Here is a 72,089-nt window from a genome sequence, read left to right as displayed (position 1 = left end):
ATAGCACCTTTTGTTGTACAACCTAGCATATCGGCTAACAAATTCTTTTTCTTTTTAATGTGTTCTATATATGTGACATCTGTTGTGGACTCTGCAAGCTCCTGTAGCTTCATCAGCTCTTCTTCTAACACACTCATTGAGCTATTTATGTCTCTTGTGGCGTTGTGAGTGTATTGTTGACACAACTGTTTGATTTGATTCTTCACAAAATCCCACCACTGCTGCAAAGTTAAGAAAGAAGCTTTCATAGATTTAGCATTTGTCCAAAACTCTTCAACTCCTCTAAAAAGAGTGTCACATAATAAATGATTGTTAAAATGCCAAAAAGCACTTTTTGATTTCACAAAACTTTTTGCTACAACACATTTTATCAAGCTGTGATCAGAAAGACAAACATTCTCTAAACATACTTAATTGATGCGTAAAACCATAGAATCTATCAAGCCTTGCCAGCGATAGCTGATTATCATGAGCGTGAGCCCAAGTGTTCTGTCTCTGTGTACCATGGAAATTTCTAGAGGTCGACCGATAGTGGATTTTACCGATAACGATAGCTAGGTTGGGCCATACTTGCCGATAACCGATTAATCAACCGATAGTTTTTAAAATTGATACTGGATAAAAACAAACATAACACTCCAAGTAAAACAGTGCTGAACTTTATTATAAAAATAATAAAACTGTATTGAACCATGAAAACATGCTAAATGAAATAAATATATAATATGAATAAATATTGAAGTCAATAAAAGACATTCATTCAAACTGAAACAAAAAGTAATACTCTAAATAACAAATAAAACCAGTTACATTCAAAATGTAACTATTAAACTGTTATTTTTCAAGCCAACTTAATGAATAAAAAAGTAACAAAATTTGATCGGTATAATATTTGAGCAATACAATTGCACCTTGATCATTCATGTTAGTTTGATAGTGCATTAACTATGGTTATACCATGGTCTGGGTGAATACTCGATTCTGATTGGCTGCAGGGTGTCCATTAAAAAGTGATAATGTACACCTAGGAAAGGCGTCCCGTCAATTTGCCTGATGACAGTTCTAAATGATTGCGCTGGCTCAAACTCACTGATCAACTGCTGCGGTCGGGTCGCTGTTGCTTGGCAACGCCTGTATACGGGAGATATTAAATAGTGCGCTCGACTTAATAAATAAAAACCCTCACGATTTTTACTCTAAAACACATTAAAGTATTATTAATTGATTAAATATTTCTTTCTTTCGTAAGTGACCATGGTATAAGCGGGTTAATGCCCTTCGAGGTGTCCATTGTCAGGTATTAATGGACTTCGGCGGAGGCAACCGTCCTCCGCGCATTAATACCTGATAATGGACACCTCGTCGGGCATTAACCCTTACTTAATGTTACATATGGAATTTTATTGTAAGTGTTCTAATTTCATATAAATCCAAACAGTCATGCTTAAATATCTACAATGCCAGAGCATTGAAATGACATAAATATTAAATGTATAATCTCACACTTTTGCTTCTATTTTATAAACACTTGATGATTATCAAAATAACAAAACATGTATTAAAGTGATGACGAAAAAATAACCGAAATCTAATGCTTTTCTGATTTGTTTATAATTATGTTTCTGTCGGCTGTAGTGTATGAACATATCAGTTTATGCAACTTCTCTGCATATTAAATGCATAAAAGTGACCAGCTGGATATAAACTAATGCAAATAGAGGTAACAATTGTGACATTAAACATTCGGGTCGGACTTGCGTTTATTTTTGTCAGTGTTTTAACCGCTTGAGGTACTACTAATGTTAGCGTCCTCTCAGCCTCGAAGGCAAACAAACATACTGTTGTGCTGTTCTTTCTCTACTAATGCAGCATTTAGTCAACAAATTAATCACTTTATAATGATATGACAAAATGTACTGTATACATAGGCTGCCTTTTAGCTGTTGGTGCTTTAAACACGCATCTGATGTCAGCGCTCTCCACGCAGCGTGTGCTCTCAGTGCAGCACGCAGCATCACGTGTCGAAATAAACAACACGAGGCATCAGCGATAGTTTTTATTACACCTCTAGAGGCCGCTCTTGTACTGCATGATGCCAGCAGACCCTTCTCAGCTCTCTCTTACTGTGTAATGAATGACAGCGCGCGCTTCTCAGCCGCTCCAGCAACGGACGCGACCAGGAAAAACTATTGGTGTGTATTTTTGCCCATAACGATAGTTCCACCAATCAACTATCGGTGCCGATTAATCGGCAAAACCAATGAATCGGTCGACCTCTAGAAATTTCTCCATATATCAATTAAGCTTTTTCATTTGAATTAGCCTCTTTCTTGACTGCATATGTGGGTCAACATGATTTCGATCTATGACATTTTCAGTGCAATTAAAATCCCCTCCTAACATTTACAAATCATAATTGTTACAATCATTTAAAACATCATCCAAAGTGTTCAAAAAAGTCATTCTTTCCAAAGCTATAGTTGGAGCATATACACAGACAAAAACAAAATAACTATTTTCAAATACAGCTTTGATCTTCAGCAACCTTCCTTTAATTGTTTCCTCTACATTATAGGAATAAGGAGTAAAGTTTTTAGAAAATAACACCGCAACTCCGCCACTCAATGAAGTAAAATGGCTTAAAATCGCTAATCCATCAAATTCTTTAACCCATTCTACAGCGTTTGATACATCACTATGGGTCTCTTGTACGAACAACACATACATTTTCTTATGTTTCATTAATTCAAATACTTGAGCTCTCTTCTTAAAATCCCTTGCTCCGTTAACATTCAAGGAAGCAAGATTTATTTCCCCCATAAAGGATAAAAAAAGAGAGCAAAAGAAATAATAAAGCCATAAAAGATGCATCATTTTATCCATTCTGGCTGGTTTCACTGGGCCCACCTGACTGACTACTTAATTTCGTAAGAATTTTCTTAAGACGGTAAACCTCTTGATTGGTGAAACAACTTTCACTTCTAAAAATCTTTACCTTCTCAATGAACTGTATTATGTCTGGGAAATACTCCTCTAGTTTGACCTTTTTCACATTTTTCGTCGTTTTCAAAAAGGACTTAATATCTCCAACAGTATATGTACGACTAGAGAAACCACTTTTGGGAAGACGAACAGTGACACTACATTCTGACATGTCGCTTTCACTCTCAGTGTCAGTCTGGCTCATGTGAATACCATCTGTTCTTTTTGCTTTTTTATCAGCAGGGCATTCCAACAACTTCCTTTTTTGGGGGATTTAAAAAAAACATTCTTCATCTTCCAAACCAGAACCCCCATCCTCTGGGTTTACCCTCGTCTTCACTGTTACTACCATCATCTGAATCACGTTCTGCTTGTTCTATCCTCTGGGAACTTATTACCTCAGCTGCAGCTACACTGACTTCAACAATTTCTTTTTCTATAGTCTCAGAGACACTCTCCACCATTGTTGGAGCAACCGACACCCTACTTGGACCCACCGACACCCTACTTGGACCCGGCATCTCCTCAACAACTGTGGCGATTTCACCCTGCACTTCAATTACATTTTCTGAAGCAACAGTTGATACAGTTTTATTTGTGTTATTCTCTCTTTTTGGACAAGCACAGATCAGGTGTCCATTTTCACCGCAACCAAAGCACCTCATTGTATTAGTAGTGGCATATATCACATAATTAAATTCTTCATGCCGAAAATTTAGAGTCAGATCAAGTTCCTCAACGTTATCTTTCAATACAATGTAAACATAACGCCTGAAACACATGCTTCAACAAAGATGACTTGCTTCCAATTGGGATCATTTTAATTGAAGAGACCAGTTTTCCATACCTAGCGAGCATTCCAACTAAAACTTCGTTCTTAATAAACGGCGGCACATTAGATAAATTTACTCTCTTAGACGGCGTAGAAAGAGGCAACACTGAGGTAAAAATACCACCACTGCGAAACCGTAGCCAATGCGACATCTAATGTATATATCTATACCCGCCCGCGCTCTCAGATCACTTGGACATGGCTGTGTTCAAGAGGTAAAAACGATATAAATACTGTTAGTTTTCTCACACAAACCGCTCGTTTCGTGTCTTAGGCCATCAATGTGTACTTACGATGGGGAATTGTTTAATTTGGACGATGGAGAATTGTTTTAATTTGGACTCTGTGCATGCTCTTTGAGACAGTGACCATAGACCTGCATTATATGACTGACAGACAAGAACGGTTTGACCTAAAAATATCTAAATTGAAACTACTGCGGAAAAAAAGACACCTACATCTTGGATGCCCTTGAGGTAAGCTAAAACATACCAACATTTTATTTCAAAGTGAACTATCCCTTTAAACATGAGAATGAGGATAAATGTTGAAATGAATGATCCACACTATAAAATGGAAATGCAAAATGTTTCTGCTTATTGTTGACAATACACAATCACATATTCCAAACAGGAATGGCCTTAAATGAGAAATCTTTTAAGGATTATTTTGCATAGATGTAAACTTTTTAGCATTAAAGATTGGTTTCAGCAACTTGTTTCTTTCTTGAGTTAATCAATGTTTTTGGCACTATTAAATCAGTTAAATCAATTCAATTTCAATTGTTCACTCATAATGACAGTCACTTGTCACCATTACTGGCTTAATGATGCAAGTTGTGCAAACACAGACAAGCGGAGTGATAGAAACTGTGAAAAGGCTGATGCTGGTGAAATATTCGAACACATTCGAGGACCTTATATATAGGCTACATATCAGAGTTAAATAGGAATACATTGTAATAATGTTAATCAAGCAGACTAAATCACACGACTGCGCAGCAATATTTAAGCTCATTATACAAAGGAAATAATACAGATCTAGACAAATTGGGTTGCTTATAGTTGGGACATTCTACCAGAAACGTACATTTCCACTTTAAAAAATCTTGGGGAAAAAAATATATTTTTCTTAAATCTGAACGTTGAGACATATGGAGGACATGTTAAACTATGAGAAACACATATCATCCCATCTCAGCATGTTTTTATGATTAAATAAAATACATTTTTATACGCATTTCACCCCTAAAATGTCAGGCCCTGTCACAGACAAATTTGTATATGTTAGAATGGTTTCCTAATGAATTTCTTTGATACAAATAGCATTTTCTTATTGATCACATGTCCCTGATTGTATCTAACATGGTTTTATAATTCCTTTAAGAAATATAAGTAACTTTTCGGTCAACTGTAGTACACAAAATCACAGAATACCCGCAGGCACTCATATAGTTGTAAAATAACTACCTTTACATAGGAGATTTTTATAAAAACATAGTAGTGGATATATACCCCCACCTTCATCTACACAGTTAAAGAGATTAATTAATTAATATTTCCTCAAATATTACACTTTTATCATAATTTCCTGTGTGACAGGACTGACCATGGCGTGACAGGACTGACGGTACTGTGACAGGACTGACTTTATGGATTTTGATGATGCAGAAAAAGTTATGTTTTGTGTTCTTTATTTAAGTTTTGATTGGCATTTCTTTTTTAAATTATTATTATAATTTTAATGTTAAAGTAATATTAGACTATGGTAAAATTCAGCCAAGGACATACATAATATTGCCAAAAGTATTGGGACAGCCCTCCAAATAATTGAATTTAGGTGTTTAAATCACTTCCATGGCCACAGTTGTATAAAAATCAAGCACCTTGGCCTTCATTTTACTATTGCATGCGTTAAATACATAACATATGCAATAAATGTAATAAAAAAGAACAATAACATTAATTTGTAAGGCCGTGTCACACAGGAATGTGACAGGGCCTGATGTGACAGGGCCTGACGGTCGGCCATTGTAAACTGCCATTACTCAGCCTGCTAGCATGCTAGCATAAAAACTGTTAACATGCAAGCAAGGAATTTCAATAACCTTTTTAGACATGTTTTGGATTTAAAACATTTTCATTATTTTCTGGAATGTTTAAAGCCACACCGTGGACTTTGTGACCTAAAGAGTTGACGCATACAAGTTATTTTAAATGATTCCTCAGGCCAATATACAGCGTTTGACACTATTAATGCTCCGAGCGGGGCTGCCCTCTTGAAATACCGCCTATGTAAGTTTGGAGAAGACGGACCGTCGTTGGCCAGGTCATGTGACCTGGAGAACGTATCGCTTTACGGCCATCACGTGACCATAGGCTCTGATATACTCATGGAGCAGACTTTTGCGACAGTGCTGCGGCGCTTGTGGCCTCTAGGGGCGCTAGACGTGAAAGTTACAGGTCTAGCGCCCCTAGCGCCCGCAAAAGTTCCGCGGTGTGGCTTTAACCGTGACAGGGCCTGACCCTTTAGCTCGTCTTCCTAAGAAAACCCATACAAAAACAAGCTTAAAATCATACAATTCAATGAAATAATTCAGCCTTAATCAATGTAAGCTTCACCTGGGTCAAATGATGTCACTTCCTCTGAGGGATACCCTTAAAGGTGTATTTCACACATTTTATGTAGAGTTTTATGTAAACGTGACAGGACTGACCAAAACATGGGGACAGTTGTAAAATAGAATTTATTTGTAGAATTTATATATAATTTTATGTTTTTGATCAGTTGATGTGAATGATAACAGCTTAAACTTGTTATTGATGAGTTTTTTTTTTTTAAATAACAGTTTGTAGCATAACAAAACTATGAAAGCTGTAGCTCCAATTTGGCTGAGGACAAGGGCATGGACATGATTTGTAATTTTCAAAAGTGTTTTTAATAAAGAAAAAAATATCTGAGAACCTAATGAATGACATATTCCTTTACAGAACAACTCACAGAAATCAACTATGAGCCAGTTTTAGAAATTTTTGGATGAAATACTTTTTTATTCACTGTAACAATTCAAGGACAGATAATGTACGTTTCTGGTAGAATGTCCCAGTTAAAAGAATGTCATGAACGATCATTTAGGCTAGATGTAGGCCTATTTTTCACATTTTTGGTCACAATATATTTAGTCAGTTTTGATGACTTTGCAATATTGATAAAATGTTAGAATATTAATAATGAAAATTGAGTAGGGCTACGCCAAAATGTGTAACATTTATGTAGCCTACAAAGGAATACAAAAGCCCCGACATAGAGTTTTGACGCAGCTTTAATCTCCCTTTTGGTTATTTCAATACTTAATTGACGACAGAACACGACGTTACATGCTGACATTTCGGTTCAGGAGGAAACTTCATCAAAACAAAGACAAGGGGACTGTGGGAGCTTGATTCGTATTGAGCAACTGCACAATTTTTTGATTGTTAGTGAGAGGAAGGCTGGTCAGTGAGAATCTATAGCCGGATTTTCGAAAAGGCGGTTGAGCACGACTGCTCCGTGAATGGATCAGAGGTAGGTGGCTGGAATAATATGTATAATGAAGGAGAGGATGAAGATAAGGAAGAAGGTAGGAGACGGATGAATGAAAAAAGAATCAAAGGGAATAAAAGAGTAAGAAATGAGAAAGATAATGACACAGGAAGTGATGAAGAGGGGCAAGTTATGGTTCAAAGAGAAAGAGAGGAAAAGTATGTAGTCATAATAAGATTTAATGAAAAGAACCAGGGGAGTATGAAGAAAGTTAGCCCACTAGTGCTAACAACAACTCTGGCAAACAAGATAGGGGATATCGAATATGCAAAGGTCCTAAATGATGGCAATTTATTGGTGAGATGTGCTGATGCAGTGCAAATGGAAAAAGCGCTAAAAATTAAAGAGATAGGAAAATGCAAGGTGGATAATACAGGAAGGGTAGGAGCTCGGATGGGAGGTGGAAGCACAGGAGTGATAACGGGGGTGCCAATGAGTGTTAGCATGGAAGAATTAAAAAGGAATATAAAAGGAGGGAAAGTACTTAATGTACAAAGATTGAAGTCAGCAAAGGAAGGAGTGATGAGAGATAGTGAAACGGTGTCAGTAGAATTTGAAGGAGAACATATTCCAACGAAAGTATTCTTGGGTTTTATGAGTTATCCAGTCAGGATGTTTGTACCAAAGCCAATGAGGTGCTTTAACTGCCAGAGATTTGGGCACACAGCAAAGAATTGTAATAGGCAGAGAAGGTGTGCTAGATGTGGAGGAGACCATGAATATGGGAAGTGTGGTACAGGGGTTCCACCAAAGTGTTGCAGTTGTGGAGGTGCCCACAATGTGGCATATGGAGGGTGTGAAATTATGAGACGGGAGACTAATATTCAAAAGATAATAGTGGAGAAAAGGATATCCTATGCTGAAGCTGTAAGAGTGTCAAAAGAGAAGGTAGATGAAATGAGAGAGCCAGTGGTTATGGAAGAACAAGTACAACATCAAAGAACCAATGATAGATTGTATGTGGGAAAAAGAGATCTAGTTACATTCATAGCAGGGGTGATAAATAGCACTGCAGAAGTGAAATCAAAAAATGAAAAAATCCAGTTGATAGTTAAAGCTGCAGTTAATCATTTGGGACTGGTAGGGCTGACATGGGAAGAAGTGAGAGAGAACCTGACTATTCAGTCAAGTCAAGAGGCATCATGGGTTGGTTAATCATTTTAATGGTAATTCTTTTACAATGGAATGCTAGAAGCTTAATGGCTAATGGTCAAGAATTTAAGCATTTCATAAATGAATTGGAAGAGAAACCAGATGTGATGTGTATACAGGAAACATGGCTGAAACCAAATCTTGATTTTGTAATACATGGGTATACTGTATTAAGGAAAGATAGGTTTGATGGAGGAGGAGGTGGGTGTGCCACATTTATAAAGCTTGGATTGACATACAGGTTAATAGAAATGGGAGATGATCAGGAATATATAGCGGTGGAGGTGTGGGAAAAAGGGGAGGGGATAAGTGTTATCAACTATTATAACCCATGTAAAAGGATGATGATTGATCATTTATTAAGTATTCAAGGTCAGGATAGACAAAAAGTAGTCTGGTGTGCAGATTTTAATGCTCATAGCCCTCTGTGGGGGGGAGTACAAACAGATGCAAATGGTAAGATAATTGAAGAATTGATGGACGAGAGAGAATTGGTCAGTCTGAATGATGGAAGTGGAACTAGGATAAATTTAGTAACAGGAATGGAATCTGCATTAGACCTAACATTAGTGTCTAACAATCTGGCTGGAAATACTAGATGGGAGGTCTGGAAAACAAATACTCTGGGTAGTGATCACTACCCAGTTATATGCAGAGTAGGTGGAAGACAAGAAATAAGGGTAGAAGAAAGGATCCCAAAGTGGATATTTGAAAAAGCTGACTGGGATAAATTCAAGAAGATGAGTGAAGAAATAATGACTAGGATTGATATAGCTGGAAGTATAGAGGAGATTAATAGCCAAGTTACTTCAGCAATCATAATGGCAGCGGAAGAAGCTATTCCTAAAGGGAAAAATAGAGGTAATAGAAAATTGGTGCCTTGGTGGAATGAAGAGTGTCAAAAGGCAGTGAGGAAAAGAAATAAAGCGTTTAAACAAGTAAAGAGGGATCATAACATGCAGTCACTAATTCAGTATAAAAAAAGCGCAGGCAGAAGTGAGAAGAACTATTCGACAGGTAAAGAGGGCGAGTTGGAGTAAATTTTGTGATGAAATTGGAAGATCAACACCTGTGGGTAAGGTATGGTCAATGATAAAGAGGATGGGTGGAGATAGGAGACAGTGGGAGTACCCAGTGTTGATATTAGAGGAGGAGATAGGTGTCACTAATCTGGAAAAGGCAGAAATAATGGCAAAGGCGTTTACAAAGATACACAGTTCCGAAAATTTATCAGAAGAAGAGAGAAGGAGAAGGTCAGTAACTTTAAATCAAAATATGCATGCGTTAAATAGGAAGGAAGAGACTGGTAGTATTATTGATGAGGCTTTTTCTCTGGCGGAATTGGTTAGAGCGATCAAAAGAGCAAAGCCTACTTCTCCAGGGAAGGATCAGGTGTGTTATGTAATGTTAAAACACCTTGGGGAAAGATCACTATTAAAGTTACTGGAGGTATTTAACAAGATATGGAAGGAGGGAAAACTGCCAGGTGCATGGAAAGAAGCAGTAGTGGTTCCAATTAGGAAACCTGGCAAAGATCCAAGTAAACCCATAAGTTATAGACCAATTGCTCTAACATCTAACTTGTGTAAGATAATGGAGAGGATGATAACAGAGAGATTTTCATATGAAATAGAGAAAAGAGGATTACTGGTAAGTTGTCAGAGTGGATTTAGGAAGGGAAGGAACACAATGGATTCAGTAGTAAGATTAGAGACTGAAATAAGAAGGGCACAAGTAAATAAAGAGACTGTAGTTGCAGTATTCTTTGATATTGAAAAGGCCTATGATATGATGTGGAAGGAGGGGTTATTAATCAAGTTGGATAAAATAGGGATAGGTGGGAATTTGTTTAACTGGATAAAAGATTTTCTGTTTGGTAGGAAAATTCAAGTAAGAATAGGGGCAGAAGAGTCAAGCCAATATGAGGTTGGGAACGGGACACCTCAAGGAAGTGTGATAAGTCCTTTGTTATTTATTATAATGATAAATGATGTCTTTGTAAATGTTTCAGAAGACATTGGAACATCATTGTTTGCAGATGACGGGGCATTGTGGAAAAGAGGAAGAAATATAGAGTATACAATTAGGAAGGTGCAGAAAGCAATAGATAAAGTGGTGGAATGGGCTTATGAATGGGGATTCAGGTTTTCAATAGAAAAGACTCAGACAGTATTTTTTTACCAGGAAAAGAATTCAGGAAGAAATTAAGCTAATGATGTATGGGAGACAGTTAGAGAGGGTAAATTCCATTAAGTTTTTGGGAGTGATTTTAGATGCAAGGTTGACATTTGCAGAACATATAAAGAAAATGGAAGATAAGTGCAAGAAAGTCATTAATGTGATGAGATGTTTGACAGGAAGAGAGTGGGGTGCCAGTCGTTCATCGCTTAAAAGTATATATGTGGCTCTGATAAGATCAGTGTTAGATTATGGTAGTATAGTGGTTGGGTCTGCAGCTAAGTCGCTTTTAATGAGGTTGGAGGTTATTCAGAATCAAGCTTTAAGAATTTGCTGTGGTGCTTTTAAAACTTCTTCAGTACCTGCCATACAAGTGGAAATGGGAGAAATGCCACTGGAATTAAGAAGGATTCAACTGATGGCGAATTACTGGGCTGGATTGCAGGGCCATAATGACTCGCATCCTACAAAAGCAGTATTGCAGGATTGCTGGGAAAATGGAAGAAAGTTAAAGGAAAACTTTGGTCGAATTGGAAATAATGTAGCTAAAGAGTTAGAAGTATTTAATCTTAGAATAAGTCCTACGGTAGTTTTTCCAGAGATTGCCCCTTGGAAGATGACATGGCCTGAGGTAGACTGGTATGTGCATGAGGAGAAAAGGAAAGAAAAGGAAGAAGTTAATCTGAAAAGAATATTTAACAATAGAGTAAGTGGGAACTATAGTGAATTTATGCAGATTTATACAGATGGTGCTAAAAAACCAGAGACAGAAGAAACAGGGTTTGGGGTGGCAATTCCAGGGAAAGAAGTAGAAATTTGAATAATTAGAATAATTTAGGGGTATATACAGTAGAGATGATGGCAATTTTAATTGCTTTACAATGGGTGGAAAAGGTAAGACAGGAAAAGGTTTTAATATGTTCTGATTCTTTATCAGTCTTGGCAAGTTTAAGGTCATTCCATTCAAAAGCTCGGCAAGATATCCTGTATGAAGTACTTCAATTAAACACAAGGTTAAGTCATATGGGATGTCAGGTTAAATTTATGTGGGTGCCAGCACATGTTGGCATTACAGGTAATGAGATGGCAGATAGGCTGGCTAAAAGGGCGCTAACAAAAGAGAATGTAGAAGTACAGGTTAATGTTAGTAAAGCAGAGGTTAAAAGCATAATTTGGGAGAAAATAAATAAAAGATGGCAAGAGAAGTGGGATAGAGAGGAGAAAGGGAGGCATTTATACCAAATTCAGAGAAATGTTAAAGGGGATAGGGTGGGAAGTGGGAATAGGAAAGAAGAGGCTGTGATGACGAGGTTGAGGTTGGGACACTGTTCACTGAATAAAACACTAAAGTTGATAGGGAAGCACCAGACAGGGTTGTGTGAGGGTTGTCGAGAAGAGGAGTCAGTGGAGCATATAATTATGAGTTGTAAGAGATATGAAATGCAGAGGCAGGTAATGAAGAATAAGTTGAGGCAGATTGGGGTGCAGGAGATTACATTAAAAGGGTTATTAAGCGCAGTAAATGGGACTCAGAGTAGAATATTGATGTTATTTTTAAGGGAGGCGGGACTTTTCAATAGGATTTAATTGATAATTAAAGTGTGTTTTGTGTGTGAGTGTTTATTTGAGGGGAATAAGTGTTATGTAAGTGTAGGAAAGAGAAGGGACAAAGTTGTATTATAAAATCTATTATCTGATCCATATTCCGGAGCAGAGGGGGGCGGTAATGCACCAAAAAGCTGGATGCCAACCGCCGTAAAATTGGAAAGAAGAAGAAGAAGAAGAAGACGTTACATGCTAGTTTATTTTGCGTGATACAGGGCGCGCCGCATTTGCGTGATTGAAGAGTGCACGCCGCGAGCAAACGGCTGGCACGACGTAAGTAAGTTAGTTTTTCTGAGTTTTACTGACATATAGCCTGACAACATCTGGTGTGACTGAAGACTGTGCGGCGGTGCTGACTGCGTTATTTTTTTTAAACCGGTGCGGCGCGCTCACCCCCGAAGTTCATCCGTGAGAAACTTGAAACCGGTGCTTGAACTTGAATTCAGGTGACTCATTAACACTCGCGCTACTGTCCACGCCCTGCTCTCACGGCTCGTGGACTCGTGCTGCTTGCCACTTTGCCTAATAATAATTGTCAATAAATTAAATTTTTTGAGATCCGGGGCTATAAAAAAAACATCCGGGGCTTCATGTCTAACGACGCGCCTGTTAACGTTCACGCAATACAGAGAGCTTTTCCCTTACCACTAAACGTGCTGCTTTAGCAAGGTTTCCTTTTACGCCCTACAGATGATATCACGGGTTCATCAAGTTCGTTGAAATTCTCCATCCTCGATCCCTTTTAGTCAGCTTTGACGAAACTCCTCTTAGCTAGCGCGTCTTTTCGAAGTGACATCTGACCTGAATACTGCGCGCTGAGTGGCTAAAACGGGTGCGACTGCTTGTCTGTTTCTGCTGTAAAACATGAACTCGCGATGCCTTGACAATGGACAATTCCGGCTTTTGTGACAAAACGTGTTTAGGGTTCAGTCAGTCTGGTCAGGTGTCCATTTCAGCTGAGGAGATTAACGTTATAAAGACACACCGACAGACAGTATTGGTGAGTAAACGAAAATGTGATGTTACGTGAGAATGTGGAGAGTGTCAAAATAAAGCTGCCTTATATCGATATTTTACGTGTGGCATCGATGCATCGTATCATTAGACGTTATATTGATGTATTGTTACACCCCTAGTGAACACAACTGCTGGAACATACAGTAGTTGTATGTATAGGAACATAGGCCTATATATGATCCGAAGTAACTAGTAACTAGCTACTTGAGTAGTTTTTTCATAGTATACTTTTTACTCTTACTCAAGTAACTATTAAGATTTTTACTTTGAGTTAATATTTCTATAAGTACTTGTACTTTTACTTGAGTACAGTTTTTGGATACTCTTCCCAGCTCTGCACAGAGTGTGATGTCATATCACGGCCATTGCAGTGTCTGTAGAAACTTCACATGCTCAAAGTGAAGAGTGGCCGTGGCTTTAACTAGTTTTAAATTAACACATTTTATTAGCTTTAACTGTGTCCTACATGTTTTACTCAACCCTGTTACTTCTGACATGATTTTCCTCCTTTCAGAAACAGAGCATTTCTTATGCTGCGTTCACACTGAATGCAAATTGAGCGTCTGGAGTGAGTGATTTCCATGTTAAGGCAATGCAAAGACACATTGACGTGCGTCTGGAGGTCCTGCGGCGCGTTAGACGCATTTAGTGCGGCACGATGGACGCGATTTCGCTTCGAATTGAGCGTCTGGCGCAAGTGATTTTATTTCACAAATTTATTTTAGCGAATTCGTGTCTGACGTTAACCAATCACGTGGTGAAGTGACCAGTGTCCTGGAGGGTGATCCTCGTTCCGATGCGGGACAACAGGTCATCAAACTGATCGCAGGACAGGCGGAAGTACCGCTGAAAGGGGCCGTCATCCAGGCGCAGCTCCTGGAGCAAGTGGTGAAACTCACCAAACTGGGTTCGCCTCCGGAGGCTCTGGTGGACCCAAGTACGGTGACGATTACCCCTACGCCGCTCTTCTGCTCTCAATGGATTTATCAATTCTGGGGCGAATTCAGTGGATTTCTTCACTGGATCTCCAGAGTCTGGATCTCCTAGTGACTGTATCGCGTGATCGAGATCAGCCCACGACTGGCAAGTTCGGGGCGCTGCGCTGTCTATTATTGGTCCGAACTAGTAAACGGTCCATGAAGCATAAATGAGTAGCACATTTTCGTTCCGTTTTCATTTTGTTTGGATTCGCTGCTCGGCAAAGATGTGGTCGCGCCAGCGGCACCTAAATAAGTATTTGGTCGCACCGGCAGGAAAAATGGTCGCAGTCTGGAGCCCTGCATTTCATTGTTTAACTGTTTATCTAAATCTGATGAAGCGCTCGAATGTTTCTAACACGAATGTTCTTCAGCTTCATAATGAATGAAGAATAAACACCAACCTTTCTTTGTTCTCTTTGTTCTTGAAGTGGGAGGAGCTTCACTGATGATGTGATTACAGTGGGAGGAGCTTCACTGATGATGTGATTACAGTGGGAGGAGCTTCACTGATGATGGATTACAGTGGGAGGAGCTTCAATGATTGTGCATTCCAATGTGCGTCATTCCAAAAATTTCAATTACTGAGTTTGTTTTTATAATAAATGACACTTCTAAGCATTTATGTCTGTCTATTCATCGTACAGTAACTGATGCCAATTCATTAATTATTTTTATTGCTAATCCTAACATTATTCTGCTTCTTCATTAAAATACAAGCATCTAGAAATAAAGAAAATAATATAAATAATTATTCCAAATATAAATATTTATATTTGATTATTATTCAAATTATTATAATATTCTCATAACATTTAATACTTTTTTCAGGACTCTTAGTTAAAGAATAGCATCTTAAAATATAAATATTTTGTACCAATATATACCGTTCAAAAGTTTGGGGTCAGTAAATTTCTTTCTTTCTTTTTTTTTTTTTTTTTTTAAAGAAATTAATAATTATATTCAGCAAGGGTGTGCCAAATTTATTTTAAAAAAAGTGACAGTAAAGACTTGTGACAAGTGACTTGAAATACGTACTTGATTGGTCGGTGTACTATACATAACAAACAGGCTTCAATGAATTATGTAATATTTTAAAATATGTGATATGTCGACACTACCTTTTATTGTTGAAAAAAAAAAGTACAAAAATTGCTGTCGAGCCATTTAGGCCTAACGCACTGAAAGACCCATATCTGACTCGAGCATCGGTTCCGAGCAGACTGTGGAATACGTACGTTTACACCAGTGCATTTTCATTTTAAAACTCATAACACACACACACACACACTAATCCGGAGTGACTCTTCAGTCAAGTCCGAATCAAGACAGTCACACGCAAGTGACGTAACCCATAGCAACGCGTTATGGCAACGACACCTCAGACTGACAGAAAAATGTTAGGCAACTTAATTTTGTACACATTGTCATGTTAATTATACATGACACCTTTAGACAAATTAACAAGTAATGAAAAAAAAAAAAAAAAAAAAGAATACAAATAATAATAATAATAAAATAAATAAAAGGCCGATGACGTCACGGCTCGCTCGCGCCTCTTCAGTCAGTGAGTTTCAGCGTCGAGTCTCTTCTGAGGTGTGGAGAGAAGTTCACGGTATTTATCACCTTTGGGTGCCCCTTCACTTTAATAAAACAAAATGCATTTGATTATAATTAACATGGCAATGTGTACCAAATTAAGTTGCCTAACGTTTATTTTTACGTTTCTGTCAGTCTGAGGTGTCGTTGCCATAACGCGTTGCTATGGGTTACGTCACTGCGTGTGACTGTCTTGCTTCGGACTTGACTGAAGAGTCACTCCGGATTAGTGTGTGTGTGTGTGTGTTATGAGTTTTAAAATGAAAATGCACTGGTGTAAACGTATGGTAGTCCACAGTCTGCTCGGAACCGATGCTCGAGCCAGATATGGGTCTTTCAGTGCGTTAGGCCTAAATGGCTCGACGGCAATTTTTAAACTTTTTTTTCAACAATAAAAGGTAGTGTGTCGACATTTCACATATTTTAAAATATTACATAATTCATTGAAGCCTGTTTGTTATGTATAGTTCACCGACCAATCAAGTAGTATTTCAAGTCACTTGTCACAAGTCTTTACTGTCACTTTTCTTTTAATCAGTTTGGCACATCCTTGCTGAATATAATTATGAATTTCTTTAAAAAAGAAAGAAAGAAAGAAATTTATTGACCACAAACTTTTGAACGGTAGGCCTATATATTGGTACAAAATATTTCTATTTTAAGATGCTGTTCTTTAAATAAGAATCATGAAAAAAGTATTAAATGTTATGAGTATATTATAATAATTTGAATAAAAATCAAATATAATTATTTATATTTGGAAGAATTATTTATATTATTTTCTTTATTTCTAGATGCTTGTATTTTAATGAAGAAGCAGAATAATGTTAGGATTAGCAATAAAAATAATTAATGAATTGGCATCAGATACTGTACGATGAATAGATAGACAGATAGACAGACAGACATAAATGCTTAAAGTGTCATTTATTATAAAAACAAACTCAGTAATTGAAATGTTTGATTTTGGCAGATCAGCTCCTCCCACACTGGAACACATCATCAGTGAAGCTCCTCCCACTGTAATCACATCATCAGTGAAGCTCCTCCCACTGTAATCACATCATCAGTGAAGCTCCCCCCACTTCAAGAACAAAGAGAACAAAGAAAGGTTGGTGTTTATTCTTCATTCATTCATGAAGAACATTCTTGTTAGAAACATTCGAGCGCTTCATCAGATTTAGATAAACATGCGACCAATTGGCGAGGATCACCCTCCAGGACACTGGTCACTTCACCACGTGACAGCAGCAAGCAGGCTCCTGATTGGTTAACGCGGCTTGAACAGACACCAAAGTTCAGATTTTTCAACAAGGGCGTCAGACGCGAATTCGCTAAAATAAATTCGTGAAATAAAATCACTTGCTCCAGACGCTCAATTCGAGGTGAAATCGCGTCCATCGCGCCGCACTAAATGGTCGTGATATGACGTCACACTCTTCGCAGAGCTGGGAAGAGTATCCAAAAACTGTACTCAAGTAAAAGTACAAGTAGTTATAGAAATATTAACTCAAAGTAAAAATAAATGTAAAAATCTTAATAGTTACTTGAGTAAGAGTAAAAAGTTTAACTTTACATCTGTTACCGAGGGTGAGATCAGAGATATAATTATCAATTTAAAAGACTGTTCACCAGGACATGATATGATTGACAGTAAAATATTAAAAGCAATTTACCCTAATATTATTAAACCATTACTTTATATTTTTAATCTTTCCCTAGACCAAGGAATTGTGCCTGTAGAGTTGAAAATAGCAAAAATTACACCAGTTTATAAAGATGACCATGCTATTTTTAACAATTATAGACCAATTTCTGTGTTACCAGTCCTGTCCAAAGTTCTTGAAAAACTTGGACAATCTGGACAAAAATTATATTTTATATGTACACCAGTATGGTTTTAGGAAACAACATTCCACTTACATGGCACTTACAAAGCAAAAGAAAAGAAATAGAAAAGAAAACACTATAGGTATTTTTCTGGATCTTTCAAAGGCATTTGATACCGTTGACCATTTCATTCTGTTAAAAAAACGTTCACATTATGGTATACGAAACAAGTCACTACTCTGGTTCACCAGCTATCTTTCAGACCGGTATCAAACTGTCAACTATAATGGGACAGAATCTCCTCCCCTTCAGTGCAGCTTACCACAGGGTTCCATCTTGGGTCCCTTGTATGTTAACAACCTCCCTAATGTCTCAGATAAACTTTCCAAAAAATTTTTTGCAGACGATACAAGTGTATTTTTTCCCATAAAAACCCTGACATTTTAATAAAAGTAGTTAATGAAGAACTTGACAAGTTATCTACTTGGTTCAAGTCCAACAAATTGTCACTCAACATAAAAAAACAAGTTATATATTGTTCGGTATTAAGTCTGACACATTTAAATCTTCAATGAAAATTCAAATTGATAATCTCTCCATTAACAATGTTAGATCTGCTCGTTTCCTCTGCGTTATATTAGATGACTCTTTATCCTGGAAACCTCATATTAGTGCCATAAGTACAAAAATAGCCAAAGTGTATTTTGTATTTTATTTTTTTTTTTTTTAACATTATAAGTGGTCGGTGGTCGGTATATATATTTTTTTAACATTATAAGTGGTCGGTGGTCGGTATATTAGGAAAAATCCGGCACTTGATTAACAAAAAAGTTGCAGTTATGTTGTATTACTCAATGTTGTACCCATATATCAATTACTGTAATGTTGCTTGGGCTAGTACCCACCCAACTAAACTGAGTGTTTTTTACAGGTCGCCGAGAGTTGAAGAATGTTCAGCTTTGGGTAAAACGCAGCGCTCATCACTGTCACTTTTTACCCAGCCTTCCAATCACAGTGGAGGAGGGGCGGGACTAATACCACACCGACCAATCGCCACATTCTGCTTGTAGCGTCAACCAATGACAACAACAAGCATAATAACAGAACAAAATAATTTCAAACTAGAGCCAGAGCAAATACTTTATAATCTATCGACATTTTTATATTGAAACAATGAGATACTAGTAACACTTTCACGGATATTCCGTATCATAACAAGCGTCTCAACTGGGAAAATAAAAATGCTGCTCTGCCAAAATGCTCTCAAGCGCCCATAGCTAGGCGTTTTCAGCAGAGCGCCTAGCGTTTTCAGCTAAAAGCGGTTTGGTGGACACACGGCCTAAGGCAGGCAAAGGCGTTCGTTTTCAAGACGATTTTGCATAAATGTACATGTATCCACCTTATTCTGCTCTAAACAATGCGCGCTGCCATAACGACGACTCCGGTTTGCCTACTTCCGGTTCGTAGCGCTTGACCTGTACTAGCAGCGAGAGAATGAGTTCAAGCTCCTCATGTGCTGTTGTTGGTTCTTTTAACAATTCAAAGAAGATTTCAAACTTTTTAGAAACTTGAGTGTTTCGAGCATAAGATAAGGAGATAATGCCCATGTCCGGTTCCGTATCAGATACATTCAATAAAGTAAACATTTAGAGTGGTTAGCTGCGTTAACTGAAGCATAAGAAAAAAAGTCGGAAAACTTTGCCCATTAATTAGATGTGCAAGGCAAGCAGGCAAGTTTTCGGGTTGTTATGGACAATTAAAAATGTGAATATTCACGTTGCACTAGCGGTGGACTTTCAGTGAATTTATTTAAAGATTTATTTTTTAAAGAGCCGTTTGTGAGTCAAAAGAACCGGCTCTTTTCAGTGAGCTGAGTCAAACGAGCCGAAATGTTTACTTTTCACATCGGTTTAAAAATAAAAACAGTAGTCATAACTTAGAATTTTATTATAATTGTATTTCATATAATATACAATAATGTAATTTTTACTTGTTATATCAAATGTGATAATTGCTAGTTCATTTAAAATATCAAAATATGCACCCCATACACTTTCCCTGTTTTAAATGAAATAACGATGTCATAATATTGTGAGATTTACACCATTATGGAAACAATAGAGAATGAATGACATTCTCTGTGATCGATTCGCACTACGGTAGCATTTTTCGACAAGGCAGCACAAATCGTCGGAACACCGGCTCACGAAAAAGAGCCGGAATGCCCATCCCAATAATGTAAGTTATTAGGTGGCCAGTGTTTCACTTTCCCTCCAATAATATTTTGTTTTAATATCGCGGCGACGTATGTGTGCTTACTGGGAACATAATAAAGACACCTGGACTCGGTCGAGACCAAAAGCCATATTTGGCAAGACCAGTGGCCGAGACCGGGACAAGTCCGAGTCCGAGACAAGTCCGAGACCATAGAAAAACGGTCTCGAGTCCAAGACCGGACTCGAGTACTACAGCCCTATCTACTACTTTTAATAACTACAAACGATCACCGTAGCCTTTACGCTAGTACTAACGTTCTATGTAAACAAACACTTCAACCGGAAGTAGAAAACCGATTAGTCAGTTGAAACCGCTATGATTCATGGGAAATAGAACGGGCGCAGAATAAGGTGAATATGTATAATTATGTCATTATAAAATATATATTTGTTTATATTAGTGCTGTCAAACGATTAAAATATTTAATCGCGATTAATCACATTAATATCATAGTTAACTCGCAGTTAATCGCACATTTGTATCTATTCTAAATGTCCCTTGATTTCTTTTTGTCCCATTATTTTTTTCTCATTTTAATGCTCTGATCAACATGGAAAAGTGGATCGGCTTCCTTTGTGCAAATGTTTTTTTTTTTTTAAACAACATTGGCATATACTGTAGTGTTCAATTTCACACTAACATTCACACTCGGAGCAAATTATCGCATCAGAGAATTTGCATTCGCGTCAAGTGGTGTTTCAGACTGGACGTGCTGCGATGATCGCTCAGTTCACAACGACAAATCACACATATCACTTTGGTCTTGTCAATGGAACCATTTGGCAACTTTTTAAAAGTAAACTTTCCATTCAGAATCTTATTGGCATCCATTTCGGCGTCTCGCGCTCGCCATCTAGAACAACTTGAGGTATCGCACACCGGACGCGCACTTTCTCAGTTTATGGCCAGCAATATTGTTATGTTTAAGGACATCATGGAATTAAGATAATGTCTGTACTATGTTATGATTGTACTGTACAATTAAATACAATCGTTGCTAAGTCTGCAGTCTGAACACTTTACCTCAGAGCGTCCGTTAACTGAATGAATTGAGAATATCTCCTGAAAAAAACGATACCATCGAATGGCACCGCCGGTGTGTGTACACTGATAGAGAATAATGTGTTCGAATTTTAAAGAAGCAGCGCTGCTCTTCTTGTCCGGTGTGTGACCAGCCTACTACTCTTTGGCCGGCTCGCAAGCCCAAACAAGTGTGTGCTGCGTGCCTGTTGTTTTGTTTCCGGTCAAGCTAGATCCGGTGTGCTGTTGTAGTTTTTCTAATGTTACTAGTTGTTGCAACCATAGAAATCCATATAAAGGCTAGATGTCTTAAGGCGGAGTCACTTCCGGCATCACCGGCGGCCATCTTACCACAGGGAAGCTGTGCATTAAGGTGAGTGATCAGCATGACGGATTTACAAACGGTTTGGTTTCTTACAAACGTTATTAAAGTGGCTATAATTCTTTCATATGGAAGTCCATTGTTATAATTATTCATATGTATGCAGTATCATAACTACATCTCTGACGTTTATAACAAACCAAACCGTTTGAAAATCGGTAGAAAATTTAGCAAGTTATGGTTATTTAAAAGTACATGCACCATGTTACGAGTGTGCGAGCACCCTGTGGTAAGATGGCCGCAGTGTGTGGACGTCGACCTCCATTGGCCAGCAGCGCGCACGAGACATCTAGCCTTTATTATATGATATCTATGGTTGCAACAGCATGTGAAACTACAAAGTTTGCTAGGCCGAAAGGAACGTTAATCTCACGATAAAACAATTTACGCCGTTAAAATGGGTTTGCGTTAACGCCGTTAATAACACGTTTAACTGACAGCACTAGTTTATATACACACTATAAATGCATATATTTGAAAATAATAAATTTTCCGCTTAAAAAAACGTTCCGTACATAGCCTAGATCTACGCGCCCCCTGAACCCACATAATAAAGATGGACAGTGACATAGAAATTTGCACAAACTAAGCATACGTTCCATACAATTGAGGTATTATCGAAATATCAAAATTTTTATTGCGAGTGATAATTTAACAAAAGGCAAGTAAAACGGTCAGGGTTACATTTTAGACACACACACACACCTCTGAAGCGATAGAAAAGTCATTGGGACCGCATCACTCGCAAGACGCAACCTGCATTGCTGTACAAGGCCGAAGTCCACCATTCTCCAGTTGAATGGTTGCTACACACACATAGTTTAGATTTGTCCGTGGTTGATGGCCGGCCAACCAACCGCCCGCAGCCAGAGTCCAGCCCTGACAGCATCGCGGGGAAAGATGCACTGGAACTTTTGCACCACGAAAACAAACGCGCGTCACATCATTGCCTCTCTCATCTACTACGCGCTATCACAGTTTGACATGTCTGTCATTGGATAAGAAAATTCAGTTACATGAATAATTATGAGACACCGATGAGTCAAAGTACTATAGTGTGACGTGGACACGATGAAGAGTTTAAACCCGGAAGATGAAAATAGCGGAAAAAAACTAAAATTTAACCATTTTCCCCCGACTATTAAATCTAACAGATGCTAACATTGTCTTCAATGGTGTTCAACACACATACCACTTAAAATCTCAGAAAATTTGGTTTAGGTTTTCATGACCCTTTAATAAACAGGCCTATTCTTGTGGAGTGGGTGTGCGGTGATGCGGTGGTGACGCGTATGCCAATAAAGCACCTAAAAGCTGTCACAAAGAACCGGCAAAAGTAATAATTATGAATATGTCAAATATAGAAAGGAGATATTTTAATTGTTTATTAATAAACAAGTGTTTTCTTTGTCAGTGTCGGCTACAAAGATGAAGTTGACAATGCTGACTCGCGATCTTCGCAGTAGTGAACGCGCCAGAGAAAAATGCACATTTCATACGGATTACAAGCAGAGAGCAGTTATTTCGTGTTGAATTGTTCTGTTTAAAAGTAGACATGTCTGTGAGGCAAGTACAAGACTGCGACTTCGGATTCCAGACTAGGAAAAGTAGGTGGCTGGTATCCTAGACTACACTCAAACGGAGAGAGGCTCGTAGACGAAACTGGTAACGAGTTATGTGCGTACTCAACCTAAGAGATTTGTTGACTCCAGGAGGAAGGATTCTGAGACACCAGACATCGCAAAACTCTTTCTAAATCTTGGTTGGCTCGCTCAGCCTGACCGTTAGTCTGGGGATGGAACCCAGACGACAGACTTACACTCGCCCCCAGTAACCGACAAAACTCTTTCCAAAATCTGGAGATAAATTGGGGCCTTCTGTCGGAAACCATGTCTGTCGGGAGGCCATGAATGCGAAAGATGTGATCTACGACAGTAACTGCTGTCTCCTTAGCTGAAGGTAATTTGGGTAAGGGAATAAAATGTGCCGCCTTAGAGAAGCTGTCTACTACAGTCAAAGTGACCTCCCATGTGAGTGTAGAGACAATAAGTCTCTCAGGTAGAATGCAATCGGGAGTAGACGGGTGCTCGGAGCGATCAAAAATATGAGACAACGCGTCAGGTTTGATGTTCTTGGAACCTGGACGGTACAAAAGCGAAAAGTCAAAACGACCGAAAAAAAGTGCCCACCGAGCCTGCCTGGAGTTCAGTCATTTGGCTGACCTGATGTACTCAAGGTTCTTATGATCGGTCCAGACGATAAAGGGTTCCCACGCTCCCTCTAACCAGTGGCGCCATTCCTCCAATGCTAACTTGACTGCCAACAATTCTCTGTTACCACTATCGTAATTATGTTCGGCAGTCGATACGCGATGAGAAAAGAATGCGCAAGAGTGCATCTTGTCGTCCGCAGGAGACCGCTGTGAAAGAACTGCACCTACCCCCACCTCTGACGCGTCGACCTCCACCACAAACTGACGTGAAGGATCAGGGGCTACGAGAATGGGAGCTGAAACGAAGTGGCTCTTGAGGTTGGTAAATGCTGCCTCAGCAGCATTAGACAAATAATAATAATAATAATAATTCCAATTATAGACCATGGAATAATAGACCACCTGAACGCCGTTCTGGTGGAGGCCAAGGCGGTCAGAGGAGCAGCTAGTTGGCTGAAATTACAAATAAAACGTCGGTAAAAATTGGCGAATCCCAGGAACCTCTGCAGGGCCTTTCGGGAATCTGGAATTGGCCAATCTACCACAGCCTTAAACTTGTCAGGATCCATGCCTACTCCCGAGACGAGACGATATACCCCAAAAACGGAACTGACTGCATGGAACGTGCACTTCTCCGCCTTGACAAAAAGCTCATTCTTGAGCATCCTCTGGAGCACCCGTCTGAAGTGTTGAACGTGTTCCTGGAGAGAAGAAAAAAATATCAATATGTCATCCAGGTAGACATATATGAACTGGTCAACCATATTTCTCAACACGTCATTGATGAGTGCTTGGAAAACGGCGAGGGAGTTTGACAGGCCAAAAGGCATAACCAAATATTCAAAGTGTCTCCTGGGGGTATTAAACGCTGTTTTCTACTCATCCCCCCTTCTTATGCGGACCAAATGATAAGCGTTGCGCAAGTCCAGTTTCGTGAAAAGAGACGCTCCCTGCAACCACTCGAAGGCTGAAGACATCAGCGGCAAAGGATAGGTATTCTTTGCCGTGATGTCATTCAGCCCCCTGTAATCAATGCATGGTTGCAGCAAGCCATCCTTCTTACCCACGGAAAAGAACCCTGCGCCCGCTGGAGATGAAGGGCGAATAATCCCGGTTGCCAAAGAATCAGAAATATATTTCTCCATGACCTCCCTTTCAAGAACAGTAAGCGAATATAACTTGCCCTTAGGTGGAGACGTACCTGGCAGTAAATCTATGGCACAGTCGTCGGGACGATGCGGAGGAAGAGAAGCAGCCCGGGACTTACTGAACACTTCCTTCAAGTCGAGATACTCCTGTGGCACGTTTGACAGGTTCACTGGTTCCTCCTGCAACACAGAACGAGAGACAGACGAACAAGCAGACAAAAGACATGAGGCATAACAATGTTCACTCCATGCAGAGACCGAGTTCAGACCCCATCCAATTCTGGGTTCGTGCTTCACCAGCCACGGATGACCCAGAACGATGGGAGCTAAAGGTGACTCAGTGAGCAGGAAGGTGGTGTTTTCAGTGTGATTCCCAGAAGTGATAAGGGTAAGTAGACCAGTGGAGTGTGTAATACCAGGGAGTTCTTGTCCGTTTAAGGCCTTGACAGAAATGACATGTTCCAAAGCTGTGATGGGGACCTGAAGCTGTCGAGCCAAGGAGTGGTCCATGAGGTTCCCCTCAGCGCCAGAGTCTATGAGTGCCTGGCAATCATGAGAACGATCTGCCCATTGCAGTCTTACCGGGAGGAGAGTGGTAGAGGATTTATTCATGGTTAGCCCACCCGACAGTAATCTCCGTCCTACTATCGGGCTTGATCTTTTAACGGACATGAAGCAATGAAATGTCCGGCCTTGCCGCAGTAGAGTCCACTCGCTCTCCGACATTCTCTCTCCTCCCGGGAAAGCCGAACTCGACCTACCTGCATGGGTTCAGGATCGAACAGTGGGCTGACCGTGTTCTCACCTCTGGAACTGGAATACTGTGAGTGACTCTCTCTTTGCTGCAAACGTGCATCCACGCGCAATGCCAGCTCAATAAGTCCGTCCAGAGTCCTACGTAGCTCCAAAGTATATATTTCATATTGAACACGGTCAGCCAACCCATCCAGGAACATGTCCCACTGCGCCTCCTCGTTTCCTTTGCACTCGGCCGCCTGAGTCCGGAATTCGATGGAGAAATCAGAGATGGTTACCGCACGGTCGAACACTCCTCTCATCTCCTCTCTGAGTGCATGGAACGAGGAACAGCAGGGATGTTGGTTCTCCCACACCGCAGTTCCCCACAGAGCCGCCCGTCCGGAGAAAAGATTCATCACCAACGCCACTTTGGACTGCTCAGAAGCGAAGGTTACAGGCTGGAGAGAAAAGAAGATGGTACACTTAGTCAAAAAGGTTCTGCAGAGGTTTGGCTCACCGGAATACCTCTCAGGCGTTGGAATGCGCGGCTCGTGCTGGTTGATGTTGGGTGGATTGTGGGGAACGGGCGGAGGGGGTGGCGCAGTGGGCAGTCTCAGTTGTTGAAGATGAGAGGTGAGCTCAGAGCCTGTATAGCCCGACCAGTAGCGACTAACTCTTCGTCACACTGTTGTTTGCGAGAAATTCCTGTAGTTCGGGTGCACTCGCTGAATCCATCGTGGTCAGATCGTTATGTCAGGTTCTGTAAATGAAGGCAAAAGATCCACTTGCCAGTGAAACAGAGATGTTTATTGTAAATGGAGGAAAATAGATAAAAAGATGCTGGTCAGTCGACGTGGGCAGAGAATGATGCTGAGCTCGGTAACGCAGGGACGCAATAGGCAGATAGTCCAGGTTGCAACAGATAATCCTCAGGAACACAGGAGATGAAAAAGGCAAGAAGCAGGGAAGTCTCAGGAACTGCAAGCACAGAGAAAGCCTCAGGTGAACCACAACGATCTGACAAGGACAGGACGAAATAACAGACAATAAATAGGACGCCAATCATAAGACTAAGCTGCCGCTGATCCGCTCATCAGCAGCGATAATGAGCCACACCCACCACACACAAACACACACACAACATAGCAAGGGCGAGTCAGTGAACCCATAAACCGTGACAGTACTCGAGTTAAAGTAAAATACCCACATTTAAATCTACTCAAGTAAATTTAATGAAGTAAATGTACTTTGTTACTACCCACCTCTGACTCTGCCGCAGCTTTTTTACAAACATACATTTAACATATAACAAATAATAATAATTCAAATATAAAAAATAAACAATCCACTCCACTTGAATACTAAACGTGTGTGTTATTTCTCACAGGGTAATTCACTTGAGCTTGTGTTTCTAGTGTCCCACATTCACATGCGCATGAATGGAAGTCAGTGCAAGGAAAAGTCTAGTGTGAACGGCCATTAATAATTATAACGTTTTTAGCAAAATAAATATAAATCTCAAAGTTGGTGTCAAAATATGGCAGTATTGTATATTTTAATGTTAATATCATGTTAGATAATTGTGTCATTGATCAAATATATTTAACAGGTCTTGCTAAAAAAAACATGGGATTTGTGCCTATAATGTTTTAAAAATAATAATTGGAAGATAAATTTACCTCATTCATGGAAAGTTTCAGGGACATATAATCAATTTATAAAAAGGCAACAAATTATCATAATATTTTATAACAGTTGTCTACTTTCTACTATTACATCAGGGCTCACTCTCATGTCCTTTCACTTTATATTTCTCTCTTTGAATTATTTTGATGTACTGATAATTAAATTTAATATTTTTTTCTTTCATGTCAGACCAGATGGAAGAGAGCGAGGAGAGAGAAGAACTGAGTGAAGTGGAGGAGGAACATCATGTCAAACGCTCAAAGACTAAAAATATATTTTTAAAGAAAAAAGCCAAGAAATCTTTCACCTGCACTCAGTGTGGAAACAGTTTAACAACCAAACAAAATCTTGAGCGTCACATGATGATCCACACCGGAGAGAAGCCGTTCACATGTGATCAGTGTGGAAACAGTTTAACAACCAAACAAAGTCTTGAGAATCACATGATGATCCACACCGGAGAGAAGCCGTTCTCATGTAATCAATGCAGCAAAACATTTCTTCGTGCATCAGACCTGAAGAAACACCTGAGAGTTCATACAAAGGAGAAGCCGCATTCATGTTCTGTGTGTGGAAAGAGTTTTTCACTGAGGCAAAATTGACATGGACATCAGAAAATACACACTGGTGTAAGAGAGTACATGTGCTTTGAGTGTGAGAAGACTTTCATTTCAGCGAACGGTTTAAAAGTGCACCAGAGAATTCACACTGGAGAAAAACCTTACAAGTGTTCACACTGTGACCAGAGATTCAGTCGATCAGAACATCTGAAAACACATGAGAGGATTCACACTGGAGAAAACCCTTACAAGTGTCCACACTGTGACCAGAGATTCAGTCGATCAGAACATCTGAAAACACATGAGAGGATTCACACTGGAGAAAACCCTTACAAGTGTTCACACTGTGACAAGATTTTCAATCAGTCATCAACTCTGAAAACACATGAGAGGATCCACACTGGAGAAAAACCTTACAAGTGTTCACACTGTGACAAGAGATTCAAATATCAGTCATCAACTCTGAAAACACATGAGAGGATCCACACTGGAGAGAAACCTTACAAGTGTTCACACTGTGACCAGAGATTCAGTCGATCAGAACATCTGAAAACACATGAGAGGATTCACACTGGAGAAAACCCTTACAAGTGTCCACACTGTGACAAGATTTTCAATCAGTCATCAACTCTGAAAACACATGAGAGGATCCACACTGGAGAGAAACCTTACAAGTGTCCACACTGTGGCAAGAGATTCAATCAGTCATCAACTCTGAAAACACATGAGAGGATCCACAGCAAAAGCATTCCCGGTTTGTTAATAATAGTCTCTACTTTATTTAACTTTAATAATACACCGCACATACATTTCTAAATCAGCCGTTGCAATAATCAAATGTGGACAATGAAAGATTTATGCAAATATTCAATTACAAGCTACCCTAAAAAAATAGTTTTAAGGTAAGATTTAAAAATGCTAAGAGATTTGTGACAAGTGCTGAATATATAGACATTCAATAGGCCTAATATTCAATATTCAGTAAAATACTATACTTGCAGTGCATACAGAATACAATATGTTCACCTTATCAGTTGCAATTACTAGGCTTTTTATGTAATTGCAAAAAGTGTTTACTGCATACAATATTATTATTTTCTGTAATGTTCTGGATGCTGTTTTCTCCATTTTTTGATGTAGTGTCTAATGGATGATCTGTAGTGCTTATTTTATTGACTCGTGTGTGTATGATCTGAAAGCATTGTTTGATTTTGAGAAGCATCAAAGTTTTGTGAGTTTAGTTGAAATTTTGGATTTGTGTTTACAGTTTTTCTGAATTGCTAAAACACTAACTCCCATTCTCTGAACCAGGAATCAGTTTCCACAATCTCTGATCAGTTTCTTCAGTTCTGCACAGTTACTTTCACTGACATATTTTTCTACTGACTTATTTTTCAGGCCATCTCCTCCAGTGAACAGAACGATGCTGAACTGAGCAGCTCTTGGACTGAAGATGCTAGGCTGTTCTGTTTCTTGTCTGTCGTCGCTATAGGTTGTTCTGTTTCTTGTCTGTCATCACTGCTATATGCTAGGCTGTTGTTTCTTTTCTGTCGTCGCTATAGGCTGTTCTGTTCTTCTCGGTTGTCGCTGCTATATGCTAGGCTGTTCTGTTTCTTGTCTGTCGTCGCTGCTATATGCTAGGCTGTTCTGTTTCTTGTCTAGAGTGTTTGGTTTCTTTAATGTTCTTTGAAAATAAAGTTAAGTTACTAGATCCTGCATCCTTCCCTGCTTCAACCTGCTTTGTGACACATGTTTTTGGTCATCACATTAAAAATAACAATAATATTTAGAGATGTGAAGAGCTGGAAAAAGTGTGAATGGCTTGAAAGTCCGTGAACGTAGGCTCACTATTGGCCGGCGCTGGTCATGTGTGTGATGCGTGTGATGCTGGCCAATAGTGAGCCTACATTCTGACGTACAACCCAGACGCGCTGCGCTGTTACACTACGTGAACTCACTCAGAGGCCCACACAGAAGAACATGAAGAGTTGAATAAAGTTGTTATTTTTGTGCACAAAGAAGTATTCTCCTCACTTGATAAACTTAAAGGGATAGTTCACTTTGAAATTAATTTTTGATATGTTTTAGCTTACCTCAAGGGCATCCAAGATGTAGGTGTCTTTGTTTCCGCAGTAGTTTCAATTTTGATATTTTTAGGTCAAACCGTTCTTGTCTGTCAGTCATATAATGCAGGTCTATGGTCACTGTCTCAAAACACAAGCACAGAGTCCAAATTAAAACAATTCCCCGTCGTCCAAATTAAACAATTCCCCATCATAAGTACACATTGATGGCCTAAGACACGAAATGAGCGGTTTGTGTGAGAAAACGAACAGTATTTATATTGTTTTTACCTCTTGTAACCACAGCCACGTCCAAGTGATCTGAGGGCGCGGGCGCTTCGGTCTGCGCAAGCGCCGGAAGTGATCTCTCGCGCCTGTACGTCACTCATTGTTTACACAGAGATTTCGGAAGTGTTACCTTTCACTGTGAAGATCTAAACCTATTTAGATATACAGGAAATCGCAATGGAAGACAATTTCGATATATCAACAGACAACGTTGAATTTTTTTCACAACCATATTTATTTGAACCAGAATAGCTGCTACACAGATCAAGAACTCAGAGCGATGGAGGAAGCATCCGCTGCAGCAGCACGTCTTCAAGCCTCAGAGAGACAGAGATCTCTTCAAAATTGGTGGTGTTCTTGTAGCAAGTGTTGTGAGATGCCAACAGAAGTGGAGAGCATATGTTGTCAGCTTTACAAATAGAAAGGACACATACAAAGACGTTGTTCACATACCTCTGTTGGATGCGAAAACATCATAGGCACAGCTGATGATGTCAGTACTAAGCGATCCACTCCTTGGTTTATAAAATCATCAGGGGAAAAATGATCGCTGCAGACCCTCCTCAACTTTAGTACGTTTATGGGTGTGTTGATATCCAGCCGAAGAGCGATCAACCATAACTTCAAGAGAGAAGGCTCATAAATTGGAAATTCGTGAAAACACCACTCCTGGATGAGTTCGCGCGAGCATACGTAATTGTTTTCTTTTACGACGGTTGAAACATCCCGGATAAGCGCAAATTAGTACCATTTCTATTAGCCGTCTTACCTACAATCTCTGTTCTGTGTAAACAATGAGTGACGTACAGGCGCGAGAGATCACTTCCGGCGCTTGCGCAGACCGAAGCTCCCGCGCCCTCAGATCACTTGGACGTGGCTGTGTATAAGAGGTAAAAACGATATAAATACTGTTCGTTTTCTCACACAAACCGCTCGTTTCGTGTCTTAGGCCATCAATGTGTACTTATGATGGGGAATTGTTTCATTTGGACGATGGGGAATTGTTTTAATTTGGACTCTGTGCTTGTGTTTTGAGACAGTGACCATCGACCTGCATTATATGACTGACAGACAAGAACGGTTTGACCTAAAAATATCAAAATTGAAACTACTGCGGAAACAAAGACACCTACATCTTGGATGCCCTTGAGGTAAGCTAAAACATATAAAAAATGTATTTCAAAGTGAACTATCCCTTTAAAGGGACACTTCACCCATTTGCTTTGCATCGTTAGAAACCCAGTCATATTTTTGAATGGTCGTACATTATTCCCTCATTTTCCCCAGAGACGGGAGAAATACGGATTTCAGTGTTGCAGTTCCTGCTTATAATGATGTAAAAATCCCATTTCTTTGTAGAGGGGTTGAGACTACAAATACTCGGTCCTCATTTTTCCAGGGGGTGGGACCCACTCACGCTACAGACCTATTACAGATCAGTGGGTGGGACTTCACTTGCAGAAACTAAAGGCAATATCCGCCATCTTGTTTGGAAGCTAAGCTAACAGGCGCTGTGGAGCCAGATGTGAAGTTACGACAATGGCGGAAGAAGAGGATTTTGAAAGTCGAATGCTCTTCTGTCGAATGCGATTCTGATGCTCGACTCAGATGTTCGTAGTTACCATTACGAGCCGCAATATAGCGAAGACCAGCGGAGGCTGATGGAGGAACAGGAGGCGGAGGCTGAAGACCTGCCTGGCGTGGACGAGGAGCCCGGACTAGCTCGAGCTGGGGCGGACTGGTGGTGCCTGTGCTCTCACTGTGCGCCTACGGACACAGAGATAGAGTCCGTCTGCTGCAAAGAATTTTAACGATGCCAATTTCAAGCTCTGGGTGTAGCTAGCCTTGTAGACGGAAGAGTGATTTCTCTGATAGGCGGATACCTCATATGCGCTGTTCTGGATTAATGGGAGTGGCTTGTGGAGCTGTGCAATGTGGTGCATTGTGCGAGTTGTTGTCTTCCATACAAATGTGCCCTAAAGTGACTTTCTGTCTTTCCTCGGTCAAGAAGGCACCAAATTCGAAATTAATGTTACATTTCGACTACATATATGACCCACTTTCAATAAAGATCAATGTTCCCACGGGTGAAATGCTCCTTTAAGGTTGAGCCACTGTAGTCACTTGGACTATTTTAACAATGTCTTTACTAACTTTAATGGGCTGGCAGATGCAATTACCCAGTAGCCTATGGAGGAGTGAGACAGCTCACTAATAAATATCTTAATTAGTGTTCTGAAGATGAACGAAAGTCTTACGGGGTTGGAACAACATGAGGGCGAGTAATTACTGACAGAATTTTCATTCTTGGGTGAACTAACCCTTTAATAACACTGATACACGGACAACTAAAGCACATTTATCACCTGCAGCGCTTTGCTTGCTGGTTAATACACTCTAAACCCAGATTTTGTGTTGATGAAACATTTTAATGAAACATAGACCTCTCTTCTAGAGTTCTGTCCCTGTGAATGATGGCGGCGTGAGCAACGTGCACGTCAGGTGTAGTCTGCTAAATTACATACAGTGGGGAGAACAAGTATTTGATACACTGCCGATGTTGCAGGTTTTCCCAATTACAAAGCATGTAGAAGTCTGTAATTTTTTATCATAGGTACTCTTCAACTGTGTGATAGAATCTAAAACAAAAATCCATAAAATCACATTGTATGATTTTTAAGTAATTAATTTGCATTTTATTGCATGACATAAGTATTTGATACATCAGAAAAGCAGAACTTAATATTTGGTACAGAAACCTTTGTTTGCAATTACAGAGATCATACATTTCCTGTAGTTCTTGACCAGGTTTGCACACACTGCAGCAGGGATTCTGGCCCACTCCTCCATATAGACCTTCTCCAGATCCTTCAGGTTTCGGGGCTGTCGCTGGGCAATACGGACTTTCAGCTCCCTCCAAAGATTTTCTATTGGGTTCAGGTCTGGAGACTGGCTAGGCCACTCCAGGACCTTGAGATGCTTCTTACGGAGCCACTCCTTTGTTGCCCTGGCTGTGTGTTTCGGGTCATTGTCATGCTGGAAGACCCAGCCACGACCCATCTTCAATGCTCTTACTGAGGGAAGAAGGTTGTTGGCCAAGATCTCGTGATACATGGCCCCATCCATCCTCCCCTCAATACGGTGCAGTCGTCCTGTCCCCTTTGCAGAAAAGCATCCCCAAAGAATGATTGAGAGAATGATTTTATCCCTGATGTCCTTACACAGCTCTCTGGTCTTGGCCATTGTGGAGAGGTTGGAGTCTGTTTGATTGAGTGTGTGGACAGGTGTTGTAGGATTACAAATTTAAGAATATGTTTTAGATCTGCTGATCATACTCCCTTACATAACATCACATAAGAAAACTAAGAGTTGAACTGTGTGTGAATGTTACATAGTCTTAGTTCTCGTGACCATTTGTTGTTTATACCATTTGGGGAAGTCTTTAATCTTCCTACTAAGAGTTGAACTATGTGTGAATGTTACATAGTCTTAGTTCTCGTGACCATGTGTTGTTTATACAATTTGGGGGGTACCATTATCTCAGTTGGGGGTAATTGCCTCTATTGTCTTTAGATGATTAGAGTTAGTGGTCATCCCTAAGGCTGTGTGTAAGGTCAGCACCTTTAAGGACAGCCCACTGAAATGCCAATAAGAAACCATGTAAAGTTACGTTAGTTAGACTGTTGGAAGAACTGCAGCAACGCTCAATAAAGAATAACTTCTGTTGAACGCGATCCCAGCGTCTCCTGGTCTCTGCTTTGAAGAAGAAAAAGTTTCCAACAGTGTCTTTTATACAGGTAACGAGTTCAAACAGGTGCAGTTAATACAGGTAATGAGTGGAGAACAGGAGGGCTTCTTAAAGAAAAACTAACAGGTCTGTGAGAGCCGGAATTCTTACTGGTTGGTAGGTGATCAAATACTTATGTCATGCAATAAAATGCTAATTAATTATTTAAAAATCATACAATGTGATTTTCTGGATTTTTGTTTTTCAAATTTATCAAATTTTTGTATTATCAAAATTACAGACCTCTACATGCTTTGTAAGTGAGAAAACCTGCAAAATCGGCAGTGTATCAAATACTTGTTCTCCCCACTGTAATTTTGGCCTTCAAGCCCTAATCCTAAATCTCTATTTTTTTGCAACAAATCGAATACGAACTGAACCTTTGTTTGTTGCAAAGAAACTCTGTTTGTTGTAAAGTTTCCATCATCCAAACCGAGATCCGCGTGTCTAGAGTTCGCCATGGAGCAAACACTGATTTCCAATCAATCAATCTGGGTATACAGTAACTGAAATTGGATATGGTTTCCCATTTCGACACAAAAATGGATAATATCCAATCGGGCTTACAAACAATACAAGGCACGCTGTCCACACTTGGTGATCATGTGTCGGAACTTGAACAAAGAGTAAGCTCAAATGAAGACAACTTAACGAAACTACAAAAGCATGTTAAAACATTAGTGAGCGAAAGTGGGCTTCACAGGGGAGAGACTAGTTGACACTTCAGGACTGTGTTGTCGTCGTGTCCAGGCGCAGGTATAAGGTCCATACTTGAGGTATAAGACTGACTGAGTTGATCTCGATGCTGTGGTTATTTGTGGCATGAAAGGCTTATACGTTTATTGAAGTGAGCTACCATAGACTGTAAAAAATATGGACAAAGCGTCTGTGACGTCACCCATAAACTTTCTGAAGAACGGTTTTGAGGCCGTTTATTGGGGGTATGGGCGGCGCCATATTTCAATACAAATGTTCAGAAAGGATAACTTACAGGTATGATGTGTTGTGTCAGATCATGGCCGAGACGTCAAATTTCAGGAATTCCACTCGGCGCAGCCTATGCTCGTTGTCAGCTGTCAATCAAGCTGTCAATCGCGCCCTTATTTGTCATACATTTTATATCTAAATACGATCTAAACTAACGAGTTCACCCCCCTCACAGTTGTCAGGCACTCGGAACCTATCGAAAAATACAATAAAAGTCCATGGGACCAACCTGTAAAAACATGAATTTATGCTGTGAAAACTGACATTTTAACATGGGGGTGTATGGACATTTGCTCCCTTTTGGGACCTGCCCCTAGCGGATTTTCGATGTATTGCAGTTTTTCGTACTTCCGGGTAGGCTTCATTTTTCAGATTAGAATGTTGCCGCTTGTGAGCTACCTGTCTCTCAGGCTGATTTAGGCCATCTTTTTTTTTATTTTATTATTATTTTTTTTTATTATAATGATATCGGCCAATACCTTATCTTATTTCATACCATTAACGACTGGAATTCAGCTTGACTCAAATGTTTATTTTTTCATGAAAAATTATTCAACATTAACAGACGGTATCTGTATTCTGTTATGTTTTGGCCTAGCCAGTCTGTGATTGTGTGTGTGTGTGTGTGTGTGTGTGTGTGTGTGTGTGTGTGTGTGTGTGTGTGTGTGTGTGTGTGTGTGTGTGTGTGTGTGTGTGTGTGTGTGAGAGTGTATGTTGCTCTCTTTCCCATCTTTTTAAACAAAGAGATAAGGCATGGGAAAAGAACCACCTGTCAAAGGACTATATAAACAATTAAGAAATACGTGTACGACTAAAACAAGAAATGCTAAATCGAATTATTATTAATTATTAACTCTCTGTCTAATAACTTCAATAATCCTAATTAGTTTTGGAAAAGTCTTAATTTTTTATTCAACAATTCTACTAAAAGCATTGCTACCAAAATCAAAGTTAATAATGATGTTATCAGTGATCCTTCCGCGGTTGCCAATGCTTTCAACCAACACTTTTCCTCTATTTGTAGTTCACAATTTTCCAATTTCTCCTATAGTCTGGCAGATGAGCTTAACAGCTCCTTTTCATTTGCTACAATAATTCCTACTGACGTTCAGCAGGCGATCTCTGACCTAAAGTCAGGTAATGGTACTGATCCTGACGGCCTGGTGCCTCATTAATAAAACTTTGCATAGGATTTGCGTCAGAAGTGGTGTACGGATGAAACATAGGACGTGCGTACGCAGAGAAATATTCGGATTTATAAAACCGTGCGTACGCAGTTTTCCCTTAATAAATCACAATCAATTCTAAATGTAGCGCAGCTTTTGCGGCTTCATGTCACGCCCATAGTTGCCCATAAATAGTCTGTGAAACGCCCACAAGTTAATATTCATCGATTGCGAAATCATGGCAAACACAGAGAAGAAAACCAAGAAACGTAACTTCACTCAATGTGAAGTAGAAATTATCGTTGGCGAGGTGGAAAAGAGGAGTAGAATGTTGTTTGGAGGGCACAGTGTGGGCATTACTAATGTGCGTCATTACGCATTGTAATGGCATCATGGCATTTTATTACCATCCATTTGATTGCATCTAACAAACTACAGATGTGTTATGAGGATGAATTGCATAACATGGCAATATTATTGCAGAACATGTTTCACTTTTCTTTTTGCAAATATGTGTTAATTTGCATTTCTGTTGTAATCTTCGTTTGATTTTGTTTGTTTTACACTGCAGATCGATCAAACGGGTGTTCGTGTAGGCTGTTAATCGTAAGACTTGCTTTGTGAAGTCTTCATGTTATTTATGAGAGGCAGTATTGCCATTTCTTTTACACAACGGTCTACAGTTTCACACACTTTCACGTGTTTCTTCCATCTGCCGACGGCGTCGCCATTTCTCATTTCACCCGGTTTTGTGCGTACGCCTGGGTCAGAGTTTGCGTGAAGGACCGCACATTTTCCCGTCAAGTTTGTTTTTTATAAATACCAATTATTGCGTAGAGAGCGGCGTACGCCTTCTTTTGTGTGTATGCAACGTTTATAAATTAGGCCCCAGGTCAGCTACACTGAATCAAGATAACATCACAGGAACACAGAGACACACTGCTGTACCACAGGGTGAGACACACACACACAACGTGAAGTCAGGTAATGGTACTGATCCTGATGGCCTGGATATTAAGTTTATTAAGCTCACGTCTCATGTACTGGCATTTCCTTTATTGGATTTATTTAATTTATCGTTATCCACCTGTGTGGTTCCATTAATGTGGAAATCTGCCAGAGTTACACCTATACATAAGGGTGGCGATGCACTTGATCTCAACAACTACAGACCTATTTCTGCCATCAGTAGTATAGCAAAAGTGTTTGAAAAACTAATATTTAAACAATTATTCAAATATATTAATGATTTATCTTTTTTGTCACCAAATCAATCTGGTTTCAGACCAAACTTCTCTACAACTGCTCTTCTAAAATTTACCAATGATGTTTCATCTTCCCTAGACAATAACATGTCGACTGGTGCAATATTTATAGATTTCACTAAGGCCTTTGATATGGTCGATCACTGATATGCCTCTTGACAAATTATTTGCGATAGGCCTTTCTAAACACTCTCTTCTCTGGTTTAATTCATATCTCCACTGTAGACGTCAGTGTGTCTCTTTTCATGGTTGTGTATCACAGTCCTTAACAATGGAGAAAGGTGTCCCTCAAGGCTCTACCTTAGGGCCTCTTCTATTTTCTTTATTTATTAATGATCTTCCTCTAATTTGCTCAGACTGTTGTATTCATCTATATGCAGATGGCACAGGGATCTACACATCTAATGTGTCTGTCTCTAAGATTCAATCCTCATTGCAATCTAACTTTAATGCTATTCAACTTTGGTTCCAATCCAACCATCTTCTATTGAATGAGGAAAAGTCATATAGGATATTGTTCCTCACCAGGTCAGCTACACTGAATCAAGATAACATCACAGGAACACAGAGACACACTGCTGTACCACAGGCTGAGACACACACACACACACACAACGTGAATTAATGAAACGGCAAGCTAGAACAATTTTAAAAACGTTATGCAGAAAAAGTTTTAAAGCGCCATATTATTTTGTCACACACAGACATCAACAATCAGCATATGAATCTCAACAATGGTGACACTCAAATGAAAATCTTCATGTTGCAATGCATGCTGGGTACCAAATAGTAAACCTATACTCAAAAAAAAAAAAAGTAGAATGTGAACTAATGATTTTCAGTAAAGACTACTAATGTAAACTTGATTTGTCTACTGCACCCACTTAAGATTCTATGTTAATACAACTCAATCTGTTTAGTTTCACCCTGTGTAAAAACTAAAATGGATTAGTGGAACTGGTTTCCACGCAATTTTCTAGTAAAGTCAACTAGTTCGGGTTAAAGGTACAATATGCAAGATTTTCTGCCGCTAGATGGCGCTACATTCCAAACAACAACAACGGTGTAGCTTGATGACGATGTGAAGGAGCGTGGAATGATGGGAACTGTCGTTTTCAACTCCACCGTGGATGTAAATCAGTCAGATGGGAATCGAAAAATCATGTTCATGGATGAGGTAAAGTTCTATTTTTATAAATGTTGCGTTTAATGACATGCTTTTATTTCATCTTTTTTGCTTTAAAAATAGCAAAAATCACTATATCTATATTATATATTTTTTTTAGTTGTGTACTTACATTATCCCGACTGTTTCCAACAACTTTCAAACCAGGAGAAATTTGTAATTTAATTCGAAGACACGTCCCGTTTCTTTATTTCCGTTTTGTCGCCGTCAATGCCGTCATATCCGCGTTGTCCCTGGTTTCCGCTCGTACTGCCATAGCAACCAGAGCTATGAACCAGAGCCCTCTGATAGTAACCAAAGCGACTGACGTGGACAACTGTGTAGTTTGCAATGTCTATTTGCACGCTGTTGTTGTTTCGTTCAAACATTATGGACCATGGCAAGCAGACTTTGGATAAAAAAGGAGAACTAAAACGAGAATCAATATCAGCGCTGTGTTTTCGAGATGCCGAGAGCTCCACGTCCGAGACTTCGACCGCTCCTACATGTACTTTATTAAACAGGTGAGCACATTTACATAAAACTAATCAATGTTATATAGTTCAACAATGATAAAATGTTAGAATATGATCTGTATGTTATTCTAATGTTGATCTAGCTTACTGCTAGTCTCATACAGACAAACTAACACATTAATTTCAACACATTCAAATGCAGTTTAGTGAGATAGTGTAATGTTAGATCAAGTGAAACAGCGCTGCTTTACCTCACAAGTTTAATTTGTCTAATAAACTGACCTGTGAGTTGTAATTCTGCACTTGCGTGTAGTTCGGTAGAATGAAATGTCCATATTCCTTTTATATCCGTGGGACTCGCATCGCGTGTGGAGCTGATAGCTGTCTCTTAGCAATCCCGACCTGCTTCATATCACAGTCATGATAAAAACATTGATGTATTCACTCATCCATAAACATTATTAGATCGGTCGGCTTGAATTTGACGACAAGATCCATAATTCTTAGCAAATGTTGCGTCATCAAACTACGCCTTTGTTATTGTAAAGAGGTTAGCGACCCCTAGTGGTGAAAAAATTCCATACTGTACGTTTAAAATGAATTAACCGCAAGAAAAGTAAGGTTTAATACTAAATTGGTTATCATAGATGTTACTGTATTTGTCGAATTCATTGTTGTGATAACGCTGCGAAGTTTTACGGGTTCTAAACAATTGTTGTAAAAGTACATTCAAACATACCCACATCATTTGCCAAAACACTGATTAATCTTTATGTATAACACATGCTATATGTAACGAAGATCAGATGTTATGGGAAGAAGGAGGCGGGAACCGGCGAACATTCATGACACATTTTAATGCTAAAAATAAAACAAATACAAAACAAAAGTAAAAGACAGCAGCCCCTCACGGACGACTGCTATCACAATAAAACACAACACAAGTTCAGGCCTGTCCTCTCTCGCTCTTCACTGTCGTCGCTCTCCCTTTATGCTTCCGCTCCTCCGTGAGAGATACGAGACCGGTGCGTCTCACAGGTGTCGTCTATCAGTAATCACGCCACCGGCCTCGTGCCGCTCTCTCACGGCCCTCGTCCTGCTCGCCACACTATATTTATTTACATGGCCATAAACACCAGACGTGATAAACAATGTCAATAAACTAAACACAAACCTAAAGAAATAATACCCGTACGTTGACGTTTACGTTTATGGGACTTGTCTTTGTCGACAGAACCAGCTGCAATCGGTAAAGAATAATTGTGTACCATAACGACTGCAAGAAACAAGCTAAAGTTTGTAGCTTGATAGACGCTACAACTACAACTTCCGCATTTGTCCAGGACTCCACGCAGTACGAGCGGAAACCGAGGGTAACGCGGATATGACGCCATTGACTGGCGACTCCCAGCTCACCCCTGCTCTAACGCCCCGTTTCCTTGGTTAAAATCGCAATTTTCTCACGATTTAAAAATAGTTGGAAACATTTGGGATATTGTAAGTAATCAACTTAAAGGGTTAGTTCACCCAAAAATGAAAATTCTGTCAGTAATTACTCACCCTCATGTTGTTCCAATCATGTAAGACTTTCGTTCATCTTCGGATCACAAATTAAGATATTTTTGATTAAATCTGAGAGATATCTCACTCCTCCATAGGCTTCCAGAGGGACCGAAACTCGCCGGCCCAGAAAGTCAGTGAAGAAAATGTTGAAATAGTCCAAGTGACTACAGTGGCTCTACATTAAGTTTATCATGCGACGACAATACTTTTTGTGCGAAAAAACAACAAAAATAACGACTTTATTCAACTATTAGTGTTCTTCAATGTGGGCCTCTGACGAGAGTTCACGGGAGCGCCACGACGCATGCGCGAGAACTGAGATTACGGCGTTCTTCTTCTACTACTTGTTACTGGCTGCTCACTCCTTAGGAGTATTATCGCCATCTACTGTACAAGATGACGTCCCGACATTGCCGGGAGCAAAACGGTCTTTTTACAAGCAGATGAAGACGCGCGCTGTGTGTAAAACTGTATTCGTAAATATGTCCGCAGATTTCGATGTAGATGAAGATTTGATTTTTTTTTTTACCAACCATACTTATTCGAACCAGAATACACAGACATTGAACTACAAGAGATGGAAGATGCTGCAACACAACCGCAGTCTGCTTCTGAAAGACAGAGAGCATTGGACAGCTGATGGTGTAAATGTAATCAGTGCCAAGCGATGCCTACTGAGGCCATCCTTAAAAATATTTTGGTTTGCCGTAACAGCCCAAAAAAAAAAAAAAAAAAAAAAAAGGGGTCGGTTGGTCGGTCTATATATAGCCTATATTCTTTCTTCTTTTTTTTTTAAAGATTCAATGTAGAGTTTTGGTTCATTTAAGAGACGAGCGCGCGGGCGCCTCCATGTAGGCTATATATAGACCGACCAACCGACCCCTTTTTTTTTTTTTTTTTTTTTTTTTTTGGCTGTTACGGCAAACCAAAATATTTTTAAGGATGGCCTCAGTAGGCATCGCTTGGCACTGATTACATTTACACCATCAGCTGTCCAATGCTCTCTGTCTTTCAGAAGCAGACTGCGGTTGTGTTGCAGCATCTTCCATCTCTTGTAGTTCAATGTCTGTGTATTCTGGTTCGAATAAGTATGGTTGGTAAAAAAAAAAAAATCAAATCTTCATCTACATCGAAATCTGCGGACATATTTACGAATACAGTTTTACATACAGCGCGCGTCTTCAGCTGCTTGTAAACAGACCGTTTTGCTCCCGGCAATGTCGGGACGTCATCTTGTACAGTAGATGGCGATAATACTCCTAAGGAGTGAGCAGCCAGTAACAAGTAGTAGTAGAAGAAGAACGCCGAAATATCAGTTCTCGCGCATGCGTCGTGGCGCTCCTGTGAACTCTCGTCAGATGCCCACATTGAAGAACACTAATAGTTGAATAAAGTCGTTATTTTTGTTGTTTTTTCGCACAAAAAGTATTGTCGTCGCATGATAAACTTAATGTAGAGCCACTGTAGTCACTTGGACTATTTCAACATTTTCTTCACTGACTTTCTGGGCCGGCGAGTTTCGGTCCCTCTGGAAGCCTATGGAGGAGTGAGATATCTCTCAGATTTAATCAAAAATATCTTAATTTGTGATCCGAAGATGAACGAAAGTCTTACATGATTGGAACAACATGAGGGTGAGTAATTACTGACAGAATTTTAATTTTTGGGTGAACTAACCCTTTAACAAAATACATAACACTGGCCTTGTGATTTTGGGATATTTTAATGCAAAAATCTTACATATTGTACCTTTAAGAGTGTATACTTGACCAAACACTTCCTATATGAGATTAATCAGATCGACAAAATAAAAGTAAATCTTACAACTAACATCTGCACAAAAGGGCACAAATGTGCACATGAACTTAACCGCTCTAGTCTGATGTATAAGTGTCGTTGTGGATTCCCTTAACAGCGTGTTGATACACAGGCAACTAAAGCACAGATCATTTACAGCATTCTAATCGATTACAATCGTGTTCTCATATTAATGCTAAGTATATGACAGATTGACGCTGCACATTTTGCACTTAACTTTATTTCATGATCAAATTGATTCCAGGCCTCACTGCCTTTCGTTTCACCTTATTTCGCCGGTCTGGAAGGTGTGCAGCCTAACGCTGACCAATCAGATCTCAGGTACCACCCCAAATGCTGCAATAACCAATCAGAAAAATAGACAAATGTTTTTAAAGTCAGTGCGAACATCGTTTTCATGATCGATAGTCGCTGTCACGAACGAGTACTCGTGCCCATCCCTAGTTATTTTATTGTTGCAAAAAAAAAAAAAAAGAGAGAGCATTCCTAGAACATTATTATTTATTTCCCAAAACAATAACCAACCAGGAACCAAATACTAACGTTAGGGGAACGTTCTGTGTTTGCTGGGAAGCCCCTGAAGCAAACGTAATACTTGGCTTTCAGAACTGAAAATTATGAAATTATTTCTGATGCACATAAAATTGGACAATAACAATAAGCTGTTGATAAAATGATAATAAGTTTAATTAAAACTGAAAACGAACAGAGACAGATCTCAAACAATGAACAAGTTAAAATTAATTTCAGATTTATGTCTCTGTTGAAAGTGTTACGGCCTTTTCTTCAGCTTTCAGAACGGAGGCTCCAGTGAAAAACTTCCCGCATTGATCACATTTCACAGTTTCTTTCCGGTGTGAACTCTCATGTGAACCTTGAGACTTTTCTTGAGGACAGGGTGTTTTTCCTTTCTTATTTACGTCCATCAGGTCTAAAAGAAACATTAAATCAAGTGAGATTTCAGATGAGAGACAAACGTGAAATGAAAAGTGAAGCTCAAAGTCAAGATCACTGATGAGTTCAATACACATTTTAATCCCATCAAATCTGGTCAACAACTGCTGTGCACGATTATGATCTATTTTAATGTCATGAAGATGATGTGTGTTATAAGTCACAAGTTTGGTCATGAAACAATGTAAATCAGGTGAGCATCAGCATGTTCTTCATCATGATGAATGAATGAGGAATCAAGAATAAACACCAACCTCTTTGTTCTTCAGTATCATGATGTTTCATTCTGCAGGTTCTGGATCACTGGCGTTCTCTCTGTCCTCTCCTTCCTGATGCTTTCTGGCAGTTCTGCTAAAAACAAACAAGTTTCATTTCTAACAGACATGATGCGAGAGGAATAATCAATATTTCAGACTCTGGACTAGGCTAATCACATGTTTAAAAAATAGTGACATTGACATGTGCCTTAAAGGTACAATATGCAAGAATTTTGCATTAAAATATCCCATAATCTCAAGGCCAGTGTTATATATTTTGTTAAGTTGATTACTTACAATATCCCAAATGTTTCCAACTATTTTTAAATCGTGAGAAAATTGCGATTTTAACCAAGGAAACGGGGCGTTAGAGCAGGGGGGAGCTGGGAGTCGCCAGTCAATTGCGTCATATCCGCGTTACCCTCGGTTTCGGCTCGTATGCGGAAGTTGTAGTTGTAGCGTCTATCAAGCAACACACGTAGCTTGTTTCTTGCAGTCGTTATGGAACATAATTATTCTTTACCGATTGCAGCTGGTTCTGTCGACAAAGTAACGTTATGCTTAATTTTATATTTCCTAATGTAGCATTCGGTATGTAAGGGAAGTATTATTGCTTTAGATTTCTGTTTAGTTTATTGACATTGTTTATCACGTCTGGTGTTTATGGCCATGTAAATAAATATAGCATGTGTTATACATAAATATTAATCAGTATTTTGGCAAATGATGTGGGTATGTTCGAATGTACTTTTACAACAATTGTTTAGAACACGTAAAACTGCCCCGCGTTATCACAACAATGAATTCGACATACAGTAACATCTATGATAACCAATGTAGTATTAAACCTTACTTTTCTTGCGGTTAATTCATTTTAATGAAATAAAAGTGTGATGAGGTTCAAGAGTCAGGAAGGAAGAAGACAGGGATCGGCGTGACTGGGACTCGTACTTTATTAAAATAAAGCAAAACAAACAAAAGTCGTGCACAACGCGCATTCACCGTGGCAACCGCGACGGCACAAAACAGTTCAAAAATGAGAGCTCGGATCCACCGGTTTTCTTTCTCTGCGTCCAATTTTCTCTTCAGTCTCTCTCTCGTTCCAGCGCGCGGCTTATAAGCGGTCTCTCCACGCGGATCACTGCAATAAAACACAGGTGTTCGTCATTTGCACTTGACCTACTTGCTCGTCTCTTCTCTCTCCCATTACAGACCGCGCTGTTTACCAGTTTATTAAGCACCCCCTGACAAGGTATAAGGGTCAAACAGGTCATTTGAGCTCAAATGGAATTATTCATTCATTTATAGGGAATTCGAAAGAATCACTAATCACGGCCGAGCCAATGACTCGTCCAGCGTTCATTTGAACAGGCCGTAACTATCAACTCTGCAGCAGATATAAATATCCAAACTAGTGAAAACACTATTTATTAGCAAGGTAACTTAGATCAGCAGTTTAAGACATTACATTCGTAAGCACATAACACAAGAACACTTCTCTTTAAAATCCAAACAAGACTATTGATATTGAAATTTGTTTGACATTTCTAATCGTAAACACAGTCCTGTTGAAGCCTGCAGTAATGTTTTTCATTGATGTTATGGCAGTCCACTGTGCTTCTTGTTTTTCGAGAATGTTGCACTCCTGTTTGTCATTGTGCTTGAAACTTCACGCCAATAAATCATCAGAAATATTGCTGACTTGTCCGTCTCAAGCGCCCTCTTTACGTTTGTCCTAATGCCTGTTAGTTGTCCGTGGATTTGCCTATATTTGGCATTGAAAATGGAAACGTCTTTAGACATGGAAAATCGTTTTCACAATGGATTCAATGAACACTTATGTCTCATGACATAGACCCCACTTAAGGAGTGGATTCCAGACTCTCCTCAGGCAGCCAGGGCGGACCAGACAGTTCAGGCGGACCAGATAGTTCAGGCGGCCTGGGTGGCACAGCCTCCATGGTCCTATCAAGGGACCCACTGCCCCCCCCCAAAAAAATTTCTCAGGGGCAGTTATGGGGTTATGCTCAGGAACAGACACCGGCTCAGGCGGCGTGGCAGCGGCCATCTCTGCTGAGAGCTCAGGTCCAGGCGTGGCGGCGACCGTCTTGTCCGAGGGCTCAGGTGACGTGGCGGCAGCCATCTTGTCCAGAGACACTGGCTTGGCGGCGGCCATCTTGTGGCCATCTTGTCCGGAGACACTGGCTCGACAGCGACCATCTTGTCCGGAGACACTGGCTCGGCAGTGGACATCTTGTCCGGAGACACTGGCTCGGCAGGCGTGATGTGAAGCTCAGGCTTGGCAGGGCTGACATGAACAGTCTCTGGTTCGGCAGAGGTGGCGGCAGCCATCCTGGGAAGAAGAATCAGGCGTGGCCACATACTTGGCTGGAGATTCCCCTATAATGCTGCTAGATCCATAATTGGTCTGTCGTTCTGTCACAAATGCAGGTTGAAGCAGGGAAGGATGCAGGATCTACTTGCAGCAGCTTTTATTTAAACAAACTCAAAACTAGACAAATACAGACTCAGGCTAGGGAACAGGATATAATATCTGAATATTATATATCAAACTATTCTATTCATAATAAATTAGCTTAGTTTTGTTATTTTTGTGATATCTGGCAACCCGTCACCTAAAGCTTTAATCAAGAGATGTTCAGCAGTGTCAAGTTCATAAGTGACTAGGAGAACAGCAGCTACTGTTAGTGTTGACTAAGTAGTGTAAATTATACACACCTTGTAACTGCGCCATTATTTTACATAGCTCGGTGAACACCGACACACCGCGCTCCCTCACAGTGCGTGTGCACGCGCGCGTCTTTTGCATCAGTAAAATGCGATCGGTTAATTTGAGTGACAAGTTGTAATAACGCATTGAATCGAAGCAAGATTTTATCAGCTGTTTCAGTGGCCAATTGTTTGGAGTTAGAAATATATAACTCGCGCTGTATATTTAGTAATTTTGCCTCAGATACAGGATTATACATTTGCTTTAACAAGTAGGTTGTTCATTACCAATACGGTTGACATTTTCTACCGTGGTAACGATATATACCGTCATACTGCCCAGCCCTAGGGGAACACAAGACAGGAACCATGACAGGAACCATGACATAGCCCCCCACTTAAGGAGCAAATTCCAGACGCTCCCCAGGAAAACAGTCCGAGAGGGTGGTGGAGCAGAGGTGGGCCCAGGTGCGGGATGGAGGGCCAGGCCCGTGGAGCGGAAGAGGGCCTGGAGACTGCGGCAGGACGGGAGGCCAGGGCGGACCAGACAGTTCAGGTGGCCAGGGCGGACCAGACAGTTCAGGTGGCCTAGGTGGCGTGGTCTCCAAGGTCCTATCAAGGGACCCACTGCCACCCCAAACATTTTTCTCGAGGGCAACTATGGGGTTATGCTCAGAAATAGACACTGGCTCAGGCGCCGTGTCAGCGGCCATCTCTGCTGAGCGTTCAGGTCCAGGCCTGGCGGCGACCGTCTTGTCCGAGGGCTCAGGTGACGTGGCGGCAGCCATCTTGTCCGGAGACACTGGCTCGGCGGCGGCCATCTTGTCCAGAGACACTGGCTCGGTGGCGGCCATCTTGTCCAGAGACACTGGCTCGGCGGCGGCCATCTTGTCCAGAGACACTGGCTCGGCGGCGGCCATCTTGTCCGGAGACACTGGCTCGGCGGCGGCCATCTTGTCCAGAGACACTGGCTCGGCGGCGGCCATCTTGTCCGGAGACACTGCCTCGGCGGTGGCCATCTTGTCCGGAGACACTGGCTCGGCGGTGGCCATCTTGTCCGGAGACACTGGCTCGGCAGGCGTGATTTGAAGCTCAGGCTCGGCAGGACTGACATGAACAGTCTCTGGTTCGGCAGAGGTGGCGGCAGCCATCCTGGGAAGAAGAATCAGGCGTGGCCACATACTTGGCTGGAGATTCCCCTATAATGCTGCTAGATCCATAATTGGTCTGTCATTCTGTCACAAATGCAGGTTGAAGCAGGGAAGGATGCAGGATCTACTTGCAGCAGCTTTTATTTAAACAAACTCAAAACTAGACAAATACAGACTCAGGCTAGGGAACAGGATTCGGGAACAGAATAACCAAACATAACACGACAACGACAGACAAGTTAGAGACTAAAACACAGGGCTTAAATACACAGAGAACAGATCAGGGAAACGAGACACAGCTGGGACAAATTAACTCAATGACTAATTAACAAGAAAACTACAAAGGACTACAAAACATGGCACAGAACAGGAAACAACAAAAGTGCACACAAGACAAGGGGAACACAAGACAGGAACCATGACAGTTGCATTGACCACAGAGCTACCGTCTGAATCCTGTTAAGATAGCGTCTTATGCTCTTGCAAAGCCTCATTGATGTAACCTAATATTTTTCTATTGCAATGTTTTATGTTGAAATGTTTTCATTATTTATTCAATTTATTCAATTTAACTTCAGTAATTTCCGTATTGTGATTATGAATTCGTTTAACTACAATGTTTCACTTAAATTCATCTGCTACCATCTCTCAATCGCTCTCAATGAGTTCCGGCAGATTACGGAATAGAGAGAATAAACCGACACTTTTCAAAGTCTGTGATTGTAGCGCCTCTTAGCGGCAAAAGGCAGCAAATACACACCCGCAATTTTACCGTTCCTGCGGCAGTAAAAGTATTATTCTGGTTGAGTTCCAGCTGGTGGAGAGGAGAGATTTGGCTATAGGATGATGTGTGGCTAACTTACACAGAAGAGTCTTTGTTACTCAGCACATGAAAATAAACTACTTACCGTGATGTCAGACTGGGTTGATATGGTTTCTCCACTGTATGGATCATCATGTGTCGCTTCAGGGTAGTTTTAATAGAGAAACTTGTTCCGCACTGTTCACACGTGTGCGGTTTTTCTCCAGTGTGGATCCTCTCATGTGTTTTCAGATTTGATGATAGACTGAATCTCTTGTCACAGTGTGAACACTTGTAAGGTTTTTCTCCAGTGTGGATCCTCTCATGTGTTTTCAGATTTGATGACTGACTGAATCTCTGGTCACAGTGTGAACACTTGTAAGGTTTTTCTCCAGTGTGAATCCTCTCATGTGTTTTCAGAAGTTCTGATCGACTGAATCTCTTGTCACAGTGTGGACACTTGTAAGGTTTTTCTCTAGTGTGGATCCTCTCATGATTTTTCAGATGTTCTGATCGACTGAATCTCTTGTCACAGTGTGAACACTTGTAAGGTTTTTCTCCAGTGTGGATCCTCTCATGTGTTTTCAGATTTGCAGACAGATTGAATCTCTTGTCACAGTGTGGACACTTGTAAGGTTTTTCTCCAGTGTGGATCCTCTCATGTTTTTTCAGATGTTCTGACTGATTGAATCTCTTGTCACAGTGTGGACACTTGTAAGGTTTTTCTCCAGTATGAATTCTCTGGTGCAGTTTTAAACCGTTCGCTGAAATGAAAGTCTTCTCACACTCAAAGCACATGTACTCTCTTACACCAGTATGTATTTTCTGATGTGTATGTAAATATGGCAGCAGTGAAAAACTTTTTCCACACACAGAACATGAATGTGGCTTCTCCTTTGTATGAACTGTCAGGTGTTTCTTCAGGTCTGATGAACTAAGAAATGTTTTGCCGCATGTATCACATATGAACGGCTTCTCTCCGGTGTGGATCCTCATGTGACGCTCAAGATTTTGTTTGTATGGGAAACTCTTTCCACATTGATCACATGTGAACGGCTTCTCTCCAGTGTGGATCCTCATGTGACGCTCAAGACTTCGTTTGGTTGTGATACTCTTTCCACACTGAGTGCAGGTGAAAGATTTCTTGGCTCTTCTTTTCTTTAAAAATGTCCTGGAGAAAAAAGGTTTTTCTCCAGGTTGGACATGATGTTCCTCCTCCACTTCACTCAGTTCTTCAGTTTTCTCGCTCTCTTCCATCAGGTCTGACATGAAAGAAAAAAAAATTAAATTAAATTTTCAGTACATCAAAATAATTAAAAGAGAGAAATATAACTTGCGCCTAGTTTGAGAGTTGAAAATTATGCTGCTCTTCCGCGTGACTCACATTCTACAGAGAGAGACTTGCACTCCTCTATCAATCCAAACAAACAGAGCGAACTATAGCTGCAGTAAGGGGCCCGCTGTAAAGACAAACGCTGTTCTCACATCAGCTCAAACAGAGCGAGAAATAAATGTTTCCCCTTCAGCCCCTCGCTCACAGGTGGCTGGAAATGTTCTCGAATCAGTTACCAGGCCTGTTACACGGCACGCGCCACTGATACCGCACACTATTACTGCAGTTGGCGCGCCCGCTGCGAAGCATGCGCCACCACTCTCTTCCATCAGGTCTACTTCCACAGCAGCTCTGATAGAGCGAGACATAAGTGTTTACAAATCAGTCCGAGCCCGTCATAGACACGCTCCACTGAAAATAATGAAGCACAAAATGAGCATGTTTCACACACACATCACCCGGGTAATCGGTCCCCCTTCACTAGGCAAGCAAGCAAGCAAACTTTATTTATAAAGCACTTTACAACGACCGAAGTAGCCCAAAGTGCTGTACAAAACAAACCATAACACAACACAGCTAATGCAATATAAAATACATAGTGAAGTAAGTTAAAATTAAAACATATAAAACAAACAATAACATACAAAATGTCAACTCCCGGTGTTAAAGGCCAAGGAAAATAGATGAGTTTTTAAAAGAGATTTAAAATGAGTAAGTGAAGTGGCCTGTTTTACCGGCTGAGGCAGGTCATTCCACAATTTTGGAGCTGCCACAGCAAAGGCGCGATCCCCTCTGAGTTTACGTTTTGTTTTGGGCACGTGAAGGAGCAGTTTATCAGCTGACCTAAGAGATCGAGTGGGTGTGTGAAGATGTATTAACTCAGAAATATAAGACGGGGCAAGACCATTTAATGATTTGAAAACAAATAAAAGAACTTTAAAATTAATCCTGTACTGTACAGGCAGCCAGTGAAGCGACGCCAAGACGGGTGTAATGTGCTCATATTTACGTACTCCTGTCAAGAGACGTGCTGCAGCGTTTTGCACCATTTGAAGACGAGCTAAAGAAGACCCACTAACCCCCACGAGAAGTGAGTTACAGTAATCCAGCCTGCTAGTAATAAAGGCATGGATTACTGTCTCAAATTGTCGTTTTTCTAAAAAAGGCTTCACTTTGGCCAATTGCCTCAGCTGGAAGAAGCCTGTTTTTACCACTGCTCTGATCTGGCTGTCAAAGTTAAGATGAGCATAAATTTTAACCCCTAGGTTAGTGATGACTGGTTTAACATATTGGGCCAAAGCACCCAGCTCAATGGAACTAGTCCCATTTGTACCACCAAAAATCATCACTTCCGTTTTATTTGTATTAAAACTTAAAAAATGAATAGCCATCCAGGCTTTAACATCGTCTAGGCACTCTATTAGTGAACTGACAGTGTCATTCTTTTTAATTGGCATGTATATCTGACTATCATCAGCATAGCAGTGAAAAGATATACCATGCTTCCTAATTACTGAGCCTAGCGGTAGCAAATACAATGAAAATAGAAGAGGACCCAGAACTGACCCCTGAGGGACCCCACAAGAGAGAGGTGCAGAAGAGGACTCAGAGTTCCCACAGCTGACACAGAGAGTTCGACCTTCCAGATATGATCTGAACCATTCAAGCGCTATACCTTTTATGCCCACACAATGCTCCAATCGAGAAATCAAAATTTCATGGTCCACAGTATCAAATGCAGCCGTTAGGTCAAGAAGCACAAGAACAACATAATTTCCAGAATCTGTGGCTAAATAAATATCATTAAAAACTTTTAAAAGAGCGGATTCGGTGCTGTGTAAAGATTTGAAGCCGGACTGGAATACCTCAAGGGTATTGTTATCTTTCAAAAAAGCCATTATTTGATTGCAGACTATCTTTTCAAGGATTTTTGAAATAAAAGGCAGTTTTGAAATAGGCCTAAAATTAGCAAGATCTGTAGGATCAAGACCAGGTTTTTTAAGTAGAGGTTGCACTACAGCGTGTTTAAACGCCAGTAAATTGTTTTAGGCGACCTTCCCTCAGTTGTCACTCTATCTCTATGTCGGGCTTGACACAGCCCAGGGGAAAATATGCACAAAACACAACACAAGGGTGTTAGGTCCCCCTATGCTAGGCGGCCCTCCCTCAGTTGTCACTCTATCTCTGTGTCGGGCTTGTCATAGCCCAGAAGGGAAAATGAAAATGATAGGCAGCCCAGCCCCAATTTATATTCAAACCCTAACTACAAGGGCCCAGGCCTGGCAAGCCATCCCCGAAGTGTCGAACTGGGTTTTGAACATTATAAAGTGAGGCTACTCGCTCCAATTCACTTGCAGACCCCACACGGTTTTCAGGCAGTCATCAAGACCTCGGTGAGATGTGACGTGGCTCACGTGTTTCGCACCGAAGTGCAAAATCTGCTAGCAAAAGGGGCGATAGAATTAGTCCCCCCCGCACTGAGCCGGTCAGGGTTTTACTGCCGTTACTCCCTTGTACCAAAGAAGGACGGTGGCACCTGCCCTATCTTAGATCTGAGACATCTGAACAAAGCTCTCATGAGGCGACAGTTCAGACTGATATCTACCAAACAAATCCTCGCGCAGGTTCACCCGGGGGATTGATTTTTTACAGTGGATCTGAAAGATGCTTACTTTCACATTCAGATAATGCCCAATCACAGGCCATTCTTAAGATTCGCCTTCGAGGGGCGGGCTTATCAATACACGGCCCTACCGTTCGGTCTGTCCCTAGCACCTCGTACTTTCATGAAGTGCATGGACGCAGCGCTTCCTCCCCTGAGGCAACAGGGAGTGGGTGTGCTGAACTATCTCGCCGATTGGCTCATAATGTCTCAGTCAAAGACCGAATTATTGACGCACAGATCCAAGCCATTTGGAATGTCTGGGGCTCAAAGTCAATTTTTCCAAGAGCAAACTGATGCCTAGCCAGAACGTAATCTTTCTGGGCATGGTTATCGACTCTACAACAATGAGAGCGCGACTCACACCGGAGTGTGCTCTCTCTATCCATCAGCTGATAGCCTCCTTCAGGGAGGGTGCGCGCACGCCCCTCAGGAAGTTCCAGAGGCTTCTCGGTCTTATGGCCGCTACATCTTCATTTCTCCAGCTAGGATTACTGCATATGCGCCCCCTTCAGCATTGGCTAAAGCGCCGTGTGCCATCCCATGCGTGGCGGTCAGGACGCCTGCACATTACGGTGAACCAGCGCTGCATCAGAGCTCTGGCTCCCTGGAAAGCCAAAACTGGTACCAGTCGGGCGTGCTTATGGGCGTGGCCTCCAGGATGAGAGTTATTTTCACAGGGTTGGGGAGCGCTGTACGAGGGCAAATCTGCCTCTGGCCTTTGGTCGAGCCTGGAGAAGAGTTTACACATCAACTGCCTGGAAATGAGAGCAGTTTGGTTGGCCTATACACATTTCTGCCAGACCTCAGGGGAGGACCTAGTCCGCACGGACAACATGTCAGTGGTGTCCTATATAAATCGACAGGGTGGCCTCAGATCAGGCAACCTGTACGTCATGGCCAGAAGTCTCGTTTTTTGGTCGCATACCAACCACGCTCTCTGAGAGCCGCTTATGTCCCGGGAGCCCAGAATCTGGGCGCGGACATGCTATCGAGAAACAACACTCCCCCAGACAAGTGGTCTCTCAACCCACAGGCGGTTCGTCTAATATGGAGTGTATTCGGCAGGGCGGAGGGCGACCTCTTTGCCTCAGAAAACATTACTCATTGCGGAACGTTCTTTTCAAAAAGGAGAGACGCTCTGGCCCATCACTGGCCCAGACTCCCTCTATATGCGTTCCCGCCAGTATCTATGATCCCTCAGGTCCTCAGACGGATCAAGGAAAGCGGATCCCCAGTCCCTCTAGTAGCCCCCCTCTGGAGAACCCAAGCGTGGTTTCCAGAGCTGGTGCAGATGACGGAAATTGTTCCCTGGCCAATGCCAATGAGGAAGGATCTCCTCATGCAGGCGAACGGGACAATTTGGCACCTTCGCCCCGACTTATAGGCCCTCCATGTGTGGCTCCTCAACAGGTATCCTGGTACCTCCCAGAAAAGGTCTTGAATACCATCACTGAGGCTAGAGCACCATCTACCAGGCGCCTCTATGCCCTGAAGTGGTCAGTATTCACTGGCTGGTGCTCAGTCAGAAACCTCGAGCCCCAGTCATGCGAAGTGTCGGTGATACTCTCCTTTTTACAAGAACTCCTGGATGCGGATCGCTCCCCATCCACGCTCAAAGTGTATGTGGCAGCCATAGCAGCTTATCATGCTCCTGTGGCTGGCCAGTCACTGGGGAGAAACAATCTCATTGTTTGTTTCCTTAGGATGAACCAAACATGTTTTTGTTTGCTTTATAGTGGATGCAATTTTCCTGGCATACACCTCTGTGGGCCAGGTTTGTCCCATAGGCGCTAGAGCTCACTCTAGGAGAGGCATGGCTTGGTCCAGGGGTGTGCCAATTCAGGAAATTTGTGCGGCGGCTGGCTGGTCCACGCCATCCACATTTGTCAGATTTTATGATATGGAGGTACCTTGCCTGCAGGCCCGGGTCCTTTCAGTGTAACGGCGGGACCTGACACTGTCAGGTCCTGTCAGTATAATATGTTTATGTCCTTAAGCACTAGTTGTCCTAGGACTGTCATAATGAGCCTCGTTCAATGCTGACTAGCCCCTATCCATGAATCCCGACTCAGGTCCGGTTATGTCACCTAAGTTGGAAAATACTTTATTATGCCTTGTTTCTGTGGGCCTCGGGGTGCTCCCCTAGGTTCCAGTTAGGCGGCCAGTTGCTGATAGTGCAGCGTTTTACATTGCATCCCCACTGTGTATTAGCTACGCAATACGAAGTGACTGCTCTCGAAAGGGAACGTACTCGGTTACTAACGTAACCTCGGTTCCCTGAGAGTAGGGAACGAGTATTGTGTAGCCTGCCGCACTATTGCAATCTGTCAGGGTTTGTCGCTTCAGTCAATTTAAACCTGCTATATAGCCAGTTTGGGCGATATTTATGGGCTTAGTCCACACCCATTTGGGCGCGCTCTGACGTAGTTGGTGCCAAGTCACCTGATTGACGCCTGGCCATAGGATGTGCAGTTGGCGCAACACAGCCAATGGGCGAGCTAGACACTCTTCTGTGTTCACCGTGCAGCTGCACAGCGTTTTAGATTATTAGCTTCAATATATCTTGAGGAAAGGGGTTTCCGCACTGCGTATTAGCTACGCAATACTCGTTCCCTACTTTCAGGGAACCGAGGTTACGTTAGTAACCGAGTACGTTTGACGTCTGTAGAAACTTCACATGCTCAAAGTGTAAAGTGGCCGCGGCTTTAACTAGTTTTAAATTAATAATTGTTATTAGCATTATCTGTGTCCTACATGTTTCACTCAACCTTGTTACTTCTGACATGATTTTCCTCATTTCAAAAACAAAGCATTTCTTAAAACTGTGACACCCAGAAAGTGACATCATCTGGGCTCTTTCTACTGCATGATGGGAGGACAAGAAAATAATCTCAATCCATTGTCTCAGTTTTCACACAAACTGTACAGTGTTGATCATGTGGTAGATTTTTCCTTAAACCTAACTACGTACTTGGGTCTCGTCTACAAATCGACGTCCCCTAACGTTAACTGGTGATGTTTAGTCTATCTGGGTCTCGTCTACAAATCGACGTCCCCTAACGTCTGCAGTCGACATTTAGTCTATACTCCAGCAAGTCTACAGTCGACTTTAGCTGAGTCTAAATACCTGTTCCCCTAACTAGCTTGCTTCCTGCGCAGGAATAATCGACAAACAGACCAGGCAAATGTCCTCTAAATGCTTTAATCACGGCCGCGTGCACGGGAGTACTCGAGCAATTCTCAGAGAATCTCCCAAGAAGAAGCAAGGCCGGAGGATCTCAGACAATTTCCATTGAGAATCCTACCAGAAAACACGGATACAACAGTTTTTATAGAATAGAGGTATGGCAAAATGATATGAATTTGATTGGTTCTTCATATGCAAACCTTGCAATTATGAAGCAAAAAAAAGCAAACTTTGTTTTAATGATTACTTCATTGTTAATCACGAGGTTCTAACACCTAGTCATCTGTCTAGTTTCATTTCCCCTTTTTGTTATTTTTACACTCACACAACCAAAGTCATGAGTTTTTTTGCCAAAAGGCACACATACATTCAGCCAAAGTACAGAACGTTTCAGTACACTGTGTTTCAGTGTAAGTTAAAATAGTATTTAGCTTGATCTGATGTTGACAATCAATATACAAATGTCTCAAAACAGAACATTCTGTACCATCTCATTGTTTAACTGTTTATCTAAACATGATGATGTGCTTGAATGTTTCTAACATGAATGTTCTTCAGCTTCATGAATGAATGAAGAATAAACACCAACCTCTTTGTTCTTCAGTATCTTCAGTGTGTTTCATTCTGCAGGGTTCTGGATCACTCATGTTCTCTCTGTCCTCTTTAATACACTCAGATTTCAGCTCTTCCTGATGCTTTGATGCTCGTCTTCAATTGTAGCTGATGGGAATTTACAGCATTTATTGGAGAATTAATCCCTCCCTCTGTGGGAGGAGCTTCACTGATGATGTGATTGCAGTGGAAGGAGCTTTACTGATGATGTATTCCAGTGTGGGAGGAGCTTCACTGATGATGTGATTACAGTGGAAGGAGCTTCACTGATGATGTGATTGCAGTGGGAGGAGCTTCACTGATGATGTATTTCAGTGTGGGAGGAGCTGATCTGCCAAAATCAAACATTTCAATTACTGAGTTTGTTTTTATAATAAATGAAACTTCTAAGCATTTATGTCTGTCTATTTATTCATCGTACAGTATCTGATGCCAATTCATTAATTATTTTTATTGCTAATCCTGACATTATTCTGCTTCTTCATTAAAATACAGTTATCTAGAAATATAGAAACGAATATAAATCATTTAAATTCTTCCAAGTATAATAATGGTAAGAAAAACGGTTAAAAATATTCAACACAGAAACAAACGTACATAGTACAGTAGCCAACAAATACCCTCAGTCTGCTGACACCAATGAAATGAGCTTTAAGTGTCAATTTACAGGAGATCTGAAGACAAGATCATTAAAAGAATACAATTTTATATGCGCAGAAACTGAAAATGATCATAAAACTTAAAAAAATAAAGAGCACCACAAGCACTATTGTTCCAAGAGTAAAACGCTATTCATATATTAGTATTGATTTAATGTCTTACGTGGCTCATTTTAAGCTCAATGTAAAGCATTTAGCAGAATCTGTTCCAGTATGACACTTGAGATCGATTCACATTTATTCCCTTCACAGAACTTTGACTTTTGACTTGACGAAACAATCACACAAACGAACACAAAATCGCTCAGGTCTGAATGACCTCAACATATTCTCCTCATCAGGGACGTGCGGACAGTTCCTCAGGGGCAGGGGCTCGAATGTAAAAAAGGGGCTTACATATATATATATAAGTATATATATATATTAGTATTATAAGTATAAGTATATAAGTATAATAGAAGTAGCCTACCGGCCAAAAGTTTGGACATTACTATTGTTAACGTTTTTGAAAGAAGCCTTTTATGCTCATCAAGGCTGCATTTATTTGATCTAAAATACAGAAAAAAACTGTAATATTGTGAAATATTACTACAATTTGAAATAATTGTTTTACTTATAACATTTGTTACTTTTTTCAGCACTCTTAGTTAAAAAAAGAACAGAATCCTAAAATAGAAATATTTTACTAATATACACTACCGTTCAAAAGTTTGGGGTCAGTAATTTTCTTTCTTTCTTTCTTTCTTTCTTTCTTTCTAAATAAATAAATAAATTAATAAATTAATAAATTAATACTTTTATTCAGCAAGGATGTGCTAAATTGACTTAAAAAATGACAGTAAAGACTTATAAAAGAATTTTTATTTTTATTTAATGTTGTTCTATTTAACTTTTTATTCATCAATGAATCCTGAAAAAAGTATCACATAAAAAAAATTGTTTCCAACATTGATAATAAATCCTCATATTAGAATGATTTCTGAAGAATCATGTGACACTAAAGACTGGAGTTATGGCTGTTGAAAATCTAGCTTTGCATCACAGAAATATATATATATATATTTTAAGTATATTAAAATAGAAAACTATTATTTTTAATTGTAATACATTTTTTTTCTGTATTTTTTATCAAATAAATGCAGGCTTGATGTGCATAAGAGACTTATTTAAAAAAAGCAACAACATTAAAATAGTAGTGTCCACATTTTTGACCAGTAGTACTGTGCTATTATGCTATTGCTGCATAATTATCTATGCCAGCATAATTATGTTTACTGCATAGTAAACTGTGTATCAATATACAGTACATACATACAAGTGTCTTGAATACTTCTTGATTGCTCGGTGTATTATACATGACAAAAATGCTTCAATGAATTATGTAATATCTTAAAATATGTGATATGTTGATTTTTTTATTTAATCAACACGTGATAGATTTTTTAATTAGTAAAATAGTAAACTGTCTTTTAAAGTAATCATAACTAACATCTAACAATCTAACACTTGAACAAAATGTACTGTTCGAAACCAAGGGAAAACTTGTGACTTTGAGTGTGTGTTTGTGTGTGTGTGTGTGTGTGTGTATAAATAACAAATAGAGGAAATGAAACTAGACAGATGACTACCCTTACGAAAAAAAAGTATACTTCAAGTTCATTTTATGAAGTATACTTGAGTAATGTTCAAGTATATTTTTAAGTATACTTTATGTAGTAAGTATACTAATGTCAATATGTACTAGTAGTAAACTTGTAAGTGTACTATTTTAATACCGCTTGGGACTAAATTGGCCCACTTGAAGTATATAAAAGTATATGTTTAAGTGTACTATAAGTGTAACAGTAGTAAACTTTAAGAGCACAACTAGTTCATAATTATGATTCTCATTTGTACTGCAAGTGAACTTATGAGTATACTAGTAGTTTACTATTTTAATACTTCTAGCAACTTTGAAGTATACTCTCAGTAAACTACTAGTTTAGTAGTTTTATACTACAAGTTTTCTTTAAGTGAACTTAACATCATACTTATAGTTTACCATTTATATATAATTTTTACTCTTTTAGTGTACTCTCAGTAAACTACTAGTTTAGTAGTTTTATTCTACAAGTTTTCTTTAAGTGAACTTAACATTATACTTATAGTTTACTACAATTTTTGCAGTTGCACTAGGCCTATACTACTATGTTCAAATGTTATTTTTTATACTTGAAAAATACCTTTAATTCTACTTTAATTTGAAAAACATTTTATTAGCTTCACGCATAATTTTTATCAACACTTGAATGTCAGTAAGTTTCATAAAGAAAGGCAACATTTTAAACAAAATAGTTGAGAAAATCACATTTTTGTCAAAGACTGCTCCTTGATCAGATCCAGAACGATGATCTAAACACAGGTGGAGTAGATCGAGTCCAACACCCCCAAAGCTTCACAGTTGTTTCTCTTCATGGGTTAGGCCTACGCTTCATTTCATTTGGAAACATTAAGCAGTTTTGATTTACAAGCTGTTTAATGTTTGATATTACATTATTTTACATTTGAGTGAGCAATCTTCTATCACTTGTTTCAGCTTCTTCTTCTCCTGTGTTTTGATCCAGAGATTCTGTACTAGAAGATGTGTCATAGCGCCCCCTACCGTATACCAGTGAAAACATGGATAGCTGGAAAATTCAGTCAATGGTGGGGAAAAGTTTAATTAAAGTAAATATGTACACTACCAGTGGACTAGCCTACACAAAAATTCAGATACGCAGAATTAGAAACATATGTTTTATATCAATATTTTAATACAAAGTTTCATAAGACTGTATATGAAAAACGATGTAAAAAAGGTATATTTAATAGGCTACTCGATCAAAAGAGTTAACACAACTACAAGCCAAGTTGTGAAGAAGGACTTGCTGTAACGGGGATCAGCCAATCAGTGGCGTTGTTTCGGGGTCACAGGGAGAACGCAGTTTTCGCGCCGACAGTTTTTAGTTTCGTTTTTGAGTTAGTCGTGAGATTGGCTGGGAAATGCATCGTAGATATTTCTGAGGTGAAAAGTTGTCGTCTGTGTCGCTATCCGTGCATGTGTGCGTTCAGAGACATGTGAGTACCCTGGTTTAAATGTTTACGTATGTGTATTTCGGTGCCTCGGGTTGTTAAAAGAGTCTATTCTGAGTTACTATGTAGTATGTTAGTATAAAGTTCGCTAGCATCATGCTAATGCCTAGTATTATTAGTTTTATATTGATATTGTGCTTATGTGTGTGCTCACCTGAAACGGTATAGTTATTATTTGAGTGTAATTATGGTTGAGTAGTAGAGAACTATGTTTTTGGTGGATAGTATTGAGAACTAGCAGTATGTTAATTCAGTTCAATTCAATAAGAAGATAATGTGTGTTACCTGGTATTTTATTTGGTTATTTGATATGTATAAGCAGTTAAAGCTACTTAAAGGGGAAGGTATAATAATTATAATTTATTACCTTTACTAATTGAATCATGTCAGCACTGTTGTTTAATTATATGCTAATATTTTCTTTTCTTTTATTGTTTATTGTAGAACCACACACACATACTGTACATTCATGACGACAGATAATCCTCTGCTGACTAACAATAAACCCATTGAAGAGATTCAAAGCATCCAATTGCATTCTTATCGATGCACCACAGTGGTCACTTATCCCCAACTAGTTACAATACAGTCCTATCAAGTCATCATTACAAATTGGTCCTTCGAGCCGGATCTTGTGTGTGACCGCTGTGCGTGAGGATGTTCCCATTTGTGAGAGAGGAGGCAACGCCACTTCCTGATACCCGCCCGAGACGTCAGATACGTCCGCCAACCTGGTTTGCTGACTATGAAGTCTCCCTGCCTGTTGTGGAGAGACCCCCCCAGGCTGCAGCACTCTCCCCACAGCCCCACCGTCAGATGCAGGAGCCCTACTACGGTGGTGACAGGATCGATCAGCTGTACACCTCCCAGCTCTATGATCCGTGGAACCAGACTGGTGCTCGCCCTAAGTATCCCAGAGAGTCAGTGGTCTCAGGACCCCATTATCAGAGCACCCCAGACCCACTGTCTCACAGAGTAAACCCAGGGGTTTCACCTGAAATATTAGATGAGCTGCAAAAGGTTAGGGAGGATAACCGGAGGCTTCAACTTATCGTAATGGAGATGCAAACACAGCTTAGTTCATGCAGAGGCCTAGATCCATCACACCACACGGCCCTCTCCCCTGCGGAGTACAGCCCGCACGCGCAGTTGGGAGTGATCGCCGCGGCCATTAGCCCACCAAGGCCCACACCAAAGGCTACGGTCCATAACACATTAGCACCTGTGCAGGTACCCAGTAAAGGAGAAGTGGACGATGAAGACTGGCCCCTTCCCCCCCCTCCAGTGGCAGATGATGAGGAGAAGCCACCGCTATCCACTACCACACTGCCCACAGAGTTAGTGGCAGAGCTTATGACATGCCTTAAGAAGATGGGGATCACTCAAGAGCAGCTTCCTGGAATGCCGGCATTTGGTAATGATAATCGGGTTGCATCTGGTCGGATGGGGAGGTCATACCAGCCAACGGATACGCAAGTCCGTCCACAGATGTCACCCCATTTTCCTTCTGAGCCAGGCACAGCTGATGAACAGAGACACGAGGACTTTCACTCCCGCCGAGCTACAGAGTACATATATCGGGGTCCTCAACCCACCATCCCAGACTTTAGTAGAGGGGACCCACGTGAGTTTGCTAGGCTAAAGACCTCCCTGGAAAATCTCCTCCCCCACGATGCTACGGAGAGGTTTAAATATCAGATTTTAGTTGATCATCTTAAATTTGAAGAAGCGCTCCTCATCGCAGATTCATACACCAACTCTACACAACCCTACACTGACACTATGGCCTCCTTAACAGAACATTATGGGCAACCTCACCAGCTAGCATTAAGGCGCATTGCAGACCTGATGGAGGCGCCTAACATCCGTAGCCAGGACATCACTGCCTTTAAAGGATTTGCTCTCAGAGTGAGAGCCTTAGTTGGCATGCTCGACCAACTTGGAGAGAAAGGTCATATTGAGCTTCAGTGTGGGTCTCATGTCACTAGGCTTATGTCCAAGCTTCCACAAGACCTGCGGTCTGGGTTTATGAGATACCTACATCCCCTCAGCATCCGTGTCCCTACGCTGTTAGACTTCGCCCGCTGGCTGGAGTTTGAGCTGCAGATTCAGGAGTATGGATATGAGTCTCGACCCAGAGAGAACCCAGACGGTAAGAGGGATAGACGGAAGGACTCAAAGTTTGGCAGGCTAACCACAGTCCTCCATGGAGCTGAACAATCTTCAAGTTGCCCGACTGTCCCAGTAGTCTTATCTACCAGTGCCAATCCACAAGGCAAAGTCGCCCTACCCTGCCCATACTGTACCAACGCCCTGCATTACCTGAACCAGTGCACTAAATTCAGCCAGTTAACAACTGAGCAGCGGAGAGATTGGGTTAAGAAAAACAGGCGGTGCTGGCGTTGTGGTCGTTGTCACCAGGCCGCACAGTGCAAACTAAAGGCCAGGTGCAAGAATTGTGATGGCAGACACCTGGAAGCTCTCCACGACCTTAACATTAGACCAGCCATAGTGACACCAGCCACAGAGAACACATCATGCTTAGTGAGTACTGCCAATGAAGTTCTCTATCTGGATAGGCCGTCCGGCAGCAGTCAGGTGCTCCTGAAGGTGACAAAGGTTGTGCTACATAATGGGGAGCAGGCCATGGAGACCTACGCGATACTGGATGATGGGTCAGAGCGGACTATGCTACTTCCAGCCGCTGCTAAAGAGCTTAAACTTAAAGGGGAGCCAGAGAACCTTGCTTTAAGGACAGTGCGCCAGGATCTTAGAGTTCTACATGGAATGTCTGTCTCCTTCTCTATTTCTCCTGCCAGGCACCCCCAAAAGACTTACAAGATCCGGAGAGCCTTTACTGCAGATCAGTTGGGCCTGGCAGAGCATTCACAACCAGTGAAGACTCTTCAGCGCAAATATAAGCACCTGAGAGGACTTCCCTTGCAAACACTGGAATGTGTTCACCCCATGGTCCTCATTGGGTCAGACTATACGCACCTGATCACTCCAGTAGAGCCGGTTCGTATGGGTCCGCCTGGAGGACCAGCTGCTGTAAAGACCAAGTTGGGCTGGACTATTCAGGGCCCAACCAAAATTATCCGACAGCATCTTCAGCCACAGCAGTGTCTGCATATATCCACACAGTCACCCTCTGCAGAGCTCCTTTATCACGTGGAGAAGCTGTGGAAAATGGACGTATTGCCGTACAGGAGCGAGAAGGTAGTGATCCGCTCAAAGCAAGATCAAGAGGCAGTTCGCATGCTGGAAACCAGGACAGTGAGGGTGGAAGTTGACGGAGTCCGTCGCTACGCCACCCCCTTGCTTCGTGTTAGTAACATGCCGCATCTCCACGCCCCCAAAGATGCTGTACTGGCGAGTCTGCGGAGCACTGAGAGACGTCTGATGAAGGACCCAACACGAGCATCAGCCTATGCAGCAGAGATCCTGAAATTGGAGCAGGCGGGGTACGTGAAAAAGGTAGCAGATGAAGAGCTGGATACGTCAAGAGAGTCTTGGTTTATACCTCACCACATGGTGAGTCATAATGTAAAAAACAGACTCGTATTTAATTGCTCCTTCGCCTATAAGGGCTACAACCTAAATGAGCTTCTACTACCAGGCCCCACATTGACCTCCAGCCTGCTAGGTGTCCTGCTGAGATTCAGGGAGCATTCTGTTGCTGTAAGCAGCGACATAAAAGGCATGTTCCATCAGATCAGGTTGCTGCCAGAAGACAGATCCCTGCTTCGTTTCGTCTGGAGGGACATGAATAAAGAGGCGCCACCCGGTGTCTATGAGTGGCAGGTCCTCCCCTTCGGAACAACATGCAGCCCCTGCTGTGCAACGTTTGCACTGCAAAAGCATGTGACAGACCACAGCCAGCTAGAGGAGGATGTCCGGGTGGCCGTCGAGCGTTACTTTTATGTGGATAACCACTTACAGAGCCTCTCCTCCTCTACAGCAGCAAGACAGCTGGTTGACAAATTGAAGATGTTGTTGGCCTCAGGGGGGTTTGACCTGCGTCAGTGGGCTAGTAATGTCCCAGAAGTTATCAGCCACCTTCCTAAAGGGGCAAGATCCCAGAGCAGCGAGTTATGGCTCACAGAGTCAATGGAGGATCCACAGGAGCTTGCACTTGGACTCCGATGGCTTTGCGCCTCGGACACTCTGGCCTACAAGTGCAACATCACTGACCGTCCCACACCGACTATGAGGAACATATATAGTACACTGGCACGGCTTTTTGATCCGCTAGGCTTTCTCGTTCCCTTCGCCACGCGGGCCAAAATCATTGTGCAGCACCTATGGAACAAAGAGAGAGAGTGGGATGACCCGTCGCTGCCAGATGACGCCCTCAAGGCCTGGCTAACTTGGGAGAATGAGCTGCAACACCTTCCAGAGATTGTCTTGCCACGCTGCTACTCAAGTCCCCCTCTGGACCACCCCAGTTCTGTCAGAAGCCTCCATATATTTTGTGACGCATCTGAAAAAGCGTACGGTTCAGTTGCGTACCTTCGTACGGAGGGTTCAGGTGGTGAGGTGGAGGTGGCTTTTCTGACTGCACGGTCGAGAGTGGCCCCCAAGCGCCAGCAGTCAATACCGCGATTAGAGCTATGTGCAGCGGTGACTGGAGCTCAGTTAGCAGTGCTGTTGCAGCGTGAACTTACCCTGGTACTTCATGAAGTGGTGCTCTGGACAGACTCCACCACCGTTCTTACGTGGCTTCAGTCAGACTCTTGCAGGTTTAAGGTGTTTGTGGGCACTAGAGTCGCTGAGATCCAGGAGCTGACTGAGGCACAAGTATGGAGGTACGTGGATTCTGCAAATAATCCCGCAGATGACATTACGCGTGGAAAGACCCTAAGGGAGCTGGCAGGGGAGAGCCGGTGGAATCATGGCCCAGCATTTTTGCGCTTGTCACCTAAGCATTGGCCTGCTAAGCCAGAGGCTGAGCAGTTGGATGCCACAGAGCTTCGCAAGGCTACTTTTTGCGGCTCCATCATCACCGCTACTCTTCCGCCCTTACTTGATGCCAGCCAATTCAATGGTTTCAGGGACATGATAGAGGCAGTTGTGAGGTCCCGCCATGGGGCGGCAGGTAGTCAGTCAACGCCATCTGCACAAGACTATCGAGATGCTGAGATAGATCTACTGAGACGAGTTCAGGTAGACTGCTTCGAGGAGGACTATCAACACCTTTCAGAAAGGAAACCTGTCCCTTTCACCAGCCGTTTGATTACATTAGCTCCTGAATTTGATGATCGACTTAAGCTGATTCGAGTTGGAGGCAGATTGCGTCGCAGTGATGTGCTGGACACAGAAGCCATTCATCCCATAGTTCTGGACCCAGCTCACCAGGTGACTAAACTCATCATTCAAGATGCTGACCGAGACCTCCATCATCCAGGCTCAGAGCGACTATTTGCGGAACTTCGCCGACGGTACTGGATCCTTCGTGGAAGAGAAGCTGTGAAGAGGCACCAGTACTCCTGCCCTGATTGTCGGAGATGGAGAGCGAAGCCTGCAGTGCCACAAATGGCAGACTTACCTCTCGCCCGCTTGCGGTTGATGAAACCACCTTTTTTCTCTACAGGAATGGATTGTTTCGGGCCCTTCATGGTCAAGATCGGACGGCGTAATGAGAAGCGTTGGGGTATATTATTTAAGTGCCTTACTACCCGAGCTGTCCACATAGATGTCCTGACTAGTCTCGACCAGGATTCCTTCCTGATGGCCCTCCGCAGATTTATCTCACGCAGGGGAAAACCAGCGGAGCTCCTGTCGGATCAGGGCACGAATTTCAGAGGAGGTGAGAGGGAAATCCACGAGTCTTTCAAGGCACTGCACCCCACTTTACAGGCAGAACTGGCCAAACATCAGATCCAGTTTAGATTTAACCCTCCAAGTGCGCCTCACTTTGGTGGTGCATGGGAGAGGGAAATCAAATCCATCAAAGCTGCCCTGTATGCTACAATCCAGATGCAGACTGTGACAGAAGAAGTCCTGCGCACGGTCCTAATCGAGATAGAGGGCATCCTAAACTCTAAGCCCTTGGGATATGTATCCAGTGATGTTGCGGACCCTGACCCAGTAACCCCCAATCTACTTGTGATGGGGCGGCCCGACCCATCGCTGCCCCAGGTGTTCTATCCGGAGTCCGAGCTGTTGAGCCGCCGCCGCTGGAGGCATACGCAGGTCCTTGCCGACCAATTTTGGAGGACATTTATCAGGCACTATCTGCCGGCCCTGCAGACGCGCACCAAGTGGCAGAAAGAAGTGGCCCCATTACAACCTGGTACTGTCGCCATGATCATTGATCCGCAGCTCCCGAGGGCGCTCTGGCCTATTGGTCGCATCACAAAGGTTATCCCAGGTGCAGATGGGAGGATAAGGACAGCAGAGATCCAGGTGAACGACAGGAACTATACCCGGCCAGTTGCCCGTCTTGTTCCACTTCCTGCCATACCTGAGACAGCACCTGAGACCACCAGTCCTTCTATGGGAAAGCAAATTTGACTGTGCAAATTTGGGGGCGGCTGTGAAGAAGGACTTGCTGTAACGGGGATCAGCCAATCAGTGGCGTTGTTTCGGGGTCACAGGGAGAACGCAGTTTTCGCGCCGACAGTTTTTAGTTTCGTTTTTGAGTTAGTCGTGAGATTGGCTGGGAAATGCATCGTAGATATTTCTGAGGTGAAAAGTTGTCGTCTGTGTCGCTATCCGTGCATGTGTGCGTTCAGAGACATGTGAGTACCCTGGTTTAAATGTTTACGTATGTGTATTTCGGTGCCTCGGGTTGTTAAAAGAGTCTATTCTGAGTTACTATGTAGTATGTTAGTATAAAGTTCGCTAGCATCATGCTAATGCCTAGTATTATTAGTTTTATATTGATATTGTGCTTATGTGTGTGCTCACCTGAAACGGTATAGTTATTATTTGAGTGTAATTATGGTTGAGTAGTAGAGAACTATGTTTTTGGTGGATAGTATTGAGAACTAGCAGTATGTTAATTCAGTTCAATTCAATAAGAAGATAATGTGTGTTACCTGGTATTTTATTTGGTTATTTGATATGTATAAGCAGTTAAAGCTACTTAAAGGGGAAGGTATAATAATTATAATTTATTACCTTTACTAATTGAATCATGTCAGCACTGTTGTTTAATTATATGCTAATATTTTCTTTTCTTTTATTGTTTATTGTAGAACCACACACACATACTGTACATTCATGACGACAGATAATCCTCTGCTGACTAACAATAAACCCATTGAAGAGATTCAAAGCATCCAATTGCATTCTTATCGATGCACCACAGTGGTCACTTATCCCCAACTAGTTACAATACAGTCCTATCAAGTCATCATTACACAAGTATACTTTGAATAATTCAAATTTTAAATATATCTCGATCAAAAGATTGAGTACAAGTATAGGCCAAATATACTTGGACTTTTCTCTCAGTATAAGTCAAGTACACTTAAGTGTAATTAAGTATATTTTTGAGAAGTATATAAAATGTAGACTGAAAGTATGCTTTCTTCTTTTTAGTTGAAAAGAAGTATACTAATAGAACACTTGAATAAACTTATTTTCCATGCTTATTTAATTTACTCTATAAGCTATTCCACCCGAAAGTTTGTTACTATATAAAGCTGAACATGTTAGTTTATAAGACGGTGTGTAATATTATGTTTTTAAAAAAGTATTTAATAAGAATCAGAATCAGAATCAGAATCAGAAAGAGCTTTATTGCCAAGTATGCTTGCGCATACGAGGAATTTGTCTTGGTGACAGTAGCTTCCAGTACACATACAATACAAAGTGACAAGACAAGTGACAAGTAACAGGTATAAATAAAAAAATAGAAAAAATAAAATAAAAAGATTATAAATTATAAATATATATAAAGTTATAAGGTGCTATAATGAAATGTCTGAGGGAAGTATTGCACATGTTTGTTCCACAGTAGGGGAACATTTAAGTGTTCATGAGGTAGATGGCCTGGGGAAAGAAACTTTTCCTGTGTCTGGTTGTTTTTGTGCTCGGTGCTCTGTAGCGTCGACCAGACGGTAACAGTTCAAACAGAAAGTGTGCTGGGTGTGACGGGTCCAGAGTGATTTTGCGAGCCCTTTTACTCACTCTGGATGAGTGCAGTACTTTGAGTGTGGGAAGGGTAGTGCCAGTGATTCGCTCAGCAGTCCGAACTATCCGCTGTAGTCTACGGAGGTCGGTTTTGGTAGCAGAGCCGAACCAGACGGTGATGGAAGTGCAGAGGATGGACTGGATGACAGCTGAGTAGAACTGTACGAGCAGCTCCTGTGGCAGGTTGAATTTCCTCAGCTGACGCAGGAAGTACAGTCTCTGTTGGGCTTTCTCTGAAGCCACTTCAGACCAACACAAGAAATAATAAATAAGCTACTCAATCAAAATAGTAAACACAAGTACAAGCTAAGAATACTTACAATACTTAATTATACTTTTAAGTATATCTCGATCAACAAGTATAGGCTAAATATACTTAGACTTTTCTGTCAGTATAAGTCAAGTATACTTAAGTGCAATTTGAAGTATATTTCTGAGAAGTATATAAAAAGTAGACTGAAAGTATACTTTCTTATTTTTAGTTTAAAAGAAGTATACTAATAGAACACTTGACTAAACTTCTTTTTCATAAGGGTAGGTTTGAATCCTTGTGATTTCAAGAGAAATAACAACAACAGAGTTTGGTTACCTTGTAACAATAGGGCTTGTCTATTAAGAACCAATCAAAATATGTAATGTTTCATGTCATTTTTGTCATTCTCATATTCTAAAAAAACTGTTGTTTTTGTGTTCGCTGGTGGACTTTTCCCTCCACAGGCGCACGTCGGTAAATTAGGGAATGAACTTGCGCTCCCGGGGGCGGTTCAGGGAAAAGAGGAGGCGTGTTCCGGCGCAAACGTTCCCTGGTGCTATTTTGCAGTTTCAGAAAACAATTCCGCCACTGACCAGGAGAAACCTCGTCTAAAGTCAGTGCTGCGTTATTCAGATGCTATTTTAAGGGCGCATGCTTGGCCATAATGTAGTGTGAGCACAACACACACACACACACTTTGCTTCTCTCATCTACACAAAGACGCAGCAGTTTTCATTTTTGCAAATCATACATAATTACAAGGAAAAATATTCCACACGAGGGAAATCATTGTGGTGTCCATGAAGATGTGAAAAAATAGGCATAAATCTAGCTTACCCAAATTATTATACGCCTGTTTAACCGAAGCTAATTTGGGTGTGTTTCTCCATCCCCAATGTCACTTCTCTGTGTTTTACGGCCCTGGCGAGAACGTCGGTCTCCTCGGCTGTGAACCGCTCCTGGCGTGCGTCTGGCAAATCCACCGTTATAATAGCAATCCGCCATGGAACAAGCGCGCCTGCTCTTAAAGGGAATGTGAGATGTCGCTCTGATTGGTTTATTTCACGTTACGCCCAAACCACACCTATGAGTAATGAAGCCACTTCAGACCAACACAAGAAATAATAAATAAGAAAACATATGCTACATAAGTAAATAAAGACTACAAAGTCACTGTTAATCAAGCTGCCAATACTGAAGTGTATCCCTTGCCACGGATTGAGGAAGTTTTAGCCAGTGGAGGGAAGTTGTTTTCCGAGATTGACTTGGCACAGGCATATCAACAGGTCTTACTGGATAATGATTCTAAGAAGTATACGACAATCAACACCCACAAGGGATTATATGTGTATAATCGTCTTGTGTTCGGCATCAGTTCTGCCCCTTCCATTTTTCAACGTATAATGGAAAATTTGATTTGAATTTGATTTGTTGATCACAGGTCAAGATGAGCAAGAACATCTAATAAACCTTTGCACAGTCTTACAGCATCTTCAAGACTCAGGCTTAAGAGTAAAGAAATATAAGTGTGAGTGGGGACAAACACGAATTGAATACCTGGGCCATGTGATCGATGAAAAAGGGGTGTATCCAACAAAAGACAAGGTAAGAGCTATTCAAGATGCACCAGCACCTTCAAATGTGAAGGAACTGCGAGCCTTTTTAGGCCTGGTAAATTATTATGGACGTTTTGTACCACATCAGAGCACAGTGTTGGCACCACTGTATAGACTGTTGAAAGAACAAGTTGCTTGGTGCTGGGGGAAAAAGAAACAAGGTGCTTTCAACAGGTGTAAAGAACGGCTCACCAGTGACAAAGTGTTAGTACATTATGATCCACAACTGCCTTTGACTTTAGCATGTGATGCCTCAGCTTATGGAATTGGTGCAGTGCTTCAGCACATCATGCCTATCATGCCCATTGCATATGCTTCACGTACTTTATCCCCTGCTGAAAATAAATATTCGAAGATTTAGAAGGAAGCTTTGAGTGCGATTTATGGAGTTAAAAAATTCCATCAATATCATTGGGGAAGATCCTTTAATTTGATAACTGATCATAGACCATTGGTGACTGTTTGGTGAACATAAGCACTTCCCAATGATGGCTGCCGCTCGCATTCAGCGGTGGGCTATAATTCTGTCGGCATATGATTATCACATCATGTATCGCAAGGCAGAAAGTCATGGAAATGCAGATGGCTTGTCACGAATTCCATTACCTGAAATTACGGATGAAGGAACAGAAGCCATTTCAGCAAATATCAACACTCTTTTGACAAACCATCTTCAAGAAGCTCCTCTAAATGCAGCACAGATTGCCAGAATGACAAGAACAGATCAAGAACTTTCTAAAGTTTTTCGTTATGTCATGGAAGGTTGGCCAATTGAAGTGTCAGATGATTTGAAAGTATTCTATGCAAAAAGAGATGAACTGTCAGTGGAACAGGGATGTCTGTTATGGGGCACACGAGTGATTGTACCATTCAAATTTCGAAAATCAGTGTTACATGAAATTCACTCAGGACACCCTGGCATTGTTAAAATGAAAGCTCTGACTCGTAAATATGTGTGGTGGCCAAAAATTGATATGGATATAGAAAGAGTTTGCAAAGAGTGTCAACAATCCGTGCAGATTTCAGTTGATGATTCTGTTTAAAGTTATTATTAACAAATCACGAATGAAAGAGAAAAAAAAGAGCAGAATGTGCTTTATATTGAAAAGAAATATTAAAAGCACGATAAGTCGCGAAAGAGAACTGAATTCTACTGACAGGATGCTGTGCGCGCGCTCCGAGCGCAACACGGACAAGCAGTCTTTGTCTCCGGTTGCGCGCCTAAACGGCCAAATGAACACAGAAATATTTCAAAATGCCAAGTCGAGTATTCCCGTAAACACAGTAGATGTAAGTACTATGTACATTCTGTGCCAATTGGAGCAAAAAGCACAGGTTCTATTTAGTTATTTTTATTTATTATTGTATATGTTAATGCTCTTATGTTCAACAACATAAGCTTTAAAATTATTCACTTTAAGGGGTCTAAAATAAAGAAAAGAGACAATTTTTTGTTACTCCTGCACTTTATTATACTGAATGTCCTGTGTTTTTTTTTGGTGTGTGTGTGTGTGTGTTTTTTTTGTACTTGAGTGCAATAAATTTTGGTTGAAAAAATGAGAATCGTGTAAGAGAATCGTAATCTCAATTCCCATGGAGAAAAATCGTGATTCACATTTTAGCAAGAATCGTGCAGCCCTAGTTGAAGCGGTATAGCGAAGAATAGTGTCTTATATATATATATATATATATATATATATATATATATATATATATATATATATATATATATATATATATATAGCGTCATAGCGAACACACACACACACACACACACACGTATCAGAGAATGATGTTTTCCTCATTAATATGTGCTTTCTGAATTGTTATTTATTTGCTAATTTCTCAATCTCAGGCTTCTCCGTTAATAAGAGCTGAATCTACATTCAAATACAGATTTTCTTTGTTAACATCACAATCTACTTCACATATGTTAGCTAATGTACACAGAAGACTGAAGTGTTGGACTTACGTTGGTCTTCAGGAATGAGTTTTCTCTTTAACTCCTGCACTGTGGTGTTCCTGAATTCCTCTTCTGAATTCGCCACAGAAACTGTTCTTCTCTCCAGTCCGTGTCTCATATCTGTAAAGTAGATCTGGAAACTCATGTTGAATGTGCTCGAACTTTAACTATATTCCCTCAGGATCTAGTAGTAACTGCACTGATGCACACAGTGATGATAGTTTCACTTCCTCTGTTTAAACTCTCCTCATGTTCAGTCACTGTCCACTGTGTCAGAGTCCTTCCTCTTTAATTCTTAA

General features: G+C 41.0%; 3 protein-coding genes and 1 long non-coding RNA gene across 6 annotated transcripts in view; 2 read left to right on the top strand and 2 right to left on the bottom strand.

Annotated features, from left to right (window-relative positions):
* The window catches only part of LOC309490704 (uncharacterized protein), a gene marked incomplete at its 5' end in the record, with an annotated part of 50,751 nt that extends 47,305 nt beyond the window's left edge, over positions 1–3,446 (bottom strand). Inside the window, one exon of the mRNA XM_082159917.1 lies at positions 3,286–3,446. Within this exon, the coding sequence (XP_082016043.1) occupies positions 3,286–3,446 (161 nt within the window). The remainder of the gene's footprint in view (positions 1–3,285) is intronic.
* A 9,056-nt stretch (positions 3,447–12,502) lies between these two features.
* Positions 12,503–29,303, top strand: LOC309491184 (uncharacterized protein). 2 transcript variants are annotated; one of them, XM_082160605.1, is made up of 3 exons: positions 12,503–12,604; positions 27,407–28,531; positions 29,176–29,303. In XM_082160605.1, the coding sequence occupies exons 2-3, from the start codon at positions 27,859–27,861 to the stop codon at positions 29,190–29,192; spliced, it is 690 nt and encodes a 229-aa protein (XP_082016731.1). In that variant the 5' UTR covers positions 12,503–12,604; positions 27,407–27,858; the 3' UTR covers positions 29,193–29,303. The 2 variants fall into 2 exon arrangements, with proteins under 2 accessions (XP_082016731.1, XP_082016732.1); XM_082160606.1 differs by lacking the exon at positions 12,503–12,604 and adding an exon at positions 18,686–18,717.
* A 13,715-nt stretch (positions 29,304–43,018) lies between these two features.
* Positions 43,019–56,156, bottom strand: LOC309491240 (uncharacterized protein). 2 transcript variants are annotated; one of them, XM_082160720.1, is made up of 4 exons: positions 56,024–56,156; positions 48,356–49,511; positions 43,564–43,660; positions 43,019–43,286 (listed from the first exon to the last, which is right to left on the bottom strand). In XM_082160720.1, the coding sequence occupies exons 1-3, from the start codon at positions 56,079–56,081 to the stop codon at positions 43,591–43,593; spliced, it is 1,284 nt and encodes a 427-aa protein (XP_082016846.1). In that variant the 5' UTR covers positions 56,082–56,156; the 3' UTR covers positions 43,019–43,286; positions 43,564–43,590. The 2 variants fall into 2 exon arrangements, with proteins under 2 accessions (XP_082016846.1, XP_082016847.1); XM_082160721.1 differs by having other exon boundaries at positions 43,564–43,657.
* On the top strand, positions 44,793–56,027 carry LOC309491295. Its single transcript, XR_014202998.1, has 3 exons — positions 44,793–46,337; positions 46,778–50,066; positions 51,632–56,027. It is a non-coding gene; the product is annotated as an uncharacterized lncRNA (long non-coding RNA).
* Positions 56,157–72,089: the final 15,933 nt, after the last annotated feature.

This window comes from Leuciscus leuciscus, assembly GCF_965113295.1.
Source record: "Leuciscus leuciscus genome assembly, chromosome: 25".
Taxonomy (NCBI): Eukaryota; Metazoa; Chordata; class Actinopteri; order Cypriniformes; family Leuciscidae; genus Leuciscus; species Leuciscus leuciscus.
This window is presented reverse-complemented; position numbering and strand designations above follow the sequence as displayed.

Excerpts from the sequence above, each read along its gene's own strand:
- LOC309491184 (XM_082160605.1), top strand. The coding sequence starts at position 27,859 with ATGTGCTTTGAGTGTGAGAAGACTTTCATTTCAGCGAACGGTTTAAAA.
- LOC309491240 (XM_082160720.1), bottom strand. The coding sequence starts at position 56,081 with ATGAGTGATCCAGAACCCTGCAGAATGAAACACACTGAAGATACTGAA. Across the intron at positions 49,512-56,023 it reads AGATACTGAAGAACAAAGAG|ACCTGATGGAAGAGAGCGAG; the intron begins GTTGGTGTTTAT and ends CTTTCATGTCAG. Across the intron at positions 43,661-48,355 it reads CAACCCAGTCTGACATCACG|CAGAACTGCCAGAAAGCATC; the intron begins GTAAGTAGTTTA and ends GTTTGTTTTTAG.